Source organism: Rana temporaria, chromosome 1, assembly GCF_905171775.1.
Source record: "Rana temporaria chromosome 1, aRanTem1.1, whole genome shotgun sequence".
In the NCBI taxonomy this organism is placed as follows: domain Eukaryota; kingdom Metazoa; phylum Chordata; class Amphibia; order Anura; family Ranidae; genus Rana; species Rana temporaria.
This window is the reverse complement of record NC_053489.1, coordinates 3,423,558-3,495,646: the sequence shown is the minus strand read 5'-3', so window position 1 is coordinate 3,495,646 and position 72,089 is coordinate 3,423,558. Positions and strand designations below refer to the sequence as shown.

Genomic DNA, 72,089 nt, shown 5'->3' with positions numbered 1-72,089 from the left:
TGTTAGGATGCCAACAGGTACCAGTTCCCTAACAACCAGGAGGAAGCTGTCACATTTAGCAGTGATAATAAAAGGGATCTGCACCTCTTGGGACTAGCACCTTTACCAGAGATAGAAGCTGATGGGATTTTACACACAGTAGGCTTGGTGTGGTGCTGTCAGAACTACATGTTCATCGGTCTGTTTGAACGTTGCTCGGCTAACAAATTAAAAATTAACATTTTCTAGGCTACAAGGCAAGGAGGTGTAAGAATAACATGGAGGGTGGGCACTGCCCTGGCAACATGTATCAATACAAAAGCATTTTTAAAAATTCCATTTGATCAGGAGCAGTGGTTTGTTAAAATGCTTGAAACAATAAAAATGAAAAATTTCTTTAAATAGCAGGAGGTTGTCATACATAAAAACTGTAGAAATATTGCTTCTATATGTTATTATCGACTCCAATCCAGAAGAAGGTTGGATGGGCAAAAGTTTGGCCACTTGTCTGAGTGTCCAAACCCCTAAAGTTTATACCAGACCATTGTCTCACCCCAACTGAAAATCCATTTGTTTTTCTGATCACACAGGATTCTCCATACAGAGGTCCTCTTCATACTATTTCCCTTGCTGGTCCAATGTTCTCAGCCTATAATGTTAGGCCATTTTCTCTATTGGTGAATGGTAACGTTCATGTTTAAATGTTTCTGAAATGTTAGAGAATGTTACATTCGCCCGGTGAAAGGAAACAAAGATCCCATTACACACATATTACAAACATTGTGGTATTATTCATTACACTTGTACAAATGTTAAGACATTCATAGTTTATATAGTTTAAAAGGTTGAAAAAAAGACAGAGGTCCATCCATGTCATCCTGTGTGTGTGATTTTTATTCTGCCCCATATTCTCTGCTTTCTTAGAAAGACATCAAAGTGTTTTTTGAAGTTGTCAGCACTCTCATGCCGCGTACACACGACCGTTTTTCCTGTCATGACAAAAAACGTAATTTTTCTCTACGTGATTCATCGTGATTCGTCTCAAGCCTGCCTTGCATACACACGTCCAGGAAAAAAAATGCTTGAGCAAAGCGTGGTGACGTACAACACGTACGACGGCACTATAAAGAGGAAGTTCCATTCGAATGGCGCCACCCTTTGGGCTCCTTCTGCTAATCTCGTGTTAGTAGAAGTTTGGTGAGAGACGATTCAGCCCCATGCTTTTCAGTCCATTACAGCGTGACGAATGTGCTGTCTCCATTACAAATGCTAGTTTTACCAGCTTTCTTACTCGGAAAAGCTTTCTTACTCGGAAAAGCATACACGCGACCGGTTTTCACGACCAATCTAAAAAATTTCAGCTTTCTCGTCATGAAAACGGTCGTGTGTAGGCGGCATCAGAATTGCACATTTTTACTGCTCTTGCGGTAAAGAACCCTTTCCACAATCTAAGGTTAAGCCTCCTTCCTTCTAACCTCAAATCATGGCCACATGTCCTCTTCGGGGACCCTACAGTATACAGTCTATCACAGTTACTGAAGTCACTTTTAAATATATTTGTACATTGTAATCATGTCCACTCTTAAAGAGTAACCCTCCCCTCATGATGATCTTAGCCCCCTAGTGCATTTCTTTACATTTTTCAATAATAATCCTCAAGCACAAAAATGTCCCTTATGTGATGTTTTTTTAGAGACAGGTTCTCTTTATTGAGATATGCAGGGTCTTAAAAACCCCCAATGTCTCCCCTGTGCTGCACTAAATGTTTTGCAATGCAGATCGCATTGCTAAACATTACTTGCGAGCCGGGGCCCCCGAGAGCTTGACCTGGAAGTGATGTCACTTTCCACGTCACAAGAAAAAGGGGAGGAGAGTGGATGTGTGTCCTTTCTTCTAATTCCCCTCCAGCCACCAGCACCTGCCATGGAGCTCTTGGGCCCACAGATGGGCAAGCAGAGCCTGGTAAGCATGGCGGGGCATGGGGAGCGCTGGTACAGGGGGTGTGTGAGAGCAATCCGTTGGCAGCGGCGCCGCCTGAATGCTCTCACCTGACAGGCAGGAGGCTGACTGTCAGTTTCACACATTATTATTTTTTTGCTGATCACTTATAATCAGATACATTTTATTGGGACTATTTATAAACAATTTGCTTTGTGAATGTGAACGCTCCAGAGATAAATCAATAATTCTTCCCCTTTACAATACACTGGCTCAGCCTCATCTTGGATATACAGTTCAGTTTTGGTCGCCAATCCTCAGGAAAGATGTCGATGAATTAGAAAGAGTTCAGCAAATGGCAACAAAAGTAACAAGGAGGACAGAGGATCTCAGCAGCGTTTCATCCAATAAGAAACGTCGTCAGGGGCATGGTTAGGAAATTGTCACTTTCTTGTTTGTTACCTATAATAATTTCTGTTCTTTTTTAAAGCTGTCCCGCTATGTAAAAGAAGTCCAGTACAAGGATCCAAATGGCGAGGTCATGATTTTTAATGATAAAGGAGAACTGCCCAGACCAATGGACATTGTACATTTGGTTACAAGTATTGAAGGTAGAAATATCACTGAGTGGATGCTTGTGGGTCACTTTGATGGGTCCCTTTCAGAGGGTCATCAACTTACACTAGAACCAGAGCAAATATCATGGAAAGGAGACAAGGTGAGTTACACTGGGGAAGCTGATCCACAACTTATACAAGAAACATTCTAGTTTTGACCCTAAACCCATCTCCAGACAAAACCTAATCCCTTCCCCCCATCCTTTTTATAGACGGCCAACATCTTCCCTGACCCATTCCATGGTGATTAGATGAAGGTGTCAGGTCTAGATGTGTGGATATAAATGCCGGGATATGTTCCCATCACTCATTATACCTGAAGAAGTGGATGAACTACAAAACATCTTCTACTTTAGAGAACAAGTCCAGCTGAATGTGACTGACTACTAATACCTCCCCCCTCCTCATCACACAGACTGGGACATAGACACTCATAGAAGGACCCTGAATCCGGTGTACAGAAGAAGATAAAAGACTTTGGAGTGGAATGACCACCATTATTATCCATTGCCCAGACCTTCTGAATTCATCTGACTGTAAAAAAGTTTTAGAGTAGTAATTCCCCCAATCAGAAATTTTCAGTTATTGTATATACATTAAAAAACATGGAGCTACCTGGATTTCTGTACGAGTGACTCCTAAAATGTGGTTGATTTTTGAGTTACATAGTAGGTGAGGTTGAAAAAAGATACACATCCATTAAGTTCAACCTATGTGTGTGATTTTATGTCAGTATTACATTGTATATCCCTGTATGTTGTGGTCATTCAGGTGATTATCTAATAGATTTTTGAAATTATCTATGCCCCCCGCTGTGACCACCGCCTGTGGAAGAAAACTTTACATCCTTACCACTCTAGCAGTAAAAAAAAACTCTACGCCAGGGATGTGCAGTTAGCGGACCTCCAGCTGTTGCAAAACTACAAGTGCCATCATGCCTCTGCCTCTGGGCGTCATGCTTGTGGCTGTCAGAGTCTTGCTATGCTACATGGGACTTGTAGTTCTGCAACAGCTGGAGGTCGGCTAATTGCTGATCCCTGCTCTACGCAGTTTAAGGTTAAACCAATTTTCTTCTAATTTTAGTGAATGGCCGTGTGTGTTATTAAATTCCCTTTTGCGGAAAAGTTTTATCCCTATTGTGGGGTCACCAGTACGGTATTTGTACATTGAAATCATATCCCATCTCAAGCGTCTCTTCTCCAAAGATAATAAGTTTGGTGCTCGCAACCTTTCCTCATAACTAATATCCTCCAGTCCCTTTATTTGTTTTGCTGCCCTTTTCTCGACTCTCTCCAGTTCCAGCACATCCTTGCTGAGGACTGGTGCTCAGAACTGGACAGCATACTACAGGTGCGGCTGGACCAGCGTTTTGTAGATTGGAAGAATTATTGTTTTTATCTCTGGAGTGAATCCCATTTTTAATGCCAATATTCTGTTTGTTTTCCTTGCAGTAGCTTGGCATTGCATGCCATTGCTGAGCCTGTCATCTAATAGGACCTCCAAGCCTTTTCCACCCTAGTTTCTCCCAGAGGTTCTCCCCCCCCCCCAGTGTATAGGTTGTATTTATATTTCTGCCACCCAAATGCATTGTTTTACGTTTTTCTACATTAAACCTCATTTGCCATGTAGTTGCCCCCCATTAATTTGTTCAGATCTTCTTGCAAAGTTACTACATCCTGCAAAGTTATTGCCCTGCTTAGCTTAGTATCGTCCCCAAATACAGAGATTGAATTGTTTAGCCAATCCTCCAGGTCGTTTATTAATAAATTAAATAGGATTGGTCCCAGGACAGAACCTTGAGGGATCCCACTTTCCACCCATTTATCACTACCCTCTGAACTCGCCCCTGTAGCCAGTTTTCAATCCATGTGCTCGCCCTATGGTCCATACCAGCGGACCTTACTTTGTACAGTAAATGTTTATGGGGAATTGTATCAAATGCTTTTGCAAAATCCAGATACACCACATTTACGGGCCTTCCTTTATCTAGATGGCAGCTCACCTCCTCATAGAAGGTTAATAGATTGACCTGGCAGGAATGATTCTTCATGAATCCATGCTGATTACTGCTAATGATATCGTTCTCATTACTAAAATCTTGTATATAGTCCCTTATCATCCCCTCCAAGAGCTTACATACTATTGATGTTAGGCTAACTGGTCTGTAATTCCCAGGGATGTATCTTGGCCCTTTTCTAAATAATGGTGCTACATTAGCTTTTCTCCAATCAGCTGATACCATTCCAGTCAGTAGACTGTTCGTAAAAATTAGAAACTATGGTCTGGAAATTACTTGACCTTCAGGTGCAAGCCATCTGATCCCAGTGACTTATTAATGTTATGTTTTTCAAGTCTATTTCTAATTCTGATGCCATGGATGAATGCAGGGCCTGATTAGATTGGAGAGGATTGAAAGCCTGGGCCTCAATTTGCGTGAGGAGCGGCAGTGCAGGCTTTCGTTGGGCTGCCTGTGTGGGGATTTACCTCTGTTTTGGTGTTTAGGGGCTGAAGGGAGTAGTGGTAAGTCCCCCTCTCCAGTGATCTCATCTGGGAGATCTGTGTATGCCCTGTGGGGACATTTTGAGTCTGACTGACCTTAGGCTGAGGTTTGTTGACAAAGGTCATCAGTTTCTTCGGGCCAAATTCATTGTTCCGCTTGCGGGACATAGCTGGCTGGAGTGTATGGGTAATTACTGATTAGGGTCCTGGATGGCCGGTTTTTGTGTTCCGATGTGGACGGCTGTAGCTCTGGTGTTCTCCCCTGGCTTACAAGTTTTGTTATCAGGCAGCCATCTTGGACACTGGCAGGCCATGCCCCCTCTTTGGATTATTAAAGCAGTGTTTATGTTTGTACTTATAGTTTTGTTGCTGTAACCTTTCTAATGAAAGGATTCTGCTAGTACTCCTAGATGTCTATTTCTGTCTTCTGGATCAGAACATATTCTGTGGTATCCAGACTAATGAAGGGCCACCTTCTGGAATGGTCCATGTGTTTCCACCAATGTATACTGTACATGCTGCATCATTGTAAACATCAGAAGCTCGGCTTCCCTACACTATTATATCTGTACTTTTACTCTTGAATAGATCATATAGCTCTATATTATCTCAGGTCCCAAGAGGTCAATGCTCCGAGGAATGTCTTCCGGGGTTCAGAAAATCTGTAAGAGAAGGATATCACCCATGTTGTTATAATTGTGCTCCGTGTTCAGAAGGAGAAATATCAAACCAACCTGGTAAGATTTATGTTTCTATAAGTATAAATTCTGATATTGAATTAGAAAATGAAAACATTTAAAGTCCTTTAAAGTGATTCTGTACACACTTTACACTTTGCAGGCCGAACATCTCCCTAAATTGTATGAAATTAATGATTACCCTTTAGGCCTTTCTGCAATGATTAGGCCTTTCTGCATTTTTCTTCTCCTCTGACCCTTCTGGGAGTGTTGGAGGCTTTCTCAAGCAAGCAACTGGAAGCTCCTTCCTCCTCCCGTCTGTCTGACAAAGCCTCCGACACATTTACATTTATCTAAAAGAAATGATCTGGAAAATGATTTCACTGAAGAGACCAAAAGTGGTAAAATAAGGGAATTTCATTGTTACATACATATAAGGCCCCGTACAGACGACCGAACATGTTTGCAGACATGTTCGGTCATCTGTACAGCCGAGCGGACAGGATTCCAGCGGACATTTGCCCGCCGGGCCTTTTTCGAGCGGGCAAATATTTCTAAACTTGTTTAGAAACATGCCCGCTGGAATCCTGTCCGTTGGACATGTTCGGTCGTCTGTACAGACTTACCGTACATGTCTGACCGGCCGCCATCCCTCGCATGCGTCGAATGACTTTGACACATGCATGGAAGCAATGACCTTTCAGCGTTGCGCACGTCGCCGCGTCATCGTCGCGGCAACGGCGCGGACACGTCGGATTTCGGTTTGATGGTGTGTACAACCATCAGACCGAAATCTCCCAGCGGACATGTCCGATGAAAACGGTCCGGCGGACCGTTTTCATCGGACTGTCCGCTGGTGTGTACGAGGCCTTAGACTTACAGATAGGCTGTGTCATGGCCTTCACTGAGGCTGAAGGTTCTTTTGTTTTCAGTAGGGCGTCATCACACTTTATTTATGACTAAAACTTTCTTGAGATATTCAAAATTGTTTGGGTTTTGTATGGCTTTTAACCATTTGAAGACCAGGCACGTAAACCCACTTAATAACCAGACCAATTTTCAGCTTTCGGTGCTCTCACAATTTGAATGACAATTACTCAGTCATACAACATTGTACCCAAATGAAATTGTTGTCCTTTTTTTCACACAAATAGAGCTTTCTTTTGGTGGTATTTAATCACCATTGGGTTTTTTTTTTTTGCGCTATAAGAGAAAGAAGACTGAAAATTCTGTAAAAAAAATAATTTTTCTTTGTTTCTGTTATAAAATTTAGCAAATTTTGTATTTTTTCTTCATTTTTTTGCATAATGTGAAAGATGAAGTTACGCCGAGTAAATAGATACCCAACATGTCACCCTTCAAAATTGCACACGCTCGTGGAACGGCGCCAAACTTTGCTACTTAAAAATCCCCATAGGCGACGTTGCAGGGTATTGTGGGGTATTGCAGAGTAGTGTGGGGTATTGCAGAGTAGTGTGGGGTATTGCAGAGTATTGTGGGGTATTGCAGAGTATTGTGGGGTATTGCAGAGTATTGCACAGTTTGGTTATGTTGCAGAGTATTGTTATGGGGCAGGGATGGCTGAGAATGGATGGATGGCTGGATCTGTGACTGCATTTGTCACAGATCCAGCCCACAGCACTCGTGCTGCATCCGCTCTCTCCCCTCTCCTCTCTCACACTGTACTGTTCGGTACAGAGAGGGGAGAGAGGAACCGGCGTCATCACAAGACGCCGGTTTGTTTACAAGTGATCGCTCTGTCATTGGACGAAACGATCACGTGGTAAACCGCCGCTATCAGAGGCGATTTACCGTGATCCGCCGGGTGATGCGCCGGGTCCATGGACGTCCTTCCAGAGTTAAGGAACCGCCTTGTAGACGTCTTTCATCTATAGGGCGGTGAATAAGTGGTTAATTCATATTTAATATTACCATCTTAACTACAATTTTTTTAAGGCAAACCACTTCCAAACCGCACTTTAGCAGATTTACTATCACAGGGCGGCCCTCCTGTGCAGGATCACGTATATATATATATATATATATATATACACATGATTCTGCACTACCACCTGCAGGGGGTGCACGTGCCCCACCAGTGGGCTGCTTGTGCTGTGATTAATCACAACAGAAGCCGATCTGCGGGTGATGGGTACTGGTTGTCTGCTGGCACCCGTTGATCATCAGTAAAACACACAGAAAACCGAGATCTGCCTATGTAAACAAAGCAGATCTCTGTTCTGACATGGGGGAAGGGATGGATTCTGTGTCCCTGCAAAGCGCAGAATAAAATTAATCTCTTCCCCTAGTAAAAGCAGCGCACACAGTACACAAAAACACTGACTAGGCACACAGATAACCCTTTTATGGCCCATGATGTTCATCCCCTTCCCAGCCAGTGACAGTGCATATTTTTGCACTGATTACTGTATTAGTGTCACTGGTTCCCGCAAAGTGTCAAAAGTGTCAGTTAGTGTCAGATTGTTCACCACAATATCACAGTCCCTCTATAAGTCGCTGATCACTGCCATTACTAGTATATATAAAAAAAATCATAAAGATATACCACAGTTTATATACCACAGTTCACATAATCCAATCAATATTCTCTTATTGGGATATTATTTTTTACCAAAAACATGTAGCAGAATATATATTGGTTTATTTTATTTTTTATTGAATGTGTTTGATAGCAGAAAGTAAAAAAATATATATATGTATATTTTAATGTATAAAGGAAAAAAACGTCTGTGGGACTTTAAATGAGGCGAGAACTAAAGGAGTAGCCGCCTCCATCCCTAATCTTGATTAAAAAAAGGGGAGAACAAGTAGTGGGACTTTACATGAAGCACACAGCAGCAAAAAGGACGTCAAGTGACCAGGAAATAATATTTATTTATGTTGTACAGTTTCATATAAAACATTTTGGGCATATAACCTCTAACAAACATTTGAACATTTTCAACATAAGTGGCATAGTAATCCACAATCCAATGGACATACATAGTAAATAAAACAAATCATAAATACATTCATGAGCATGGCCAAGATGAAATTGGCCTAGGTGGCCTAGGTAATCTGTCTAGATTCAAAATTCAGGAAACAGGGAAGAAACAAAGGGCAAGATTCAGGTACAAATACGTTACGCTGAGGCGGCGTAACGTATCCCATTTACGTTACACCACTGCAGGTTTACAGCGTAAGTGCCTGATTCACAAAGCTCTTACCTGTAAACTTGCGGCGGTGTAACGTAAATCCGCTCGGCGCAACCCTGCCTAATTCAAATGGGGCGGGCACCATTTAAATTAGGCGCGTTCCCGCGCCGAAAGTACTGCGCATGCTCCGTCCGTCAAATTACCTGACGTGCATTGCGCTAAATGACGTCGCAAGGACGTCATTGGTTTCAACGTCCAGCGCCATTCACGGACGACTTACGCAAACGACGTGAATTTTAAAATTTTGACGCGGGAACGGCGGCCATACTTAACATTGGCTAGGCCACCTAGAGGGCAGCCTTAGTTTTATGCGGCGTATCTCGACGGAAACAACGTAAATTTAGAGCGACGGGTAAAGCGTACGTTCGTGAATCGCCGTAACTAGTCATTTGCATATTCTACGCCGACCGCAATGGAATCGCCACCTAGCGGCCGGCCTAGAATTGCATCCTAAGATCCGACGGTGTAAGTCAATTACACCTGTCGGATCTTAGGGCTATCTATACGTAACTGATTCTATGAATCAGCCGCATAGTTACGACGGGCGGATCACAAAGATACGATGGCGTATCAGGAGATTCGCCGTCGTATCTCTTTTGTGAATCTGGCCCATAGAGTTGAACATTTTCGTATGGTAAACAAGCATAAATTAAACCATGTGAAGGTTAGTGTTATTGATCCAGGGTAAAATAAGAATTGATGGCTCAAAAAATAGAAGTTGCGAGCTCGATGCGTTTCAAGGCTTATAACCGTTCATCAGGAGCATAAACCATGGGAATTGTCTAGAAACAAAGAATAAAGATTCCAGCTAATCTGAAAAATAGAATTTAGGAAAATAAAAGTAAAACACAAAAGGGACAAATTAGAAAATGAAAAAAAAAATGGGGAGTATAATAGGATGTTTAAAACATGGTGGTACGTTCAACTCACATCTGCATCCACACAGTGGCAGCGCGGGAGTCACCGGTATAGAGTATCATTTCCGGGCACCAAGGTATGATACTCTATGTCATCGCCCCTGCATGTCGCAGGGGCGATGACAACTGGTACAGGCAGTTCCCAGGCCGTGAGGGTGGGTATATGACCCTGGAGAAAAATTAGGGCGATGACCCCCTATGGGGGACCTAAGTGAAAATATATGTATTGTTAAGTGAAGATGATTGAAAATGTGTATTGTAAAGGTATGGGTGAGGATGATTGGTGTAGAAAATGTGAATGTATAGGTGAGGTGTATAAAGAGTGATAGAGAAGGTAGGAATAAGGGAAGAGATAAGTCCCACTACTTGTTCTCCCCTTTTTTATATATTTTTTAATGGTTGTTGGTCTTTTTTGCCTATAGCACAAAAAAACGCAGAGGTGATCAAAAATGGCCTGATCACGAAGGGGGGTAAATCTTCTAGAGGTTAAGTGGTTAAGGAAAGATACAGAAAAAACATATTAATACTGTGAAATAGCTACCGTGCCTAATGTTATTTTCACTTCTTTTTACTCTACAGACAGTGAACTCTGCAAGAAGTGTCCTGAAAATGAATGGCCTAACAAAGCTAAAACTATTTGTAGTGACAAGGTCATAGAGTATTTATCATACGAGGAGGACATTCTAGTTTTATTTTTTTCTATAACTTCAGTCATATTTGCTACAACATCTCTCCTTATACTTGGACTATTTGTTTGGTTTCGGAGCACTCCCATAGTCAGAGCCAATAACCGGAACCTCAGCTTCATTCTGCTCCTCTCCCTCATACTGAGCTTCCTTTCTGTATTCCTGTTCCTTGGCCGTCCTGTGGATATTACCTGTATGCTGCAACAAGTCACTTTTGGAGTTCCCTTCACCATCTCAGCATCTTCTATCCTCGCCAAAACCATCATGGTCTTCATTGCTTTTAAAGCCACCAGACCTGGAAGCTCTTGTAGAAAATGGGTGGGAGTCAAACTTCCCAATACAGTCATGTTATTCTGCTCATCCATTCAGGTTATGAATTGCATTCTCTGGTTGTCCATCTCTCCACCATTTCAGGAGTATGACATGGACTCCTATCCTGGGAAGATCATCATTCAGTGTAATGAAGGGTCAGTTATCGGCTTCTACTCTATGTTGGGTTATATGGGGTTTCTGGCAGCTGTGAGTTTTCTTCTGGCTTTCATGGTGAGGACATTACCGGACAGTTTTAATGAGGCCAAGTACATCACCTTCAGCATGCTGGTGTTCTGCAGTGTCTGGATTGCCATGATCCCGGCCTATCTGAGCACCAGAGGGAAATACATGGTGGCTGTGGAGATATTCGCCATACTGACCTCCAGTGCTGGAATATTATTGTGTATGTTTTCTCCAAAACTCTACATTTTACTTTTCAAACCTGAACTGAACACAAGAGGGACAATGCTGGGGAAGAGAATGATGGAAATGTAACACATTGATTCAATGTATAATGCTGTAGATCAGATTAAACAAATTCAGTCATATTGTTTCCATCATCATCATTATGAATGACATCATCATCAGAATTATGATTTTTGGGGACATTGACTGCCTTCTGTCTGCCTATTGTACATAAGTGGATGGAAGGTGGATGTCACAGGATTGGATGATATTTTAGAGCTTCATTTTTTTCTTGCTCTTACACGCCCCCCAGCATGCACAAGCAAAGTACTGTCACTGCATTGTCAATTGGACAGTGCTGATCAAAAATAATATCCTGTGACCAATCAAAGCCTCACACAATGTAACCAACACCTGAAGATAGCAGCTTGCCCCCACTTTGCCCTCACACACTGATTGGAGAGTGATAGAAAAGAAAGATTCCAGATCACCAGCCAGTACAAGTGGAATCCAGTACCAGCAGTACCAGAAACAGCTTCAGTCTTCCTTCTATTATCATTCATCCCTCTACAGCACAGATATCAAACACAAGGCCCACGGGCTGAATACGGCTCGCCAGGCCCTGACATGTGATCCTCCAACCCACATTTGCAGCCGGAATGTGGAACTCCATTCTAGTTTTCACCCTCCGCTCCTCACTGTCACTTGTAAACACAGAAGCCTTCTATGTTTACAAGGGACATATTTGCTCTCAGTGGTTCCTTGAAATAACAGATCCCTGTACACACTCACAGTGGGGCCCAGCGGGGACAGATCTCCAGAATTTGAGAGAGAAAACGATCTCCCTGCAGGGTGAGGCAGAGCCACCTACACAGGGAGGTACTAGAGTCAGGCCAGGTAGGAGAGAGAGATGTGAGGAAGCTTTGGAGAGGGGGTGAGGTTGCACACTGTGCATAGTGTTCCCCTGAACCCTGCGCTCTGTACATAGTGCACTCCTGAATTTTACACTCTGTACATAGTGCACTCCTGAATTTTACACTCTGTACATAGTGCACTCCTGAATTCTGCATTCTCTATGTAACACGTTCTTTACCCTTGAACTATGTACATAGCACACCCCAGATACAACTGGCCCTTTAAGGGCAACCATACTTCTGATGTGGCCCACAATGAAATTGAGTTTGACATCCCTGTTCTACAGTATATGTAGGCGATTGTTTTCTTTCAACCTTTTCAGTTCCATCATGACTGTCCCCCTGGAAACCAATCAATCCAGCTCCATAAAGACATGGATTGATAAGTTTGGTGTGGAGGAACTCAAATGTCATGAACACAGTCCTGACCTCAGCCAGATTGTGAGTCAGGTCTACTCATCCAACATCAGTACCTGACCTCACTGAGGTTCTTTTGGTTGAATGGGAAAAAATGCCCACAGATACATTCCAAAATCTTGTGAACAGTCTTCCCAGAGGAGTGGAGACAGTTATAGGCACAGAGGTGGGGGGGGGGGGCGACTTCATATTAATGACCACCATTTTGAAATGGGATGCCCAATCAGCCCATATAGGTGTGAAGGTCAGGTGACTACACATATTTGGCCATTAACCACTTCAGTTCTGGAAGGTTCACCCCCTTTCCTAAACAGCCCATTTTTTGCAATACTGCACTGTGTTTCTTTAGCTGATAATTGTGAGGTTGTGCGACACTGTACCCAAATACATTTTTTTTCCCTATTTTTCCCCCACAAATAGAACTTTCTTTTGGTGATATTTGATCACCTCTGCAGTTTTTATTTATTGCGCTAAAAAAACAATAATTCTGAAAAGTATATATATTTTTACATTCTTCTATAAACACATCCAATAAAAAAATTGATTATACAATCAAATTTCTTCATCCATTTAGGCCAACATGTATTCTGTTTTTGGTAATTAATCCCAATAACCATATATTGATTGGTTTGCAAAAACTTTATAGCATCTACAAACCATGGGATAGATTTATGCAATCTTTTTTTCAATAGTAATCCGTGGCAATCAGCGATTATTAGTGGGACTGCGACATTGCGGCAGAAAAAATCTGACATTAATTGACACTTTTTGGAGACCAGTGACACCAATACAGTGATCAGGGCTAAACAAATGCACTGTCACTGTACTAATGACACTGACAGGAAAGGAGTTAACATCAGGGACGATCAAAGGGTTAAATGTGTTCCCTGGGAGTGTTTTTTTTTACTGTGTGGGGGATGGTTTAACTGTACAAAGACAGAGATCTGTGTCTCTCACAAAATCTATGTCTTCCTCACCAGCAGAATGGCAGTCTGCCTTGAAGAGTCATCGGTTGTTAGGGACACAGGGCCAGATTCACAGAAGAGATACGACGGCGTATCTCCTAATACGCCGTCGTATCTCTGTGATCCACCCATCCTAACTATGCGACTGATTCATAGAATCAGTTCCGCATAGCTAGCCCTAAGATCCGACAGGTGTAATTGAATTACACTGTCGGATCTTAGGATGCAATTCTATGCCGGCCGCTAGGTGGCGAGGCCATTGCGGTCGCCGTAGAATATGCAAATGACTAGTTACGGCAATCCACAAACGTCCGCGTTACCCGTCGCTCTAACTTTACGTCAATTCCGTCGAGATACGCGTCGTAAAATTAGGGCTGAGCCCTAGGTGTTCTAAGCCATGTTAAGTATGGCCGTCGTTCCTGCGTCGAAATTTAAAAAATCACGTCCTTTGCGTAAGTCGTCCGTGAATGGTGCTGGACGCCATTTACATTAACGTCTAAACAAATGATGTCCGTGCGACGTCATTTAGCGCAATGCACGTCGGGTAATTTTCCCGACGGAGCATGCGCAGTACGTTCGCCGCGGGAACGCGCCTAATTTAAATGGTGCCCGCCCCATTTGAATTAGGCGGGCTTGCGCCGAGCGGATTTACGTTACACCGCCGCAAGTTTACAGGTAAGAGCTTTGTGAATCAGGCACTTACGCTGTAAACCTGCGGCGGTGTAACGTAAAGGGGATTGTTTTGTGAACTCCAAGAGAACCTTTATGTGTTTTGTACTGAGGAGAGTCTTCCATGTAGACACTAGACATGTGCAATTCATTTATTTACACATCAAAATTCAGACAACATTTTCATTAATTGGAGATTCGGATGTCTCTGAATTTCCAGATCACAATCATAACAAATGTCAGCTAATAAATTATAACAAAATGAATTATACAAATTTACAAATTAAATTGAATTTGAAATAGAAACATATTACAATAACACTGGACTACAAAGAGTAGAAAGGAAAGGAAATAAAAAGTAGCAAAATGTTACCAGAATTGTGTCACTAATAAAGGAAAACAAAGTCCTGAGTATTCATTGGCTCCAGTTTCCAAGATACAACTTCAGGTCAAAATTGCATCAAAATAATTCTAAATGATGAGGGGGATGTGCGATTATACACCATGGGGTAAAAGACGCAGTGCGGAGGGAATGTTTGAATATTATTTATTAAGATCCCATTTACAATTGAGGGAACCATGAAAAAATATCAGTCACTACTATGATTGGTGGGTTCCTCCACACCATTGGGACTGGGAAAGACATGGAATTTTTCTTCTTGTTTAGCCAATGACTCAGATAAGTTGCACATGTAAAGCAACAACAATGAGGGGCCCGACTCTTGTCCTGATCTCCTATTTTGCATCCAAAATAAAGGTGGTATGCCTTTTTACCACTGATGTCACTTTTGGGGTGCAAATGCAACATTGTCACAAATGTATCAGAAGTTATCTGTGTTGTTTACACAGTTTGGAGGCATCTTGTCTAGACGTGTGCACAGTAGTGTATTTAGGTTTTGTGCTACCTTAGGCCTGACTAAACTTGTGCACCCCATAATTTAAATATGACCCACCCCTTCCTGTCAATGCCACACCCCTTTCTGTTTAAGGCCCACCCTGAAATTTTTAAGTGGGGACACTAGTTCTTAGAGCTTGGGGGGCATTGGATTCCATTTATTTGTATAGATTTCATCTCACTTCCTGTTATGGGGCAGGAAGTGAAGGGAAATCTCTGCAATGGGACAGGGATGGTAAAAAAAAATAAACTGACAGGGGCTCTAACCCCCCCTTTCTCGATCCAAAATAAAAAAGAAGTGTTGCCTATAGTTCTACTTTAAGCACACATTTCAACTTTATAGAGAAGAACTAAGAAGATATAACCATGCCAAACATGTAGCACAGTGAGGAAGGTTTGTGGTCCAGGCTGATAGGGCAGTCAAAATTAGAAGCAGCTTGCGGGACTCTTTCCATGCTGCCCCCCTGCAAAGTGCAGCCCTAGGCCTGGGCCTTGTTGGCCTAGGCCAGGATACAGCATTGCATGTGCACTACCAAAATTGTTTTTGTTTATTTTTTTTTATCGGGTCATTCGTTATGACCGCAATTGGTAAATGCAGGAATTCAAAAAATTGCTAATTTGTAAGTTCGAGAATTTGTAAATTAAAAAAATTAAAAATTCGTAAATTTGAAAATTTCAAAATCTGAAAATAAGAAAGAAAATCTGAAAATTTTAAAGAATAACTAACTTTCTAACTATTTAACTAACTAATAATATATAACTAATTATAGGTATTGTAATTTCATTTTAAGTTTGGCTGTTAGTGAACGTAACGAATACGAATTTATCCGAAGTTACGGATTATCAGAAATAACGAATGCCGCATCTAAACAAATGGAGCGGAACAAATAATTAATAAATAATAATAATAATAATAATAATAATAATAATAATAATAATAAAAATGTTTTTTTATTATTGTATTTCATTTTTATTAATTTGTCACGTCACTTTTGTTTAGATGCGGCATTCATTTTTTCGGATAATTTGTAACTTCAGATAAATTTGTATTTGTTAAATTCACTAGCTGCCAAATTTGAAAGGAAGTTGCAATACCTATAATTTATTAGTTAGTAACAGTTAAGTTATTATTATTAGTTAGTTATTATTTTTATATTTTCAAATTTTTGGGTTTTCGGATTCTCAAATTTCAAACTTCTGAATTTTCTAATTTAACAATTTCCGAATTTATGATTTTTCAAACATTCATATTTATCAATATTCAGATTTTTTTTAAAATGTGTTTTCATTCGTTTGGATATTTCCGGATTAGCACATTTCTCAAAATTTGATAAAAAAAACTAATTTGGATCAAAACGAATGGCACATGTCTAATTGTGTCTTCTGAGGGAAAATATCGCACAACTGTCCCTTGGAAATGTTGGGCAATGACACTTTCACAAGTCACCAGATGTAACTGTATGAGGCGTAGATCTGACCAAGACAAATGTACCTTGTAATAAAAGAAGAATAAATGACAGTCAGGTAATAATCTTTAGTGTCACAGTGAAGATACATTTATACTTCCATGTGGTGCCATTTTCATTGTTCTCCGTACTTTGTGGAGAAGTTACGAGACATCATGACCATCAGACTCCTCCCCCCCTTGTAGGGAAATATACTCCTCTGTGTATAAATATTTATTGTGAAATATCTGGAAAACTTTAGCCAACCAGCACCTTTATCATCTGTTTTCTAATTCATCTCATCAAAATATGTAAGAATTATCACATTTTTCCCAAAATATGTAGAGGTTTAAAAGAAAAAAAATAATATGACGATTACTACTTGGGCTGCTTTATTGAATAGAATAGAAAATAATAGGGTAACGCTGAATAAAATATAATGTATTTTAAAAATTAATGGAATAAAACTGGATAAGAGAATATAAAAGAATTGAAAAGAACAGAATAGAACAGAATAAAACTGAATAGAATGACAAATAAAATAATAGAATAGAATATGATAAGCGAGGATGGAATAGAATAAAACGCATTTAATGAATCAAATAGAATATAAAAGAATGGCAATATTGGAATTTAAAATTTCAAATATAATTTAATGAAATAAAAAGAACATATCCGTCTTCTGAAAATCTAAATTTGAATAATTTAAAATAGAATGGAGTAGAACAAAATAGAATATAGCAATCTTCCCAAATTGCAATTTTGAATAGAATAGAATAGAATAGAATTTCAAGTTAGAATAGAATGTAATAAAATAGAAAGGATATTGCTGTTGTCCGAAATTAAAACATTGAAAATTTAATCTTGAATAGAATACAATAGAAAGGCTCTGACATCTTTTAAAGTTTAAAATTCGAATTTATAATAAAATTGAATGAATATAATCATCTTTCAAAAATCATTTTATTTCTATTGTGTTCTATTCTATTTCATTTGATTTGAAATTTGACTTTTGAAAGATGGTTATATTATTCTATTTTATTCTAAGTTCAAATTTTAAACTTTAAAAGATGTTAGAGCCCTTCTATTGTATTCTATTTTATTCAAAATTAAAATGTCAACATTTTAATTTCAGACAACAGTTATATTCTATTCTTTTTTATTCCATTCTAAAGTTGAAATTTAAATTTCAAAATTCAATTTTCGAAAGTTGTCTATATGTTTTTTCTATTCAATTCCATGTGAAATTAGCTATACTTTTTCTCTTGTATTCTATTCTATTATATGAAAATTCTAAATTGTATATATTCAAAATTACATTTTCGAAGTCAGCTATATATGTTTTCTATTTTATTCATTTCTATTTGAATTCAAAATGTCAGAAGATGTCTTTATTCTTTCTATTCTATTCTATTATGTTTGGAATTTAAAATGTACATTTTGTTTATTTTAATTTTACACGATGGATATATGCTTTCTTTTTTATTCAGGATTCAAATTTTGGATGGCAGTTATGTTTTTTCTATTTTATTCTGTGTTACTTTATTTTATGCAAATTTTGAAATTCGAATTTTGGAAGTTGGCTTTATCTTTTTCTATTCTATTCTGTGTTGTTTGGAATGATGGATTTTAGAAGATTACAGTAAAGTTTTTATACTATTGTATTCAAAATTTGAAACTCAAATGTTAACATTTAAATTTCAGAAGGGTGCCATAGTCTTTATATTTTATTCTATTTTATGCTGTTATTTTCTATTCAACATTTGAATTTTGAAAGATGGCTGTATTCTTTCAAAATTTAAATTCCAAAATTTAAATTTCTGAAGACAGCTTTATTATTTCTATTTAACTTTGTTTTATTATATTCAAATGTTGAAGATAACATTTCAAATGATGGCTTTCTATTTTATTCTATTCCATTCTTTTGTATTCAAAATTCAAATTCTGAAATTTAAAATTTGAATGTTAAAAGACAGATATATATATATTTTCTTTTTTGTATTATTCTGTTTGAAATACACATTTTGGAAACCAGCTACATTATTTCTACTTTATTATTTTCTATTCAACATTTTAACTTCAAAATTCTAATTTTGAAAGTTTGTTATGTATTTGTTCTATTTTATTTTATTCTATTTAAAAATAGAATTTAAGAAGATGGCTATTTCCTTCTTTTTTACTTTATTCTATTTAATTCAAACTTATACATTTTTTTGGATGAAAGCTATATTATTTCTATGTTATTATATTCTATCCTAAGTTTGAAATTCTATTTTTTGGAAGATGGCTACATTATTTCTATATTATTCTGTTTGTTTCTATTCAAAATTCATATTTCAAAATTAAAGTTTTCAAACATAGATATATATTTTTATATTTTATTTTATTGTATTTGAAATACAAATTGTGGCTATATTCTTTATATTTTATTTTATTCTATTGTTTTCAGATTTCAGATTTGGCAACATGGCTATATTATTTCTATTTTATTTAACTCCATTCTGTTTCACTCTATTCAACTTTTGATTTTTAGAAGACAGCTATATTCTTTTTATTTCTATTTTAGTACATTTTTTCAAAATTAGAATTTTGATATGTCAAATATATTTTGAATGACAGCTATATTCTTTTTATTTCATTCTATTCTATTCTATTCAAATTTTAAAATACACATTTTGAACTTCAAATTTGGGAATTTGGCTATAGATTTTATTCTATGCTATTGTATTTGAAATTTTGTATTTTAGAAAGTGACTTTCTATTCCATTGTATTCGACATTTGAAATTCAGATTTCAAACTTTGAATTTTTTTATTTTATTAAATTATATTATTTTCTATTCTATTTGTTTCTGTTCAAAATTAGCATTTCAGAATATGCTTCATATTTTATTCTGTTCTATTTTATTCAAAATTTGAAATTCTAATTTTAGAAGACAGCTACATTCTTACTATTTATTCTATTCTATTATTTTCTTTTTAAAATTCAATTTTTTAAATTGTAATTAGAATTTTGGAAGACAGATTTGTATTCTATTGTTTTAATTCTATATGAAATGCAAATTTTGGAAACAATCTACATTCTTTCTATTTTATTTTATTCTATTATATTCTATTTTATTATATTCAACATTTCTTAATTCAAATCGTGAAAATCACCTATATATTTTTATTTTATTTTATTTTATTCTATTTGAAATTTGAATTTCGGAAGAAGCCCGTATTCTATTGATTCTATTCAAAATCTGATTTTGTAAATTAGATTTTTGGAAGTTGGCTATATTTTTTCTCTTTTACTCTATTCTATTCAATTAAAAATCCAAACTTTGAAATTCAAAATTCAAATTTTGAACGAAAGCTATATTATTTCTATTTTATTCTGGTCAATTATTTTTTACATTTGAAATTCAAAATTCGGAAGATGGTTATATTTTTTCTATTTTATTCAATTCTATAGTTTTCTATTCAAAATTCATATTTCAAAATGTGAATTTTTGAAGACAGCTTTTATTTATTATTTTATAATTGAAATATAAATTCTTTCAGTTCTTTTTCTATTCTATTCAAAATTCTACTTTGGGAAGACAGCTATATTCTTTCTATTTTGTTCTACTCCATTCTATTTTAATCTATTCAAATTTAAATTTTCGGAAGACGGCTATATTCTTTCTATATACTTAAATAATTTTCTAAATTTGAAATTAAAATATTGGAAGACAGTTATATTATTTTATTGTATTGTATTATATTCTTAACTAGTGTAGTTTCTTTTCTATTCTAATCTGTTCTTTTTTTTATTCTTTTCTATTCTATTCTTTTTTTTATGCAAATTTTTTATATTCTATTTGATTATTTAACTACTGTTTATTCCATTCCATTCTATCTTATCATATTATATTCTATTATTTTCTTTTTCATTCTATTTGGTTTTATTATTATTTATTCTGTTCTATTCTGTTCTTTTCTATTATTTTCTATTGTATTTTATCCAGTTTTATTCTAGTCTATTCTTTTATAATATATTATATTTCATTCAGCTTAACAATATTATTATCTATTCTACTCTATAAAGCAGCCCAAGTAGGAATCATTGTTTTTTCTTCTAAACCTTAATGTTATTACATTGGTCTACACATTTTGGGAAATTATCACCCTCTGAGATAAAATGTGATAATTCTTACATATTTTGATGAGATGAATTAGAAAACAGGTGATAAAGGTGCTGGTTGGCTAAAGTTTTCCAGATATTTCACAATAAATATTTATACACAGAGGAGTATATTTCCCTACAAGGGGGGAGGAGTCTGATGGTCATGATGTCTCGTAACTTCTTCACAAAGTACGGAGAACAATGAAAATGGCACCACATGGAAGTATAAATGTATCTTCACTGTGACACTAAAGATTATTACCTGACTGTAATTTATTCTTCTTTTATTACAAGGTACATTTGTCTTGGTCAGATCTACGCCTCATACAGTTACATCTGGTGACTTGTGAAAGTGTCATTGCCCAACATTTCCAAGGGACAGTTGTGTGATATTTTCCCTCAGAAGACAACATTAGACATGTGCCATTTGTTTTGATCCAAATTAGTTTTTTAACAAATGTTGAGAAATGTGTTAATCCAGAAATATCCAAATGAATGAAAACACATTTAACATTTTTTTCTGAATATTCGTAAATTTGAATGTTTGAAAATTCGTAAATTGGGAAATTTGAAAATTTTGGAAGTTTGAAATTTGAAAATCTGAAAACCCCAAAATTTTAAATTATGAAATAATAACTAACAAATTATAACTTAACTATTACTAACTCAGAACGATTACAAGTCGGAACAGTCGAAAAATGATCGACCGATTCTAATTCAGTGAGAAGAATACCTTGTTGTTAAGCAGCGCGCCGTCCACCACGTCCTTAATAACCGATGACCCACTTACCTTCCCCACTGACAGCTGAAATGTAAACAACAAAATGGCGGCAAAACAATAATGTTTAAAAAAATGGCGTGGGGTCCCCAAAAATAAACATACCAGGCCCTTATCTGAGCATACAGCCCGGCAGGTCAGGAAAGAGGGGGACTAGCAAGTGCCACACCTCCTGAACCACACCAGACCACACGTCCTTAACATGGGGGGTGCTTTGGGGTGGGGGGGCTCTAATTTTGACCCAATATAATCTAACATCATTGAGCAATTCATCCCTAAATTCCTAATAGAAGCAATGTAGCCATTAATCAGGGCTCAGCACTCTGCTCTCCCCTCTTCCTGTTTACCTGATCTGTGTTTACATTAGAGATTAGAAGTCTGGCAGGCTGTCAAGCATGGAAGGTGGATCAGAATGAAACTACTTCTGTTGATGAATAATTACTCCACAGTGTCTGCACCTACAGAGATGACTAGGAACTTATCTGAACATCCTGAGCCCAGTCACTAAAATTAAGTGGGTATGGGCCCCCCGACATACTGATCAACACTGAAAAAGTATGAATGTAACTTTGTGAAAGAGACAAGGAAGGAATCCAGCAGCACAATGAGATATAAGTAGAAATGGTCACAGAAATAATATTCAGAAATGCAAATTCATCAGGAAATTACATTCAACAGATATGTGTAACTGCCTAAGGACCGCCCCTCATACATATACTGCGGCAGGGCGGCCCTTAAATGCGAAACCACATAACTGTACAAGATTTTTCTCTTCAGGTCTCGGATGCACACATTCCACGAGAGACCTGCTCTTCCTGTGATTGGACACAGCGGGAGCCAATCAGCGGGTCCGGCAATAATTTCAAGAGAGGCAGAACAGCAATCTGCCTATGTAAACAAGGCAGACTGCTGTTCTGCTAGTAAGGAAGACATCGATTTTGTGAGAGAAACAGATCTCTGTCTTTGTACAGTTAAACCATCCCCCACACAGTAAAAAAAAACACTCCCAGGGAACACATTTAACCCTTTGATCACCCCTGATGTTAACCCTTCCCTGCCAGTGTTATTAGTACAGTGACGGTGCATTTTTTTTAGCCCTGATCACTGTATTGGTGTCACTGGTCCCCAAAAAGTGTCAATTAATGTCAGATTTTTTTCTGCCACAATGTCGCAGTCCCGCTAATAGTCGCTGATTGTCAACATTACTAGTGAAAAAAAAATATTGCATAAATCTATCCCATAGTTTGTAGACGCTATAAAGTATGTGCAAACCAATCAATATATGGTTATTGGGATTTTTATCAAAAACAGAATACATGTTGGCCTAAATTGATGAAGAAATTAGATTTTATAATTTATTTTTTATTGGATGTTTTATAGCAGAATGTAAAATTATATATATTTTTTTCAAAATTATTGCAAAAACTGCAGAGGTGATCAAATATCACCAAAAGAAAGTTCTATTTGTGGGGGAAAAATAGGAAACACTTTTTTATTTGGGTAAAGCGTCACACGACCTCACAATTGTCAGCTAAAGAAACACAGTGCGGTATTGCAAAAAATGGGCTGTTTAGGAAGGGGGGTGAACCTTCCAGAGCTGAAGTGGTTAATGGCCAAATATGTGTAGTCACCTGACCCTCACACCTATATGGGCTGATCTGTGTTTACAAGTGACAGTGTGGAGCGGAGGGTGAGAACTAGAATGGAGTTCCACATTCCGGCTACAAAACTGGGTTGGAGGATCACATGTCAGGGCCTGGCGAGCCGTATTCAGCCTGTGGGCCTTGTGTTTGATATCTGTGCTGTAGAGGGATGAATGATAATAGAAGGAAGACTGAAGCTGTTTCTGGTACTGCTGGTACTGGATTGCACTTGTACTGGCTGGTGATCTGGAATCTTTCTTTTCTATCACTCTCCAATCAGTGTGTGAGGGCAAAGTGGGGGCAAGCTGCTATCTTCAGGTGATGGTTACATTGTGTGAGGCTTTGATTGGTCACTGTATTTTATTTGTGATCAGCACCGTCCAATGGACAATGCAGTGACAGTACTTTGCTTGTGCATGCTGGGGGGCATGTAAGAGCAAGAAAAAAATGAAGCTCTAAAATATCATCCAATCCTGTGACATCCACCTCCCATCCACTTATGTACAATAGGCAGACAGAAGGCAGTCAATGTCCCCAAAAATCATAATTCTGATGATGATGTCATTCATAATGATGATGATGGAAACAATATGACTGAATTTGTTTAATCTGATCTACAGCATTATACATTGAATCAATGTGTTACATTTCCATCATTCTCTTCCCCAGCATTGTCCCTCTTGTGTTCAGTTCAGGTTTGAAAAGTAAAATGTAGAGTTTTGGAGAAAACATACACAATAATATTCCAGCACTGGAGGTCAGTATGGCGAATATCTCCACAGCCACCATGTATTTCCCTCTGGTGCTCAGATAGGCCGGGATCATGGCAATCCAGACACTGCAGAACACCAGCATGCTGAAGGTGATGTACTTGGCCTCATTAAAACTGTCCGGTAATGTCCTCACCATGAAAGCCAGAAGAAAACTCACAGCTGCCAGAAACCCCATATAACCCAACATAGAGTAGAAGCCGATAACTGACCCTTCATTACACTGAATGATGATCTTCCCAGGATAGGAGTCCATGTCATACTCCTGAAATGGTGGAGAGATGGACAACCAGAGAATGCAATTCATAACCTGAATGGATGAGCAGAATAACATGACTGTATTGGGAAGTTTGACTCCCACCCATTTTCTACAAGAGCTTCCAGGTCTGGTGGCTTTAAAAGCAATGAAGACCATGATGGTTTTGGCGAGGATAGAAGATGCTGAGATGGTGAAGGGAACTCCAAAAGTGACTTGTTGCAGCATACAGGTAATATCCACAGGACGGCCAAGGAACAGGAATACAGAAAGGAAGCTCAGTATGAGGGAGAGGAGCAGAATGAAGCTGAGGTTCCGGTTATTGGCTCTGACTATGGGAGTGCTCCGAAACCAAACAAATACTCCAAGTATAAGGAGAGATGTTGTAGCAAATATGACTGAAGTTATAGAAAAAAATAAAACTAGAATGTCCTCCTCGTATGATAAATACTCATTGACCTTGTCACTACAAATAGTTTTAGCTTTGTTAGGCCATTCATTTTCAGGACACTTCTTGCAGAGTTCACTGTCTGTAGAGTAAAAAGAAGTGAAAATAACATTAGGCACGGTAGCTATTTGACAGTATTAAAAAAAAATCTGTATTTTTCCTTAACCACTTGACCTCCAGAAGATTTACCCCCCTTCATGACCAGGCCAAGTTTTGTTCACCTCTGCGTTTTGTGTGCTATAAACAAAAAGACCAACAATCTTGAAAATAAAAATGAACTTTCTGCTATAAAACACATTCAATAAAAAAAATTGCATTTCTTCATAAATTGTATTCTGCTACATATCTTTAGTAAAAAATATATATCCCAATAAGAGTATATTGATTGGTTTATGTGAACTGTGGTATATATTTATGACATTTGTTTATACTAGTAATGGCAGTGATCAGCGACTGTGACGGACTTTTTACCTATATGCTTCAGTTTAATCTTCCCTGCTTGTTTAAGGCTGTTAATTGTAATTACTCTTCTGCAGCTAGCCCTGTTTCAAATGTTAATTGTTCTAGCCCTGTGTTTACTGGTTACTGTGATTAGATAAGTGGCTTGTGTTAATTATGCTGATTGCTTCCTTGTGATAATTATCTCTCTATATGCGGTGCCGAGCCGGCTAGCTACTGAGTAGTTCAAAGAAATATCTTTATTTCAAAGGAGCTGTATTGAAGACCCCCCACAGTGTGAGGGGGGCGGAGATTTGTCATTGTAACAGTTTTGGAAATGACATATAAGCTGTGTGTGTTAACATTAAAGTCTGTGTTGTTCAAGCAGTAAGCTGGTCTCATGTGTGGCTTTCTGGGCGATTCCAGGGATATCCCTCCTCGTGGAATATTGGGGTGATTTTCGTTATGGGAAGAAGGGAACGTTGACGGGGATATCATACCGATACCGTCACAATTGGTTGGTAGCAGTGGGATTTTTCCCTTCTATTCCCCTTCACACCCGGATTCCAAGCAGACACTGGAAGAACTACTGGAAGTTCGTGGAAGGATTGCTAGCAACAAAACCAAGCGGGTCATCATAGCAGAATCAATGGAGCTAGACCAGGACGGGATTGCAGCAACGCCAGCAGTACAAGAGATGGATACACCAGTGATTCAGGAGGAGGAATCGCCAGCCAACAAGCTAATGAGAGAGAAGCTAGCGTGGTTCGGCCCGAACCCAACGCCAGATGTGGTACTGAAAGTGATGGACATGTTAGTAAACGCAGAGCTACAGAAGGCTAAAGAAATAAGAGACGCAGAGCTACAGGAGGCTAAAGAAATAAGAGACGCGGAGCTACAGAAGGATAAACAAATAAGAGATGCAGAGCTACAGGAGGCTAAAGAAATAAGAGACGCAGAGCTACAGAAGGCTAAAGAAATAAGAGACGCGGAGCTACAGAAGGATAAACAAATAAGGGACGCAGAACTACAGAAGGATAAACAAATAAGGGACGCAGAGCTACAGTTAAAACTGGCAGCAGTCCAACAAGCAGCCGCACCTTCTACGAACAGTGAGTACAGCACAGCAGACGCAAGGAAGATTCCGTTTAGCGCTTTTAAAGCTTTTGATGAAAAGGACTGTGAGATTGATAACTTCCTGGCAGACTTTGAGCGACAATGTAACCTGCACCGAATAGCTAGAAGAGACTGGGTCGCAATATTGTCAGGCAAACTATCAGGCAAAGCTTCTGATGCTTTCCGGACCGTGCCAGATCAGGATATCCATAGCTACGCCAGGGTTAAAGAAGCGCTCCTGGCTCGTTATGCAGTAACCCCAGAGTCCCACCGACAGAAGTTCAGGGACTCACGCAAAACCACGGAAGACTCTTACGCAGAATGGGCATGCCAGCTGTCCCTGTCGGCCTCTAACTGGGTTAACAGCAGCCAGGCCACCACCGCAGAGGACATTTTGCAACTAATGCTCCTGGAGCAATTTTACAATCACATCCAGACGGACGTCAAGGATTGGGTGAGAGATCGCAGGCCCATGACTCTACCAGAGGCCGCGAAGTTGGCGGATGAATATGCGGATACTCGCAAGACAAACCAGGTCACACCACGGGTACAACCCCCACAACCAACGGCGCCCTCACACCCACCAGCCGCTAGATACCAACCGCCTAACAGACCGATGACATATAGCCCTCGCTACCCACGCCAGGAGGACAATGAACAACGCTGCTTCCGGTGCAAACAGTTGGGTCACTTCAAGCATAATTGCCCCATGAATGACAACACCAGGTCAAATTGGTCTCAACCTGGGTACCGCCCACCAGCAGCAGCCCATTGTGTAGACTCGGCTTGGGATCCAAAGGAGCTGGGTCAGGAAGAACCATTGGGCACCCCTTACGAAGCCCTCATGGTACAATCTGTTATTACGGACAACAGGGAACACCATTGTCAGCTGGTCATGGGCGACAGCCCTGAGCCGGAGGGGCCCTGGAGGGAGCTGGGCAGAAAGAGGCACCGCCGGCCACCCTTCACGAAGAAGAGGTCCTGGAAGCCGTATAACAAGCTGACCTGGGAGGAGAAGAAGCGACTGGAGGAGATGGAATCGCAGCGGGCGCCCCAGATGCGGGCCGAGATGTTCGCCAAGGGCCCACCGGTGGCCCCTTACACCACCACCCAGTTCCTGATGATGAAGGACCACGTGGAGAGCCTGCAGGACATGAGCAAGCAGGATCTGATCCGTGAGTACATAGAGCTGGAGGAGTGCATAAGCCGCATGGAGGAGGAGAACAACCACCTGAGGTCACAGCGGGCTGACCCCCCCAGGCTCCATGAATTGGAGATGGAGCTGGAGAAGCTCAAAGAGGAGAACCGGCGGCTGCGGAGGGAGCAGGGGGTGGCTGACCTTATGGGGCTCTGAGTCCCCTCCCCCCCCCCCCCGGACTCTGAGCACCAGTGCTACAGCATTTCAACAAATATAACTTTTTCTTTTTATGAATCTCCTGTGACTGTCACTTCAGAGCCATAACCTGCCCCTCCCATAGTGGGACACCTAGATGGCGGCGCACAGACCCATTCGCCGTCTTCACACTGACTTCTGGTGACTTTGCAGATCGCACAAAGACTTGGGGACTGACCGGCGTGTGATCTGACGACCCGGTGGCATACCTGAGTCGGGAGCAGTTGTCAAGGGAGGTCAGTCATGCCAAATGGAGTTAACCTCGGACTTAAAGCTCTGAACCCGTCAACCCTACTGGACCAGGGAAGGTCCAACCGGGTTTGCCGGAGCAGGGAGAAAAAAGGGGGCCATTGTGACGGACTTTTTACCTATATGCTTCAGTTTAATCCTCCCTGCTCGTTTAAGGCTGTTAATTGTAATTACTCTTCTGCAGCTAGCCCTGTTTCAAATGCATTGTGATGGACTTTTTACCTATATGCTTCAGTTTAATCTTCCCTGCTTGTTTAAGGCTGTTAATTGTAATTACTCTTCTGCAGCTAGCCCTGTTTCAAATGTTAATTGTTCTAGCCCTGTGTTTACTGGTTACTGTGATTAGATAAGTGGCTTGTGTTAATTATGCTGATTGCTTCCTTGTGATAATTATCTCTCTATATGCGGTGCCGAGCCGGCTAGCTACTGAGTAGTTCAAAGAAATATCTTTATTTCAAAGGAGCTGTATTGAAGACCCCCCACAGTGTGAGGGGGGCGGAGATTTGTCATTGTAACAGTTTTGGAAATGACATATAAGCTGTGTGTGTTAACATTAAAGTCTGTGTTGTTCAAGCAGTAAGCTGGTCTCATGTGTGGCTTTCTGGGCGATTCCAGGGATATCCCTCCTCGTGGAATATTGGGGTGATTTTCGTTATGGGAAGAAGGGAACGTTGACGGGGATATCATACCAATACCGTCACAGCGACTTATAGAGGGACTGTGATATTGTTGGTGTCTGCTGATAGGCTGGGTGATAGAGAGGTGGAGTGTAGACCTGTGGATTGAATAGATCTGGATCCAGGGATATGTAGCTGAGACTTGATCGGGTTGTAGTATGTCAAGGGAATATACATAGAGACCACATTGTGGAAATGAGAGAGATTGGTGACACAAGTCTGGGTGACAATCTGACACTAACTGACACTTTTGACACTTTGCGGGAACCAGTGACACTAATACAGTAATCTGTGCTAAAAATATGCACTGTCACTGTAATAATGACACTGGCTGGGAAGGGGTTAAACATCAGGGGAGATAAAAGGATTAACTGTGTGGCTAGCCAGTGTTTTTGTGTACTGTGTGTTGTTTTTACTAAGGTCAGAGGTAGAAGAAAAGTGCAGAAAGGCCTCATCAGTAATCATTAATTTCATACAATTTAGGGAGATGTTCGGCCTGCAAAGTGTAAAGTGTGTACAGAATCACTTTAACCACTTACCCCCCGGACCATAATGCTGCCCAAAGACCAGAGTACTTTTTGCGATTCGGGACTGCGTCGCTTTAACAGACAATTGCGCGGTCGTGCGACATGGCTCCCAAACAAAATTGGCGTCCTTTTTTTCCCACAAATAGAGCTTTCTTTTGGTGGTATTTGATCACCTCTGCGGTTTTTAGTTTTTGCGCTATAAACAAAAATAGAGCGACAATTTTGAAAAAAAATAATATTTTTTACATTTTGCTATAATAAATATCCCCCAAAAATATATAAAAAAACATTTTTTTTCCTCAGTTTAGGCCGATACGTTTTCTTCTACTTATTTTTCGTAAAAAAAAACGCAATAAGCGTTTATTGATTGGTTTGCGCAAAAGTTATAGCGTTTACAAAATAGGGGGTATTTTTATGTCATTTTTATTATATTTTTTTTACTAGTAATGGCGGCGATCAGCGTTTTTTTTTCGGCACTGCGACATTACGGCGGACACTTCGGACACTTTTGACACATTTTTGGGACCATTGGCATTTTTATAGCGATCAGTGCTATAAAAATGCATTGGATTACTATAAAAATGCCACTGGCAGTGAATGGGTTAACACTAGGGGGCGGGGAAGGGGTTAAGTATGCCTGGGTGTGTTCTTACTAGTGTTCCCCTAGTGGCGACTGGGAGAGAGGACGTCATATTACGTGCTCTCGCCCAGCCGAGCCACCTTGTCGACGTATAACGGCGGTGGCTGGTCGGCAAGTGGTTAAAGGACTTTAAATGTTTTAATTTTCTAATTCAATATCAGAATTTATACTTATAGAAACATAAAGCTTACCAGATTGGTTTGATATTTCTCCTTCTGAACACGGAGCACAATTATAACAACATGGGTGATATCCTTCTCTTACAGATTTTCTGAACCCCGGAAGACATTCCTCGGAGCATTGACCTCTTGGGACCTGAGATAATATAGAGCTATATGATCTATTCAAGAGTAAAAGTACAGATATAATAGTGTAGGGAAGCCGAGCTTCTGATGTTTACAATGATGCAGCATGTACAGTATACCTTGGTGGAAACACATGGACCATTCCAGAAGGTGGCCCTTCATTAGATATGTGCGTTCCCGTTCGTACGAATGTTATTTTCATACGAAAATGTTCATTTTCGTACCCGCAGAATAATGTGTACATATGAAAAAATTAAAGCACCAAAATACGAAAACGACGGGATTACGAATGAGCCGCATAACGAACAACCGCAAATACGAATGAACGATCCGACGAAAATACGACAAACCGAAAACGGCAAAAAGAACGAAAATGACATCTATAACAAAAGATTTGCATTCTGTATTTTGTTTGAATCCTTTTTCTGTTCGTATTTTTTTAGTCGTATGTTCATATGACACCTACAACAAAAGATTTGCATTCTGTATTTTGAATTCCTTTTTTCTGTTCGTATTTTGGATTCAAAATACAGAATGCAAATCTTTTGTTATAGATGTCATATGAACATACGACTGAAAATACCAAAAGAAAAAGGATTCAAAATACAGAATGCAAATCCCTTGCCACAGATGTCATTTTCGTTTTTTTTTAATGGGCAGTGAGTGTAGTTAGTGAAGCAGCTTCTCTTTTGTGCTGAGTAATACAGTAAAGCCAAGTAAACTTGTCTGTGGATTTTCATCTGAAGGGAGATCAGTTAGCCAGACTTTTGAACCCAAAAATGTTTTTCTGATGGAGTTTAAAAACAAAAAATTTTCTGAGAACGAACGGAAAACGATCGTTTTTATGTTTGTTGTTAAAAAAGTCTGACCAAGTGTATGGGGCTTAACAATAGTTAATATGGATGAGCCGCGTGTTGAAAGTGCCGCGAATCCCGCAATATATTTACGAAAGTACAAAATGATGAAAATCCTTTTTCTGTTCGTATTTTCAGTCGCATGTTCATATGACATCCACAACAAATTGTTATAGATGTCATATGAACATACGACTGAAAATACGAACAGAAAAAGGAATCCAAAACACAGAATGCAAATCATTGACGAAAATTCACGAATATTATTGTCTAACAAGTAACGAACATGAATTAAACAGAATAACGAACCATCCCGCATGTACGAAAATAAAATGGTAACGAAAATACGAAACGATCGGAATACGAAAAAATTTCGTCGTACGAAAAACGAACGGGAACGAACAGGAAAACGGGCGTCTTACGAAAAACGAACGGAAAGGAACCTATGGAACGATACGAAACGGAACAAAAAAAAACTAAAACATTTTCTGTGCACATGTGCTTCATTAGTCTGGATACCACAGAATATGTTCTGATCCAGAAGACAGAAATAAACATCTAGGAGTACTAGCAGAATCCTTTCATTAGAAAGGTTACAGCATCCCCTTCCCCCCTTGCTATATGTGTTGGCAGCTGAGACATTGGCCATTGCAATCAGAGCCCACCCTGACATTCAGGGTCTGCAGCGAGGCCCCACTGTATATAAAATAGGAATGTATGCTGATGATACCATCTTATATCTAGCGGACCAGGGACCATCACTCCAAGCTGCGTTACAATTATTTGAACAAATGGGGGGATACTCGGGTCTGCGTATAAATTGGGACAAATCCCAAATTCTTCCAATAGATGTGTTTCCCCCCCTTTCACAAGCCCCCCTCTACCACTTGCTAGGGTATCCAAAATTAAATCTTTGGGGGTGGAGGTGACTAGGGACCTAGTTGACTATGCACCCATGAATCTAGCTCCCTGGTTTGAATTACTTAAAAGCAAAACGCAGACGTGGTCCAGACTACCCTTGGGGGTGATGGGACGCGTAAATTTAATAAAAATGATCATACTATCCAAGATTCTGCACCTAGTGTGGCATGCCCCCCTATATATCCCCTTAAAACCTTTTAACCACTTAAGGACCGGACCAATATGCTGCTAAATGACCCAAGGGGTTTTTACAATTTGGCACTGCGTCGCTTTAACAGACAATTGCGCGGTCGTGCGACGTGGCTCCCAAACAAAATTGGCGTACTTTTTCCCCCAGAAATAGAGATTTCTTTTGGTGGTATTTGATCACCTCTGCGGTTTTAATTTTTTGCGCTATAATCAAAAATAGAGCGACAATTTTGAAAAAAATGCAATATTTTTAACTTTTTGCTATAATAAATATCCCCCAAAAACATATATACAATTTTTTTTCCCTCAGTTTAGGCTGATACGTATTCTTCTACCTATTTTTGGTAAAAAAATCGCAATAAGCGTTTATCGATTGGTTTGCGCAAAATTTATAGCGTTTACAAAATAGGGGATAGTTTTATTATTTTTTTTTTTTTACTACTAATGGCGGCGATCAGCGTTTTTTTTTGTGACTGCGACATTATGGCGGACTCTTCGGACAATTTTGACACATTTTTGGGACCATTGGCATTTTCACAGCAAAAAATGCATTTAAATTGCACTGTTTATTGTGAAAATGACAGTTGCAGTTTGGGAGTTAACCACATGGGGCGCTGTAGGAGTTAGGGTTCACCTAGTGTGTGTTTACAACTGTAGGGGGGTGTGGCTGTAGGTGTGACGTCATCGATCGAGTCTCCCTATAAAAAGGATCACTCGATCGATGCAGCCGCCACAGTGAAGCACGGGGAAGCCGTGTTTAGCCGTGTTTACATACCGCTCTCCCCGTTCTTCAGCTCCGGGGAGCAATCGCGAGGGGGCGGCCGCGCCCTTGTCCCGGATCGCTCCCGCGGGAATCCGACCGCCGCATGTAGCGGGGGGGTCCCGATCGGACCCCCGACCCACGTCTAGGCAGGGACGTACAGGTACGCCAATGTGCCTGTCCGTGCCATTCTGCCGACGTATATCTACATGCGGCGGTCGGGAAGTGGTTAAACAGATGGAAGCCATTCTTAATTAATTTGTTTGGGGTAATGGTAGACACAAACTAGAGTGGCAAATCTTAGAACCCAACGGATATGGGGGGTGTGTCCCTCCCAGACCTACAGGACTACTACCTGGCCTCGCAACTATCACATATGTATCATTTCCACATGTCGGAAATGCAGCGCTACAGATCCTTGGTTTGTGACAAACCGGGTCATCCGACATACACACCCGTTCAGGCGATCCTTCGTGGGAAAAAAACACCTGGTCCTGCCGTACGGTACAACTCAGGCATGTTGTTACATCACCAAAGATATGGGAAATATCTCTTAAAAAGCAGAATGTGGGGAAATTTTATTCTCACACCCCGTTGTGGCTTAATAGCCATATGCCGGAACTGGAAACTATTCCAGACTCCATAGTTTGGGCTATATATGGAATACTATATGTCCATCAGGTTTTGACAGATTCAGGGCTCAAACAGTTCCAGACCCTTAAGGAGGAGTTCTCCCTCCCACACCAACTAACATGTAAATACCTGCAGCTCCTGCACGCGCTTAGAACCCAGATACCAAACCTAGATGTAGGGATGGAGCCACCCCCTGTGCTGGATGTTATTTTGGGGGATGACCCCTCCAAACTCATATCACGCCTGTACTACACGGTTAGACGACGGGGTGCAGCTGTTATTATCCATAAGGCCAAGACGGGGTGGGAACAGGATGTAAGACCCATGGCTGGCGATGAATGGGACGAGATCTTGGAGGGAACCAAGACAGTGTCTCCCAAGATGTCCGAAAGACTGACACAACTGTATATAGTGCACAGAGCCTACCTGATGCCTATGCGATTGGCAAAGTTTCAGCACATGCCGAACCCGACGTGTCGCTTGTGCAGGGCTGACCCTGGCTCGTTCTACCATCTGATTTGGACCTGTCCCCATGTTCATACGTATTGGACGCAGGTTGTCCGTTTCCTCCATGACAATATGGGTTTCCCTGTGATGCTGGACCCTAAGCTATGTATTTTGGGGCTACTGCCAGATGTGGATGTGGACAAACATCACACAATATTTATCTTTGAAACATTATTCTTGGCACTGGAAAAAAATAAGTTAATGACACCTTGCCCTTTAAGAAGCTGATCTACACACACAGGGGGTCCACCCAAAAATAATCCAAGATCTGGGACAGATGGATGGAGGATGGGGAAACATGTGTGTAAGGCCTTGTACACACGAGCGGATCTGTCCGATGAAAACGGTCCGCAGACCGTTTTCATCGGACATGTCCGCTCGGAGATTTTGGTCTGATGGTTGTACATACCATCAAACCAAAATCCGACGATGTGAATGCGACGTGACGGCGACGATGGAGCGGCGACGTGCACGAACACGGAAGTTAAATGCTTTCATGCATGCGTCGAATCACTTCGACGCATGCGAGGGCTTTCGGCCGAGCGGACATGTCCGGTGAGTCGTACAGACGACCGAACATGTCCGATGGACAGGCTTCCAGCGGACATGTTTCTTAGCATGCTAAGAAGCATTTGTCCACTGGAAACCTGTCCGATCCGCCGGAAAATTGTCCGGTTGGCCGTACACACGACCGAACATGTCCGCGGAAACTGGTCCGCCGGACGAGTTTCAGCAGACATGTTCGGTCGTGTGTACAAGGCCTAAGTGTTCCGTGTCTGGTGCATGATTCCTATGTATCTCTGGCATACCTTGACAATATAATATACTTGTGTATGTATTTTCGTTGTCCAACCATATGAAAAACCTTCTGAGACTAAATGTAACTGAATGACTTTTAAACTGTGCTTTACATCAATAAAGTTGTTTTTTTCCAAGTAAAAAAAAAAGAAAAGTTACAGCAACAAAACTATCTGTACAAACATAAACACTGCCTTAAAATTCCAAAGAGAAAACCTCCTACAATACAAAGAGAAGAAAAAAGATACATCTAATAGCCACATACAATCCGGCACTAGAAGGGATGAGAGAGATAATGAAATAGATGGAACCCATCATAACAGAGGACAGAACCTCTGGAGTGCCAAGCTAGGGACCCAGCAGAGAGGTGGGGGTGACGTTTGAGGAAGATACCACTGTGAAAATTTGAGGAGCTCAAGGGATTGAGTGGCAGTGATTCATCTAGTCTAGTGAGAGAGACTGGGAGCTCAGTGGGCTGAAGAACTACAAGAAGTGATTGTAGTGGAAGTGAAGGAACATTTACATCTCGTATTAAAAACCGTTGCCATAGGAGACAGCATTCCTACACATGCAGAAGTGGTGTCTTGCTGGATGCCTTTCCCTGCATGGCTGTCTTCCTGAAGTCTCAGAGTCTGCCAATTAATCTTGCAACTACCAAAGGGTGTCCTGGCCCTAACCCTCTCTCCCAAAGTCCTTTTAAGAAAAATAAAATCTCTTTTGCATTCAAGAAGTGTCTGGTGCCCAATGAATCTTACACCTTTGCACCCACTATGCCTCATAACCCACCATATATAGAAGGATGTCAGCTTTCTCTGGCCCTGGGGGTTCTCATTAGACCAAATGAGGCTGGGGACCTTGCTACATTCTGTACACAGTATTCGGGGTCCTTCTATAAATGTCTATGTCCCGGTCTGTGGGATGAGGAGGGGGGAGGTAATAGTAGTCAGTCACATTCAGCTGGACTTGTTCTGTAATGTAGAAGATGTTTAGTAGTTTATCTACTCCTTCAGTTATATAAAGTGATGGGAACATATCCCGACATTTATATCCACACATCTAGACCTGACACCTTCATCTAATCATGTAGAGAAAGGGGAACTGCCGCTCCAGGTGAGTGCACTCAGCAATCAGTGTCCTCTCAGAAGCATGGGTGCAGGCAATGCACAAAGCGAAGACCGGAGAAAAGACTGGACAGCCGCACTTCCACGAAATTCTTAAAAAGTTGCTTTTAATTGTAAAAAAATGGAAACAGCACTACAAGTCACAGCAGACAGTGGGGTTGAAAACTGACGTGTTTCGCACTGGGGTATCAGTGCTTAGTCATAGCTATGCTGATACCCCAGTGCGAAACGCGTCAGCTATCCACCCCACTGTCTGCTGTGACTTGTAGTGCTGTTTCCATTTTTTACAATTAAAAGCAACTTTTTAAGAATTTTGTGGAAGTGTGGCTGTCCAGTCTTTTCTCCGGTCTTCATCTAATCACCATGGAATGAGTCAGGGCAGATGTTGGCCGTCTATGAACAGGATGGGGGAGGGGGATAAGATTTATATGGAGATGGGTTTAGGGACAAAACTAGAATGTTTCTTGTATACAGTAAAAAAACGGTGTAGGGGGTCCCCCTACAATCCATACCAGACCCGTATCCAAAGCACGCTACCCGGCCAGCCAGGAAGGGAGTGGTGACGAGCGAGCGCCCCCCCCTCCTGAGCCGTACCAGGCTGCATGCCCTCAACATGGGGGGGTTGGGTGCTCTGGGGAAGGGGGGCGCACTGCGGCCCCCCCACCTCAGAGCACCCTGTCCCCATGTTGATGAGGACAGGGCCCCTTCCCGACAACCCTGGCCGTTGGTTGTCGGGGTATGCGGTCAGGAGGCTTATCGGAATCTGGGAGCCCCCTTTAATAAGGGGGCCCCCAGATACCGGCCCCCCACCCTAAGTGAATGAGTATGGGGTACATCGTACCCCTACCCATTCACCTGCAAGAAAAGTGGTAAAAACACAAATAAACCACACATGGTATTAAAATATTTTATTAGTCTGCTCCGGAGGCCCCCCTGTCTTCTTTATTAGCTCTTTTACCAGGGGGAGCTTCTTCTTTGACGTCTTCGGGTGGGTGGGGGCTGCCGTCTGGTTCTCTTCCACCGCCGGGGGGGGTCGCTTTTAAAAAAGCCCCCACCCCCCGGCGGGTTTCCTCCGGCGTCTTCGGGGGGGGCTTCTTCTTCCGCTATCCCGACGGGTCTTCTCTGCTATCCGGGGGGTCTCCTTCTATGTTCGCCGCTCTCCGCTGTTGACTCGGCGCACCCCGGTTCTTCGTCTCGCTGTCCGGTGCCTTCTTCCGTGCTGTACGTCTTCTCCTTCCGTGCTGTGAGTTCTTCTTCCGTGCTGTGACATCATGTTCTTCACTTCTCTTCTTCTCCCGATGTTGACACGCCGGTTCTTCTCGCTGAAATGACGGATGCGCGCCTTGCATCGGACCTATATAGGCCTCACAGTCCCATCATGCTCTGTACCTACCCATGTGATACCTACCCACGTGGTAGGGAGAAGAAGAGAAGTGAAGAACATGACGTCACAGCACGGAAGAAGAACTCACAGCATGGAAGGAGAAGAAGACGTACAGCACGGAAGAAGGGACCGGACTGCGAGACGAAGAACCGGGGTGCGCCGAGTCAACAGCGGAGAGCGGCGAACATAGAAGGAGACCCCCCGGATAGCGGAGAAGACCCGTCGGGATAGCGGAAGAAGAAGCCCCCCCCGAAGACGCCGGAGGAAACCCGCCGGGGGGTGGGGGCTTTTTTAAAAGCGACCCCCCCCGGCGGTGGAAGAGAACCAGACGGCGGCCCCCACCCACCCGAAGACGTCAAAGAAGAAGCCCCCCCTGGTAAAATAGCTAATAAAGAAGATAGGGGGGGCCTCCGGAGCAGACTAATAAAATATTTTAATACCCTGTGTGGTTTATTTGTGTTTTTACCACTTTTCTTGCAGGTGAATGGGTAGGGGTACGATGTACCCCATACTCATTCACTTAGGGTGGGGGGCCGGTATCTGGGGGCCCCCTTATTAAAGGGGGCTCCCAGATTCCGATAAGCCTCCCGCCCGCATACCTCGACAACCAACGGCCAGGGTTGTCGGGAAGGGGCCCTGTCCTCATCAACATGGGGACAGGGTGCTCTGAGGTGGGGGGGCCGCAGTGCGCCCCCCTGCCCCAGAGCAGCCAACCCCCCATGTTGAGGGCATGCAGCCTGGTACAGCTCAGGAGGGGGGGGGGCGCTCGCTCGTCCCCACTCCCTTCCTGGCTGGCCGGGTAGCGTGCTTTGGATACGGGTCTGGTATGGATTGTACGGGGACCCCTACGCCGTTTTTTTTCGGCGTAGGGGGGCTCTCCTTACAACCCATAACAGACCTAAGGGCCCGGTATGCTCCTGAGGGGGGAACCCATGCCAGATTTTTATTTAAAATCCGGCGGGGACTTCCCCCTCAGGATTCATAACAAACGCCGCACACGTGTAGAATTGGCGGGAATCCAAGTCGGATCTCCCGTCGCTTCTATGACAGCTCTGTCTACATCGCGGCAAGCCAGCTCGGCGCTGGCTCCCGCGATGGGGCTCGTAGGCGCTCAATCTCGCCGAGAAAGAGAGCGAGATTGACACAATATCGGGTTCACCTACTGTAAGTCGTGGATCAGATTCCCCAGTGTAACTCACCTTGTCTCCTTTCCATGATATTTGCTCTGTTTCTAGTGTAAGTTGCTGACCCTCTGAAAGGGACCCATCAAAGTGACCCACATGCATCCAATCAGTGATATTTCTATTTTTCATTCTTGTAATCCAATTTATAATGTCCAGTGGTCTGGGCAGTTCTCCTTTATCATTAAAAATCATGACCTCGCCATTCTGATCCTTGTACTGGACTTCTTTTACATAGCGGGACAGCTTAAATAATGACAGAAATGATTATAAGTAACAAGTATATACACTTACAGACCAGAAGATTTGCCCCCTTAATGACCAGGACATTTTTAGCGATACAACATTGTGTCACTTTAACTAACAATTGCGCGGTCCTGCGACGATTCACACAAACAAAATTGATGTCCCTTTTCCCCCACAAATAGAGCTTTCTTTTGATGGTATTTGATCACCTCTGCGCTTTTTATTTTTTGTGCTATAAACACTAAAAAGAGCGAAAATTTTGAAAAATAAAACTATATGTTTTACTTTTTTGCTGTAATAAATATCCCCAAAAATGTTTTTAAAATCAAATTTCTTCATCAGTTTAGGCCGATATGTATTCGTCTACATATTTTTGGTAACAAAAATCGCAATAAGCGTTTATTGATTGGTTTGCGCAAAAGTTATAGTGTCTACAAACTATGGGATTTATGGCATTTTTATTATTTATTTATTTTTGTTGCCTATTCTTGAGGCGGTTAAAAACGAAATAACTAATAAAAAAAAAGAAATAAAACCAAAACAGAACACGACTTCTGGTCAGATCCCTCAAGAGGACCTCAAATCCCCCCAGTGTGCTCAGAATTAATATATCATATTGACTTTTTAAAGTTTAGCCCTAAAAACTTATAGATCCCTTGTTGTGTGTCACTTCAGGAAATCAGTGCCAGAAATATTTCCTGTATAACTAGAGTCAGACAACTCTGATATGAAGAATCTAAGGGCCAGATTCACAGCGGAGATACGACAGAGTATCTATGCGACGGATTCATAGAATCAGTTACGCATAGATAGCCATAAGATCCGACAGGTGTAATTGTTTTACACTGTCGGATCTTAGGATGCAATACCGCGGCCGCCGCTGGGGGGAGTTTGCGTCGTAAACCAGCGTCGGGTATGCAAATTAGTAGTTACGGCGATCCACAACGGTTTTTCGCGTTCGCTACGTCGCTGCTAGTCTAGTTTCCCGTCGCAAAGTTAGTCGTCGTTTTAGGTGCCCTAACTTTACACAGCCCACGTATGTGCTGTATAAAGTATGGCCATTGTTCCCGCGTCGAAATGTAAAAAATGTTCCTTCTTGCGTAAGACGTCCGGGAATACGGAAGAACGCTACGCACGCCGCCGTTCGAAAAAATTACGTCACTTCGTGCAAAGCACAGCGGGAATTTCGAAACGGAGCATGCGCAGTAGGTCCGGCGCCGGAGCGCGCCTAATTTAAATGGCACACGCCCCTTTGAATTACTCGAGCTTACGCCGGAGGCCGCCAGCGTAATTTTTCACGCAAGTGCTTGGTGAATCAGGCACTTGCGATGAAAAATTGCGACGGTGTAACGTATCTAAGATACGTTACGCCGCCGCAATTCTACGTGAATATGGCCCATAGAGCTTCAGGAATTTTAGGTAAAATGTCCATGGGGGAGGGAAAAAATGGGGGGCTTCCTTTCTTTCTTTTTTTTTTTGTTTTGTTTTTTCTGTCTCCCTTTACTTCCTTTCCCCCCCCTTTTACAACTGCTCTTGTTGCCTCCCCTAGCCCCCCCACTTACACAGGTATGGGAGGTGAAGGAGGAAGCACTTGGGGGTTCTTTTTTTTTTTTTTGCAGTTTTTGGCTTGTTAACCACTTAAGCCCCGGACCAATATGCTGCTAAATGCCCAAAGGCGTTTTTACAATTCGGCACTGCGTCACTTTAACAGACAATTGCGCGGTCGTGGGACGTGGCTCCCAAACAAAATTGGCGTCCTTTTTTCCCCACAAATAGAGCTTTCTTTTGGTGGTATTTGATCACCTCTGCGGTTTTTATTTTTTGCGCTATAAACAAAAATAGAGCGACAATTTTGAAAAAAATGCAATATTTTTTACTTTTTGCTATAATAAATATCCCCCAAAAACATATAAAAAAGCATTTTTTTCCCTCAGTTTAGGCCGATACGTATTCTTCTACCTATTTTTGGTAAAAAAAATCGCAATAAGTGTTTATCGATTGGTTTGCGCAAAATTTATAGCGTTTACAAAATAGGGGATAGTTTTTTTGCAATTTTATTAATTTTCTTTTTTTTTTTACTACTATTGGTGGCGGTCAGCGTTTTTTTTTCATGACTGCGACATTATGGCGGACTCTTCGGACAATTTTGACACATTTTTGGGACCGTTGTCATTTTCACAGCAAAAAATGCATTTAAATTGCATTGTTTATTGTGAAAATGACAGTTGCAGGTTGGGAGTTAACCACAGGGGGCGCTGTAGGAGTTAGGGTTCACTTAGTGTGTGTTTACAACTGTAGGGGGTGTGGCTGTAGGACTGACATCATCGATCGAGTCTCCCTATAAAAGGGATCACTTGATCGATACGCCGCCACAGTGAAGCACGGGGAAGCTCCGGGGAGCGATCGCGAGGGGGCGGCTAGAAACGAATAGCAGCACCGTCGTCCCGGATCGCTCCCCGCGGGAATCCGCCCGCCACACGCATCGGGGGGTCCCGATCGGACCCCCGACCCGCGGAAAGGCAAGGACGTATATATACGCCCTTCTGCCTATCCGTGCCATTTTTCGGACGTAAATAGTCGTGCGGCGGGCGTTAAGTGGTTAAAAAAGGAGTTGGAAAGTGGAAATAGGAAATAGGAAAGGTGGGAGGTGGGGAAATGGGAGGGATAGGTTATACAGGGATAATATGGGAACTCTAGGGGGAGAGGGGTGAAGGGAATAGAGAGAACCCTTTGTTTTCTTCCATTAGGGGGAGGGGGATGTAGGATACTGATAAGAAAAAATAAATAAACATGAACCTAAACTGGGTGTAATTTTTGTCTGGACACATTGTGTTCCAGTACTGAACTGACTGGGCCAGATTCAAGAAGCACTTGCGCCCGCGCAACCATAGATTGCGCGGTGCAAGTGCTTACTTGCTCCGGTGTAACGAGTGCTCCTGATTCAGGAACCTCGTTACACCGACTGCAGCCTAAGATATGACAGGCATAAGCCTCCTTATGCCTTCATATCTTTGGCTGCATTCTTGCGTTGGCCGCTAGGTGGCGCAGCCATTGTGATCTGTGTATAGTATGCAAATTGCATACTACCACCGATTCACAAAAGTTGCGCGGGCCCTGAGCACGCAAGGTACGGAGTTTCCGTACGGCGACTTTAGCATAAGGCTGCTCCTACTCATAGTAGGCGCAGCCAATGCTAAAGTATAGCCACCCTTCCCGCTCGTGAAATTTGAATTTCACGTCGTTTACGTAAGTGATTCGTGAATGGCGCTGAACGCCATTCACGTTCACTTAGAAGCAAATGACGTCCTTGCGACGTCATTTGCCGCAATGCACGTCGGGAAAGTTTCCCGACGGAGCATGCGCTGTCCGCTCGGCGCGGGAGCGCGCCTAATTTAAATGATTCCCGCCCCCGGCGGGATCATTTACATTAGGCAGCCTTACACCCGGCTGTTTAGCATATCGCCCGCGCAATTTACGGAGCAACTGCTCCGTGAATCGCGGGCAAAACGCAATATTTGTGGGCGCAGAGAAAAATATTTGCTCTTTGCCCACGCAAATATTGCTCGGATCTACCTGAATCTGGCCCACTGAGTATAAAAAGATACAAGTAAACTTTCATTGGACGCTCTCACCTTATAGAGATGGCGTGCAGGTTCGCCCGGCGGTCATATTGCAGCCAACTTTGCGTGTTTGCGATCCGCCAAACCGGCGGACATCTGGCGATGTTTTTTCGGCGGTCCGCAATGTTACATGGGTAAGAACTTTGACCTATGACACATCCATCAGGTGGTGCAGGACAGCCAATCAAGACATTTCAGTACATGAACATACCCCCTACCTTATCAATAGACCTGATCTGGCGGCCATCTTACATTCTGCTTTTTGTCAGTGTAGGGACAGGTTGGTGTTTGGAGCAGGGACAGGCTGTATTCAATCAAATAACTATCTAAAAGGTCCACAAAAGTCCTTTCAAGCACTGGTATAGGTGTGCTACTTGCTCTGCAGTATATAGGTGTGTAATACATTCATATACTTTTTGTCAGTGTAGGGACAGGTTGCTGTTTTGAGCAGGGACATACTGTAGTGACACAAATCGTCACCTAACAGGTCCACAAAAGTCCTTTCAAGCACTGGTATAGGTGTGCTACTTGCTCTGCAGTATATAGGTGTAATATACACTTATAATATACTTTCGAATATAGAAAGCATATTATAGTTGATTTGTATTGTGCAGCATTGTGACTGGCGGTGTATTTGGTTACTGCAGAATTTTTGCCTCGTTCGCTGCGTTTCCTCTGCTACACACATTAACAAAATTTCCTGAAAAAAAGTTTCATAACTGGTAAAAAAGAACAGTGGCCCCCCAAATCGACAGATTTTGTTATATACCTACTTCCACATATACTGCGCTTCTCTAGAGACTTTTGCCAAAGTGGGAAGTGGAACAATGCTCATTCGATTACGTCAAAGGACGCACCAGACTTGGTTGAGTGGCTCGCCACCAACACCACCACCATCACCACCACCACCATATACCCTCCGCTTGAGTCAGAGGAATGATTTTCCGATCCATTAGAAGACATTTTCGGATGCACAGCCATTCTTGGCATTGGATTAGGAAGAGGAGGTAGCAACAGCCGGCACTCAGCAGTCTGACGACAGTACTCAGATCAGCCCAAGGAGGTTGGTGCCCGCTGTTGCTGCCTACTCCGAGATCTCTATTGTTAGTGATGGGGAAGGTGACGTCAATGATGACGTGTCTACAGATGTCACGTGGGTGCCCACAAGAGAGGAAGAGGAGGGGAGTTCAGAGGGAGAGATGGACCAGCAGATATGGAGGAGAAGCAGGCCAAACTTACATTGCACAGGAGGGACAAACCAGACTCCTTGTCACGTACCTGAACCAGAGGCCGAAGTGCTGAGAGGACTTCCCTTGTGACTGAGTGCAGAGCGTCCCTTGAAGGTGACACAGGGAGTACTATGCCCAAAGAGGCTGGAGTTGCCAGCTGCGACTTGCTGAGTAGATGCTGGAGATCAGCTGTAGACCAGGATAAGCAGTCAGGCAGGGGTACCACAGAAGTACCACACTGTGTAGCAGGGAAACCCAGGGACGGAGTCAGGAGCCAAGCCGGAAGTCATACACTGGTAGCAAGCAGAGAGGAAGTTACAGGAACAGGTCAGAAGGCAAGCCCAGGCCATACACTGGATCAGGCAGGCAGGAACAAGACACAGGATAATCCGAGAGAAAAGCCGGAGTTCATGCATGAAGTCTGGTCAGGCAAGCCGGGTCGACAACAGTAGTTCAAGGAAACAGGAACAGGAACTCAGGAAACACACCATGGGCTGAAGATCATGCAGCAGTTGGCAACTGCTGCAGCAAGCTTTAAATAGGGTACTGACGCCAGGAATCCCGCCTGCATTGCGCGCGCAATGGCGCACGCGCAATAAAGAACACAGAGTTCTCAGAGTTGTTGCCCGTGCATGCGCTGTTGTGCATGGCAGTGCACGTGCCAGTGTGCGTCCGCGCGCACGTGCGTGCGCATGCGCTCTGCGCTCGTTGGTCCGTGCCTCTGCTGCAGGACAGGCTGCCAGTTCTTCCACGGATAGTTCTCTGACACTCCTAATGTATCAGGAGCGAGCCATCAACCATGTACGGTCACATCTGGCGCTCCCAGGACGCCGGCCCATGGCTCCGCAGTGTGGGATTTTTTTAACGTGTCCACTGCAGACAATAGTGTTGCCATCTGCAGCCTTTGCAGTCAGCGCATAAGTCGTGGTAAGCCCAACACTCACATAGGGACGACCGCCTTAAGAAGGCACCTGGCCTCCCATCACCGAGCCCAGTGGGAGAAACACCATCAGAAACCACAAAGCCACACTCCAGGCTCTCACCGTCCAGCCTCTTCTCCTTCTCCTCTATACTCACAATTGTCCTCCACTCCACCTTCCATCATGCCTTCCTTATGTTTTTCTGCAAAAAGGCAAGCTTCCGTGGCCCAAATGTTCGATCGTAAAAAAACGATGACGCCAGATAACCCTCTTGCCCAATGGTTGACCGCTGGCTTGTCGAAACTAATAGCCCACCAACTACTGCCATATAAACTGGTGGACTCGGAGGTCTTTCAAAAATTTGTGGCCATTGGAACACCACAATGGAAGGTCCCAGGAAGGAAAAAATGTTCACAGAAGGGCATCCCATAGCTATATGGCCATGTTCAGCGGAAAGTGAATGTATATCTGGCACACAGTTTTGGTGCCAAGATACATCTGACCATAGACACGTGGTCTAGCAAACACGGGCAGGGAAGGTATATAACTTTCACTGCCCACTGGGTGAACCTTCTGATGGCCGTCAAGCATGTAACCCGTGGCACCCATGTAGATTTGGTTTTACCGCCACAGATTGCATGCAGGCCTGCCTCTTCTTCTCCTCCTCTTCCTACTCCAACCTCCCTCTCCTCCTCGGCTGACTGAATGAATGAATAAAAAACGTATAAAGCGCGGCGCATGCGAACTGAATCGCTTCTGGGCGCTAGTTGTTCGTGTCTCATGACATCAAAAGAGCAGAGTTTTGATCCGTCTTCTGAAAGTCAGGTGGTTTTCCTCCAACCGAATGCTGGTTGGTAAAGCGTTCCATAGTCTAGGACCCTGAAAAGCAAACCTTCTTTCTCCTTTGGACTTGTATTTGGTTTTTGGTACCCTGACCAGATTTTGGTAGGTGGATCGCAGAACGCGATTCGAATTGTGAGGTTCTATCTTGTCGCAAAGATATTGCGGAGCCTTCCCATGGATGCACTTATGTGTCAGGCAGAGTGCTTTAAATGCAATTCTGTCTTTTACTGGCAGCCAGTGAAGGGTTCTCAACGAAGGTGAGATTGATTCCCATTTTTTTTTCCCAGTCACCAGTCTGGCGGCCGTATTCTGAACGACTTGCAGACGGGAGATTTGGTACTTTGGGAGTCCGAGGTACAGGGCGTTAGCATAGTCCAGTCTGGAATTCACGATTGTTCCCACCACGACTGCTACGTCTTCTTTGGGGATAAATGGAATAAGTCTGCGTAGTAGGCGCAACAGATGGTGCGCTCCGCTGACTACTGACCCTATTTGTGCGTCCATTGTCATGAAGGTGTCGAAGATGACCCCGAGACTTTGGAGCTAGGGGTGATGATTTGGCCCAGAATGGGCGGGGGTGTCCAGGTTGTTGCCAGTTGACTCTTTCGGCTGGCGTGAAACATAAGGAGTTCTGTTTTTGAACTGTTGAGTTTAAGATAACTCTTAGTCATCCAATTTTCTATCAAAGAGAGACATTTCTCTAAACTGAGATGATGATCCTTTTTGTTGCAGATGCGAAAATACAGTTGCGTATCGTCTGCATAAGAGTGATAGAGTAGTTCTTGGCTACTGATAATATCAAAGAGAGGGCGAAGATAGATGTTGAATAGCACCGGTGACAGGGGGGATCCTTGGGGGACTCCACATGACACCGTGCGCTTTTCCGACGTGAAACAACCCAATTTAACTGTTTGTGATCGGTTTTCAAGAAAGGAAGAAAACCATGGTAAATCACCTTCTGCGACTTCTGCTACCTTGGCTAGTCGCATTAGTAACAGTTTGTGGTCTACCGTGTCAAAGGCTGCGCTTAGGTCCAGCAGAACCAGGAGACAAGATTCTCCTTCGTCTGCGGCCTCGAGGGCATCGTCCCATATTTTAAGTAAGGCCGTTTCTGTCCCGTGTCCGGGACGGAAGCCTGATTGTAATGGATCCAGTAGATTGTGGGTATCTAGATGCTGTTGCAGCTGTTGTACCACTACTTTCTCCATTATCTTGGAGAGAACATTTAGGCCTGTTATGGGACGGCGGTGAGTTGGGTCCTTGGGATCCAGGTTAGGTTTTTTCAAGATGGGCTGGATTGTGCCCTCTTTCAACAGGGATGGCACTGTGCCTTCCTTAAATGACTGGTTTATAAGCTGTGTGATGGGTGGTGCCAGGATGTCGGCACATTCCTTCAGCAGTTTGGTGGGGATGATATCATTGGGCGATGTGCTGTTCCGCAAAGCACCAATGATATTTTTTGTGGTATCGATGGAGATCGGTTCCAGAGTGAACTTTGTTGATTGTAGAGCGTTTCTGTGGGTGTTTTGTGGTTGATTGACGGTGGGGTTGAGGGGGGTATTGTTTTGCATGATGCTTTCCCGGATTCTTTCAATTTTGTTGATGAAGAAATCCGATAGTTCATTGCAGAACTCTTGGGTGTCTGAGTTGGGGACTTCAAGACATCCTGGATTCATGGTCTGGGTGACCATCTTGAAGAGTTCGCGGGGGCGGTTTAGGGCGCTCATGTTCCGCGCTGACTCCTCATGTTCCGATGCTACCATCTCTTCCACTGCGCTGCCCAAGATCCCCAGAACCTATTTGACATGCCAGGTGAGATGTTGCCATGCTGTGCTGTGTCTGTTGTGCCTGGAAGACAAGAGCCACATGAAAGCATTCCTTTCAGCTTTGCGTTCACAGGCAGATCAGTGGCTAACACCGCTCAATTTGACAGTTGATAAAGTGGTGTGCGACAATGGTGCCAATCTGCTGAGCGCGCTGAAACAGGGCAAAATAATACACGTGCCATGCATGGCACACGTCCTGAACTTGGTCGTGCAGCGATTTGTTGCCAAATACCCTGGGGTTCAGGACGTCTTGCGGCAGGCCAGGAAAATCTTTCAGAAGATCTTACACGGCCATGGATCGCCTTGCTGACATTCAGCGGCAATACAACCTGCCCGTCAGATGTCTTATTTGTGACTGCCCGACGCGATGGAATTCAACCTTGTATATGCTTGATAGGCGGCTCCAGCAGAAATGTGCAGTTAAAGACTACCTGCGCGAACTCTGCGGCAGGACAGGTTCTGGGGAGCTTGATTTTTTTTCACCGCACCACTGGCTGCTCATGCGCGACTAATGCAGACTTCTGCGACCATTTGATGAGATCACCAAACGTACTTTTGTATCTGGTGAATGCCTAATGTACCACCAGCCACAGAATACACAGTTGTTTGCTGTCAGGTGAACACCTGTGGCCGTAGGCTAATTTTTGAGGCCAGTAATGGCCGACACTTACTTATGTATCTGGTGAATGCCTATTGTACCACCAGCCACAGAATACAAAGTTGTTTGCTGTCCGGTGAACGCCTGTGGCCGTGGGCTAATACTATATGTACTCTCAAAGTACCTGAGCTATATTGCCTCTCATATGCAATTAATACTTGATACTACTAAAACTATATGTACTCTCAAAGTACCTGAGCTATATTGCCTCTCATATGCAATACTTGTTAATACAAATACTATATGTACTCTCAAAGTACCTGAGCTATATTGCCTCTCATACCTTTATATTAGTTGCCAGTACAACTTGTGTAGTATACGTGTATTCTCAAAGCACCTGAGCTACGTGCTTGACAGAAGTATAAAATACATAGAGGCCTTGTCCTAATTGTTGAACATGTTTGCTCTAACTTTTCTATGCTAGGGGTTGATGTTTTTCATAGCATCTCCCCTAGTGGCCTAAATACATCTCTACATGCTAAGGTTGATATGATGTAGAGAACCCCAAACTTCTGTTGCTAGGAGTGACGCCTGGGGTCCCTTACTGATAATCACCTGCATGTAGTGGTGTATTGGGATATTGACCTTGAACTAATTTTAAACGCTAAGCCTTGGTCGCATGCTGTAATGCGTTCCATGCTTAGTAGCTCATTGCCTTTCTTTATGTGACACAGAGATGATGTATAGATCACCCAAACTCCTGTTGCGAGGAGTCACGCCTGGGGCCTAATACTGGGGCCTAGTTGTCGCATAGAGAATCGCATTGAATTCCTTGCTAACCACAGTTGCAGCTTGGAAAAGAAGCTCCTCAGAGGAAAACCACACCATTTATAAGGTAATCACAAAAAATACCATAAAGAAATCTTTAAAGCCCAAAAAAAAAACATTTTTCCAATATCATCGCTAATGCCCTGTATCGCCCCCGCAAACTCTTCAACTTAGTCACCCGGACTATGAATCCAGTCTGTCTTGAAGCCCCTAATTCTGATTCACAAGAATTTTGCAACGATTTATCGGATTATTTCATCAATCAAATTGAAAAAATCTGTAAAAGTTTTCAGCAAAATAGAACCTCCTGCAACCTCCCTCTCAATCATTCACCCAATACCCACTCAAAGTCGCCGCAATCAACTAAATCCACTCTAAATCCCATCTCCATCGATGCCACAAAAAATATCATTGGTACGCTGCGAAATAGCACAGCGCCTAATGATATCATCCCCACCATACTGCTGAAAGATTGTGCCGATATCCTGGCACCAGCTATTACGCAGCTCATAAACCAATCATTCAAGGAGGGCATTGTGCCAACCTTGCTGAAACAAGGCATAATCAAACCAATTAAAAAATATAAATATATTTGCTGTCAGGTGAATGCCTGTCGGCTAATTTATGGGGCTTGTAATGGCCGACACTTACTTATGTATCCGTTTTTTCACTTAATACTTCTGGTAGGTCAGTGTCCAAGTTGTGGGACTATTTGTGCACAGCTAGTAAGTATTTTGTGGCTTCAAATATGACCTGAAGGTTTTTAAAATTCGCCTGCCATTAAAGTCAATGGGGCCCACCACGAACTTGCGGTTCGCGGACATTTGTGAAAGTTTGCGGTTAGCGTTCGCGAACCGTCACATTGGATGTTCGTCCATCACTATCACCTTATACTTTAGTGTGTGTGGATTTATTTCAGATTTTTTGTTATTTTTTTCAAAAGAGAAATCCATGTCATGTAATGCTTGAGCCAAAATGTAGACTGAGATATACACTCTATAGGATGTTTTCTCATCAGGAGAATATAAATAAAGTGGAAGATTCCCCAAACTGCAGTTCCTAAGAGGACGTCTATGTATGAGTGGAATAAGGAAATTTTTCATTTGGTTTTTTGAAAAGCATCGATATTGAGATATGAGAATATCCTCTATCAGGGGGTCATTTGGGCGGCTGGATGGATAAATACTACGAAAATATTCCAGCATTCCCTTTATGTAGAGATGGGGGAATGTAAACGCCAAGCTGCAGTTACTGAGAGCAAAAAACACTTCACCCATTGACCAAGAATCTGGTATAATAAAAGTTTTCTCTGTGTAATAAGGGACATTATTTTTCAAAAACTTGTAATAAATCAGACTAGCTGAACCACAAATAATAAGAACTTCCGTGGTTGAGCTCCGCAGCTCTGGAGGAATTGTATCATAATTCTCTTTAGACACCAGAATCTTGAATTCAATACAAATTCCATGATCAGATAAATGTTTGCTGAGATGTCGGATCTCCCTCTCTCCGTATTCATCATCAGATGTAAGGATCCCGACCCAGTTCCACTTCAACCTTTCCAGTAACTTTGCTATGGCCACATATTGCATCTCATCATCCGGAACTGTCCGGAAAAAGTTTGGATACGTTTTTCTATCGCTCAGCAAAGTATCTCTGGCTCCATAACTAATCTAGAAAGAAAGAAAACAGTCTGTATAAATAATGTGGAACTCTTAATATCCAAAAGGACAGAAGAGAACCTTAGAAAATGTTTAAGGGGCAGATTCTCATACATTTGTATGTGAGATACGCTACGCCGCTGTAACTTACTTTTCTAATCTTTGAATCCAGAAATAATTTGTGTGGCGTAGTGTATCTTACGCGGGATAACGGCGCGTAATTCAAAACGGCGAGTAGGGGGCGTGTTTCACAGCGCCGAACAAACTGTGCATGCGCCGTCCCTAAATTTCCCGCCGTGCATTGCGCTAAATGACGTCGCAAGGACGTCATTGTTTTAACGTGGACGTAAATTACGTCCAGCCCCATTCACAGATGACTTACGCAAACAAAAAAAAATATTTTCAAATTCGACGCGGGAACGACGGCCATACTTAACATTGCGTACGCCACCAAATAGCAGCTTTAAAGCGGAGTTCCAACCACAATTAGCATTTTTTAAATGTATGTCCTTTCATCCTGCATTTTTATAATATAAATCTGGTGACTTACTATTTTACAATCCGCCGCTCATCCGCATAGATATTCAAAAAAGATAGTTTATAAAACTATATCTACACCGTTGTCATTTTGCTTGTGGGCATTGTGAAGCCTACAGGCACTTACTTCCTGGAAGTCTTGGATGTGGAGTGATAATTGGACAGTGCACTGCATCCTGGGAAATGATGACACACATTTCTCAGGAGCATTAGAGGGAGATGATGTCAGAATCCATGGTGGTTTCAAAGGCAGATTTTGTGAGACCGCATAGCAACAGGCATTTCCAGATGAGTAAAAAAAAAAAATATCTTTTTTTTCTTTCTTTCTTAGTCATAAGCTACAGTTTAAAGCAAAATTGTTTTTTTGATGGAACCTCCAATTTAACTATACCCCGAAAAAAGCCGAACGGAAATAACGTAAAAGAATGCGACGTCCGCTCGTACGTTCGTAGATCGCCGGAAATAGCTAATTTGCATACTCGACGCGGATTACGACAGGAACACCACCCAGCGGACGCCGAAGAATTGCATCTACGATGTGAAGGCGTACGAAGACGTACGCCTGTCGGATCTAACCCAGATGCCGTCGTATCTTGTTTTGAGGATTCAAAACAAAGATACGAAGCAGGAAATTTGAAAGTACGCCGGCGTATCAGTAGATACGCCGGCGTACTTTCTTTGTGGATCTGCCCCTAAATGTTTTTCAGAGAGCAACAAACGTGTCGATTGATCTGTGGTGCTTTTATTTCACCAGACCAACCAGATAAAGATACAAGAGAAAATGTATTATTTCATAAATGATTAGAATCTGCAGTGAAGGCTGATAATATGGCATTAAAGGGGGATTTGTCAAAACTGAAGCAGTCAGAATCTGGAGCAACCAATCAGCCTCTATCTTCAGCTTGTTTAGTTAAACTTTGAAGATGAAATATGGAAGCTGATTGGTTGTCATACAAAACTACCCAGATTCTGGCTGCTCCAGTTTTGATAAATTCCCCTCTAAGGGTTCTTCCTCCTGTAATCCCACCTAGGGGTCTACTGATCATCAGTTTACCGGACAGACACTCCCACTGCAAGACTGATTTTTTGCTTTAGCTGGAGGTGGACAACCGAGTATAAACACAATTACCAGCTCAGCTCCTGAACCTGTATATCCTTTATGGACCAGATCAATGTTTACATTTCCACTATGGGTCTGTCTATTCAACCAGAACTCTCATTTCTTCAGATAACAAATCTGTGATATACTTTTTTTAACTGTGTGTATATATATATATATATATTAGGGCTGTGCAAATTAACTTTTAATTAATCGATTAATCTTTAATTTTTTTGATTGATCAAAATCTTTTTGATCGATTAAAATTCTTTTGATTGGTACTCGCCTCTCCGCCGGCTTCTGGGCCTTCAGGGAGTTCCGTCGGAGATCCGGTAACGTCACGGACACCGGCGGGGCTTGCCGTTTCCATCTGAAGGGCTCCTTTGCTGTGCCTTCAAATCTCCATGCTGGCAGGACCTTACTATCTGCCACACGCAAGGGCTGTTACACTTCCCTCTATCACTTCCCTCTATCAACCTGGGAATCTACAGCCATCCACTGGGAGTTGTGATAGTTCCCTTCATAGGACATCTACATGCCGACGGACTGATGTTAACCTCTCCTCATCTGGATTCAGCAGTGGTATCGTTGTACACATTTTTATACCAGTATCATACTTAGCTACATGTTTTTATGACTGCTTGTCGTACCGTTTGGTATTACTCACACCATTTTTACAGTTTATGTAGCTACATCGATTTTATCTCCAGTGCAATATTTATTTGGTTACCTACTTGAAGACTATAAAAGTTTTAATGTTGCCGCCTCTGACGTAGCCAAATTGGATAACCCCTTAGGCTCGTTTGAATTTCTAGGTGCCATCAAGGACCTGAAAGTAGGCAAGTGTCCTGGCCCAGATGGGTACACCCCCCGTTTCTATAAAACCTTTGCTCCATTATTAGCCCCTTTGATAGCTAAAGCATTCAATGCCATGGATGATTCTCTCCCTCCACCTAAGACACTATTATCCGCTAATATCTCCATTTTGCCCAAGCCGGGCAAAGACCCCTCCCTTTGCAGGCGATATCCCTGCTTAATGTGGACCTAAAATTGTTTGCTAAGGTTCTGGCCAACCGTCTGTCCCCTCTACTCCCAGGTGTGATCCATAATGACCAGGTGGGGCTTGTACCAGGCCGAGAGGCCAGGGACAACACCACCAAGACAATCCACTTAATCTCCCTTATTCAGCGCAAGGGCCCGAGGGCCTGCCTCCTCTCATTCGATGCTGAAAAAGCATTCGGGTTAATTGGAGATTCCTCCGACTTTCGTTGGAACAGTTGGGGATAGGATCGTCCTTTATCTCCAAGGTGATGTCCCTCTATTCGCATCCCTCGGCCTCGGTCTTGGTTAATGGCTCTACTTCTGAATCTTTTGACATCTTCAACGGTACCCAGCAGGGCTGCCCCCTATCCCCCCTCCTTTTTGTCATCGTAATAGAACACTTAGCCTGTGCCATTAGACAAAACACCTCCATACATGGGATCCAAAAGCCTTCCGCCCATCACAAGCTATGTCTTTACGCGGACGATCTTCTGGTATACGTACAGGACCCCTTCTTTTCCCTACCAACCCTCTTCGTGGAATTCCGTCGTTTTGGCTCATTTAGCAATTTTAAGCTTAACGTTTCCAAGACTGAGGCCCTCAACATATCCCTTCCCCCTGCCACTATGACCATGCTAAAAAACAATTTCTCCTTTCAGTGGCAAGCAAGGGGGATTTCGTATCTTGGGGTCATCATCCCGTCCAATCTTGCCAACCTTTTTTCCCTCAATTATGTGCCCTTGCTTTCACGCATCCGAAAGGACTTGGAGGAATGGGGAGGGTCTTCTCTGCCGTGGTTTGGTCGGATCAATACACTGAAAATGGACACTCTCCCCAAGCTTCTATATCTTCTTCAAATGATTCCCATTGTAATCCGCAAATCCTTTTTCACTTCCCTACGCTCTCTAGCCATTAGATTCTTATGGAGTCGTGGGTTGCCCAGGGTGAAGTATAACTTGCTCACCCGCTCAAAGTTGCAGGGTGGAGTTGGTCTCCCTGACTTTGAAACATATTACAAGGCGAGTAATGGAATGGTTCCCTCGTCCGTTCTTGAAAGCCTCTGTTGCCATAGAACAGGACCTGGCTCACGTAGATCTCAGGTCCCTATTATGGGGATATAGGTCTGACTTGACACGCATGCCTCCTCCCTCCCCGCTAACGCTGGCCTCCCTCAGGATTTGGTATAACAGGGGGTTGTGCTCTCTTCTATCCTCGGACCCTTCTCCGCTGACCTCCCTATTTGATAATCCCTTCTTCCCTCAGGGTATTGGGGTTCCATTGTTGGGTCCCTTCAGAAGGACCGCATGGCCTCAGGCGCGCTCGTTTGTTCACCCGACACTGGGGACGCCGATGATACCGGAGGGGACGCACGATTGGCTAACTGCTATACATCTCTCTACACTCACTAAGCACCTACACTCTTCTTCTCAAATACACCGTCCTAGTACCGAGTTTGAACGACTGTGTTCTCTCTCGGAGACCCCCAGACACCTCCTATCGGCCATATATAGTCTCCTCCAGACACTCACACACTCCAAACTCCTGTCTTACACTAGGATGTGGTCTGCAGACTTGGGTGAAGACATCCCACGTTCAGACTGGCAGACTTCGTTCCACTTTACCCATAAGTCCACGATCTCCTGCTACTCGCAAGAAAATAACTACAAGATTCTCTAAGGTGGTACAGGGTCCCCTCCATGTTGCACAAAATATTTCCGTCATCCCCGGCATCCTGCTGGTGATGCTCTGCAGCTTCAGGGTCCTATCTACACGTCAGGTGGGAATGGGAGAGGATCCACCCCTTCTGGACTCAGGTATTTGAGTGTTATAACAAGACTTATGATGAATCATTGGTTCCCTCTCCCAAAATTGCTCTCCTTTCCGTGCTGCCTGGCTCCATTACATCGCAGAAGCAGAGTCTCCTCCGCTTTTCCTCGGCGAGGCAGCTCATACCTTCCTACTGGAAGTTGACCACCACTCCTCCCTTGTCACATTGGATCTCGATTATGAATGACACTATGAGAATGGAGGAGATGTTAGCTCTTGACAATGATACCTACGATAAATATAAACAGCTCTGGCTCACCTGGCTCCACTTCTCCTCCTCTGATTCTTTGTTGAGCATGTTGTCACCCGCAACATGATCGTTAGTGTATTGTTCTATACCCCGGGACGGGTTGATACCCTGATTCGGGATCTTTCCCTATAGATACACCATCCCTCACCCTCCTTTCAGATTGTCTTGTCGGCAGCCCACACTCCCCCCCTCGAATCCCCTCTTAGGCCCCGTACAGACGACCGAACATGTCTGCTGAAACTGGTCCGCGGACCAGTTTCAGCAGATATGTTCGGTCGTGTGTAGGCCCGAGCGGGCAGGATTCCAGCAAACATTTGCCTGCCGGGCCTTTTCCCAGAGGGCAAATATTTCTGGACTTATTTTAAAACAACCCGCTGAAATCCTGCCCGCTCGGACATGTTCGGTCATCTGTACAGACCTACCATACATGTCCAAGCGCCGCCATCCCTCGCATGCGTCGAATGACTTTGACGCATGCGTGGAAGCATTTAACTGGCAGGGCCGCCCATGTCGCCGCGTCATCGTCGTGGCGACGGCGCGGACACGCCCCGCGTATTGTTTACGCGCGGATTTCTGTATGATGGTGAGTACAGCCACCATACAGAAATCCCCGCGCATACATGTATGGTGAAAACGGTCCGGCGGACCGGTTTCATCGTACATGTATGCTCGTCTGTACGCGGCCTTACCTGTCTCTCTTTCACCTCCCTTCTTTCTCCCCCTTCTCCCTCCTCTTTCTCCTCTCATTTCAAATTTTTCTGTATTCTTGTTCCTCTCCTCCTCCTTTTTACTTTTTCCCTCCCCCTTTTTTTTTTGTTTCAATACCGTAGTTTACAGTCGCAGCTCTGCTAAAAAGAAGAGGCCTTAGCGGCCGCACATAGTTTCTTTTATTATTGGTTCATTTTATATACAGTTGTTGTCATATATATTGTTATGCTTATCAGTGAGAGTCTAGCTGTGGGCTATAGCCACTTGGCTGACTCTTCCCCCCAATCATTATTGTGACTGTATGCGGACTGTGCCTTCTAATGTTTATTGTCCTTTTTCTGTTTGATATGTCGAAATTTCCAATAAACATATTTTCAACTCTAAAAGTTTTAAGGTTATTCCCATCGAGTGCTGCCTTTGTGTGTTTTTTGTATCCTGCTATCCATGTTTCCAGTTGTTGGTAGCTGCACTGGGAATCAGCCTGCAAGGAGATCAGCTAAAAGTAGTTGGATCTGTATGTGCGTTATAATTAATCGAAATTAGTCGATTAAACGATAAAAAAAAAAAAACGATTAATCAAACAGAAAAATTTTGATCAGTAACAGCCCTAATATATATCCTATAATCCTATAATACCTTCCTCACACTGTGTACAAACATTGTATTAATCCCCAAAAACAACTTTGACAGCAACTAGAGTACATATAAGATTCAGACCTACAAGGCTTGATACTCTATATACTGTACATCTCCAATATATCAATAACATCACCATGTGCTCAGTAATCTCCCCGACTGTTCAATGGAATATAAAATAATACAATAATTCAATAACAAAACAAACTTGTGTTAAAAGTCCGCTTTCAATTATATGTGAGATTCAAGATCTACCAATAGATAGTTCTTCTCTCCACAACCCTGGCCCGGTGGTTGTGGGGGGTCTGCAGGCGGGAGGCTTTTAAAAACAAAGGGGCCCCCCTATGTGAATGAGTAAGAGGGACATAACACTCCTACTAGTTGAAAAAAAAAAGTAACATATAGATAAAGACACACAAATGTTTGACAAGTCTTTTACTTAAAAAAGAAAAGCTCCTCATTGTAAATGCATCCTTATTTATGATGTCTGCCGCCTGAGAAATTGTCAACACTAAAAACCCAACAGACCCGGTACACTTGACAGGAAAAGGATGGGGATACTGTAGCATTGACCAAGTATGACCATGGCCAGGGATTATAGGTCATGTAAGCCAATGATATTGGTGACTTTGGTGGTTTCTAGCTTCCTGAAATATTACTTCTACAAATGATCATCAGGGGGCTGAATGGGCAAAAGTTCAGGCATTTTTCAAATGTCATGAATGAATGAATGAATGAATGAAAAACTTATATAGCGCGGCACATGCGAACTGAATCGCCTCTGGGCGCTTGATGTTTCGTGTCTCATGACATCAAAAGAGCAGAGTTTTTATCCGTCTTCTGAAAGTCAGGTGGTTTTCCTCCAACCGAATGCTGGTTGGTAAAGCGTTCCATAGTCTCGGACCTTGAAAAGCAAACCTTCTTTCTCCTTTGGACTTGTATTTGGTTTTTGGAACCTTGACCAGATTTTGGTCAGTGGATCGCAGAACACGATTAGAATTGTGAGGTTCTATCTTGTCGCAAAGATATTGCGGAGCCTTCCCATGGATGCACTTATGTGTCAGGCAGAGTGCTTTGAATGCAATTCTGTCTTTTACTGGCAACCAGTGAAGGGTTCTCAGCGAAGGTGAGATTGATTCCCATGTCCTTTTCCCAGTCACCAGTCTGGCGGCCGTATTCTGTACGACTTGCAGACGAGCGATTTGGTACTTTGGGAGCCCGAGGTAAAGGGCATTTGCATAGTCCAGTCTGGAATTCACGATTGTTCCCACCACGACTGCTACGTCTTCTTTGGGGATAAATGGAATAAGTCTGCGTAGTAGGCGCAACAAACTGCCAAAGATTGGACTGGACCATTGGCCCATCCCTACACAGCACTGCCTTTTTTTTTTTAGAACAACCTTACACTTTACCACCAAGGTTATATGTACCTATTTGACCCACCTCACCATAAGACGACTCGCTGTCCTGACGTTACATAATATAGGAAATTCATCTTTTCTTACCTGGGTGTAACCATATAGACTCAGCAGCTGGGCCATTTGGAGAGTGGTGTCAGAATTGAGATCTCCAATGAAACCAGCCAGGGCACCCCGCTCCATACAGGAATAATTTGGAGCTTCCTTTGTATGTCCAGACAATATCTGTAGAACGTCTTTTATAGCTTTATTCACATGTCCACAAGAATCATACACATGATATCCCAGAGTTATGTTGGGCAGAATATCTGGACTGCGGTTTATCTCATCAATAGCAAATATAAAAGCCAGGAGATGTCTGTATTCTAAGTCATAGACCCTGCAGAAAATGGAGAGATTTGCATTGGTCTACAGGACAAGGATTCAAGCAGAAATTATTTATGCAAAATGTATAACACATTTCAACTGCAGATCTATGGTGGGATTGGTGGCCGTGTGTATTGCTGCATGAAACATATAATGAAATTCAATCGTTCCTGAATTTAAATAGTTATAGCCGTGGTTGTCAATTTACGAGGCATGCATTTTAAGGTACCAAAATAACATTATATAGTATTTCTGTGAGGGGAATCTCTCTTATGGAGCCCCAGATAGCAGTAAAAACCTGACAGGGATTCTTTATCCTTCCAAACTCTATTCAAAAGTGAACAAAAAAACAATATGGAGTCATTAAGGGCCAAACTCATTCAAGGTCCCATTCACACTTGTGTATTGTGGTAATAATGCACACCTTAACACATAACAATGCATGGCAAAGCACCTTCTCTATGGGCAGTGCAATGTGATGTTGCATTGTAACTCTAAGCTGTGCTTCCTTATTAAAAAAGGGGTCCTGCATGTTTTTTCATCCATTGTGTTACATTGGCAGCTATTCATAATAAATAAATGTGAGCATTAACAACGGGCAATAGAATGGGCCATACGTGATTTTCATGAACACATTGAAGGATATACTTTGATTTTATATAAATGCTGTGTAACAGACTGAATGAGTCCTGCACATTATCACACATCTCTCCTAAAGACACAGCTCTGTAGATCAGATTGGAAGCTTTACACTTCATATTTCACTTACGCTGAACACATGAGATTATAAATAAGACTTCCTTTCTCTCTCCACTCTGACACTGCAGAATGTACAGAGAATATCCCTCCTATAATGATGTCTCCATCCTGAGAATACTTGTACTCAAATGTATAATTCCTCATAGTCATATCACAGCGGTGAGCAGAGTTCTGGGTGTCAGATGTGCAGGGGGTCACACACAAAGACAACAAGCACAATATTCTAAGTGGATATCTGAAGACAACATGGCCGAGTCTCTGATAGACTCCAATGACTTCTTGCATTTTCCCGACCTCATCATCACTGACAGCAGCCCAGGATCCTGACACTGACTTCATGGCTCAGCTGAAGGCTGTGAGAGTGTCAGGTTTATAAAGAATAATTCTGTTATTTATTACTGATATACTGGAATATGAATCTACTTATAGAGTAGGAAAAAAAAGGCCAAACCTAAAATACACAGAATCCATCAGCACTGTAAAAAGTGAAGGTTATACAAATATAATTATGACATATTGTACATGAAACAGTAAAAATGAGAAGTTTGATGTCCAAGAATGTCATGTTTATTATTGTAATTATTATTATTATTATTATTATTATTATTATTATTATGCATAACATGAATTTGAATAAAATATAGATATAGGGATGCGGTTTAGCAGTTACCATAGATTTGTGGTGAATCTCTGGGATTCCAAAAGTTTGGGAATCACAAACTTTTGGCTAAAGTATTTCCAGGTTCACCACAAAAATACACAACAACCTTTAATGCAGTACACAAGGAATGGATGGAGGAATGGATGGCCTATCGATGGACAGCAGTTTTATTGTCTGTGTTGTTAGGGACAGCTGACAATTCTGTGTGGAAAGATTATTATTTTTATGTATTTTTTTGTTTTTCATCAATGTGTCCCCCATGGCAGTGCATAAATCAGAACATTTGTGTGTTACTGCCAATCTGCTCTTCAAGCTGACTTTTGCAACTGGATAATTTGAAAGACTAAGTGCAAGAACAGTGTGCACCTAAACTACCGCCCATCATTCACCAAACCCCCTATCCCAACTGATAAGATAAAAGTTGGAATATACCATTTAGGCCTATTATCCCTGATTAAAACTATCCTCCTGCTGGGCAATTTTACATTACTAATGAAAATTTGACCATTTTAAATCAATATAGAAACCTTTCTATGTGAGGCACCAAGGTTTCCATATTGATGTCTGACTGTTTGTGTCTTCTACATTTTGTTGTATTTCATATCACATTGTGTAGTGGGACAAGGCAAGGAACCACAAGCTAAAATGTTCTGCTGCAGAGGCAGAAAAACATATTAATGACAAAATAAAACATTTCTCCTTACACAGAATTCACTCAAAGGTCCCTAACAATTCTGACACACACTGACAGTATGGCTGCTGTAAGGCCATCCTTATATAAGAAGAGGTCTGGGTCAGATGAGAGGCTTTACACTTTCCCTCCATCCGGTAACAGTTGCATGCAGATTTGCCAAGCGTATCCCTGACTGTCATTAAGGGAAAGGCAGGACTATAACAATATGCCCAATTCCAATTTACCTACTTGAACAGCTTACCCCTCCAGATCGCATACAACAATACTCAATGCCGTCTCCCCTACATACACGTACAGCCTGCATGCAGCAAAAGACACACCACAATTCCGAATCCTCATACAGCATGGTTCCCGGAACTAACTTTCTTTCATAATACCCGACATGGATACTTTACGCACCTGCTATCTGGAAGGAACACACAATAGGCAGAAACAACTAAAGATAAAATATACATCTTCCTCTGAAAGATGACATTTTCATACCCCTCTGGACATAATATGACTCTAAAGTTATATCTCTCTCCACCTGTTGCACTAAATGTTGGCGTGGAACATGTAATCCACAACGTCACTAGAAGGGTATCTTCATTTCATCTCCCCTCATACAGGAGTTTTCTCCCTTTCAATTCGGCACGCCTCCGTGCATCCGCAATGAACCCGGAGTCCTCCCTCCCTTCAATATTCTAGAACTGTTTTGTTTCAATCAGAGGCAGAACCAAACCCACACGAGACCCCTGATAGTCCTCTCACTTGTCTTTTTGGTGCTTGATCATCACCGCTCATTGGTTAACACAAGACAAGCAGGCTCAAAGACTTTCTCAGTTCTTGAAGCAGGGAGTTTTTCAGTTGGTATATAATCTGTGCGTTAATATTTGATAGGGAATGTTAGGAACCTTGGTTACTCTTTACTCTTTATTATTTAGATTATTTGTTCAAAGTTTATCATCTTTTATATGTTTATGTTGAACTCTTTAACATGGTTCTATGATCCATGACTTTAACACTGCTTAGACACCCTGTCCCCATTCTGGTCTACCCAATGCCGATATACGGCCGGTGCTCCAGCATTGAGACAAACACCACAGGAATGTAATTGAACCAAATCTGTAATATGTACCACGCACCGTATCAGCTCAGGCATTTCTTTAGCTCACCCCTCCCCTTACCTGATATATTTTAGTTTCGCACTGTATATCCCCCCTTCCCTCATCTCTACCAGGGGATGTACCTCCTCTTTAACCAAATAGGACAACTTGGGGTGGCGGGCCACCTCACATATCTTTGGATGTTCTTTATAGCTTGGTACTGGTCAACCCCCACACAGTAGCGTATAGTGGTGCTGGTGCTCTGGCATGTGTGTGAATACCCTCTACGCTCTGTACCTCTCCGATTTGAACCCCCCTCTGAGGAAGTTGGATGAATTCCTCCCCCTCATCGGTATATCCTTTGCAACTACAATACACATAGTTGCCCCCCCTTTCCTGACTCAGCCCCCCCTCTATCCCCTTCCCTTAACCATGATGGACAACACCAACCCTTCCATTTTAAGTCAATAGAATACACAACTTCCAATACAAATTAAACTATACTCATTAAACATTTGCAGATTCAACACCCCTGAACACGATCACAGTTGCTGTTTACTCTACAGAAAACCAAGACACATATTGCTCTTATACAAGAAACTCACTTCCGAACGGATAGTATCTTCAAGCTCCATAACCATCATTTCCCAACGGTTTATCACGCTCCCAATGAGGCAGCAAAATCTAAAGGTGTCTCTATCTTGATCTCGAAGCACTGCCCTAGTCAGATCTCAAAGAGACGTCCAGGGTAGATATCTCTTTAGATTAAAGGAACATTTCATGACAGACCCATCACCATCACAAACATATATGCCTCAAACTCGCAACAAGTAATCTTCTTTCCCAAAATCTTTCATTAACTTACCGCCTTTCATTCAGGCACTCTAATTGTAGGCAGGGATTTCAATGTTCCACTGACACCCTCCCAAGACACATCCAACAGGTCCTCCTGTCTAACGTATAGAGCCCTCCGCACAATAAAATCCCAACTTAGCACCTTGATCCTCCATGATACCTGGTGCACACTATACCTGAATGTAAAAGATTTCACCTTCTTCTCCCCTCCGCATAAAAAATATTCCAGAATTGATAATTTCTTCATTACACAAGACGACCTTACATTACTCACAGAGGCCACAATTGAACCCATGTTACTCTCGGACCATCACCCCATAACAATGACTCTGACACTCCCGTTGAGGCGCATTAGATCTACGATCTGGCGCCTAGATGATTCCCTACTGTTAGATATGGAAAATACCCCAAAGTTACCTGAACGCCTTTCTCAATATTTCACAGAATATGTCACTGGGGATACCTCACCTACTGTTACATGGGTCGCCTATAAATGTGTCATTAGATGCGAACTTATCTCCTTATCGGCCAAAATAAGCAAATTCAGAAAGGCCCGTATTGAGGAATGGTCTGAACGTATAAAATCACTCGAACGTGCGCACAAACTATCCCTAGCTAATAATTGTCTCCCTGACCTTTTGAAAGCAAGGGAAGAATTATTAGAGGAACTTCAAAAGACACTGAAATGTAAATACGCTCTAACCCAAAAATGATTTTATTAATTTGGTAATAAGGCTGGAACATTACTGGCGAGAGCCCTACAAAAGAAAAAAAATGGCTTACACCATACATTTTCCGGACCCCATCCGGAAATAATATAGCCAATACAGAAGACATAGCTAGCCACTTTGTGACTTATTTTTCAAAATTGTATAACTTACCCAAAGCACATTCAAGTGACCCCTCCCCTGACCAACCCAGGATCATAAATACATTTTTATCCAGATATAGCCCGTCTCCACTTAACTCAGGCAAACTGATAGACTTAGACCTATCTATCTCAACAGAGGAGGCCCTCAGGGCATTGAAACAGTTAAAGGCAGACAAGAGCCCGGGCCCGGAAGGTCTATCGACAAGTAATTATAAATCTTTCTCTGAAATACTGATCCCTCAATTTATCAAAGATTTTAATGATCTACCCTCCTCCCCCCTAAATAAAAACGATATCTTGGAAGCCCACATTACACTAATTTCGAAACCGGGTAAAGACACCACGGTGGTATCAAATTACCGCCCCATCTCCCTACTTAACGTAGACGTGAAGCTCTACACAACATTCTTGGCAAACCGTCTACTCCCCCTGCTCCCCAGATTAATCTCAGTTGATAAAGTTGGCTTTATCCCTGGCAGAGTAGCCAGGGATAACACCACAAATGCCATAAACATACACCATTGGCTAACATCCACAGCAACTAAAGGTTTCTTTCTTTCCCTTGATGCAGAGAAGGCGTTCGACAGGTTGGCCTGGGACTATATATCTGCTACAAGCACTAGGACTTCCCACATGTCTTCTACAAATGATCATGGCTCTATACTCGTCAAAATTGTCGCTCTATTTTTGTTTATAGCACAAAAAATAAAAACCACAGAGATGATCACATACCACCAAAAGAAAGTTCTATTTGTGAGGAAAAAAGGATGTCAATTTTGTTTGGAAACCACGTCGCATGGCCGTGCAATTGTCAGTGAGCGACGTAGTGCCGAATCGCAAAAAGTGGCCTGGTCATTTAGCAACAAACTGGTCCGGGGCTTAAGTGGTTAAAGACCCCCAAAGCATATATTTTCTGAAATCACATGACCTGTAGAATAAAAAGAAGGTGCTACTGATTTTAATGCACTTCGATATTTGCGCAAATGTATATTAAAACAATCTATGCAAAAAAATTCTCTAAAATCATTATTAGTGGATGTCCACCCAGGATGGCAGAGCCACCTTGTGGACGTAATTTGACAAAACACCGTTATTGAAGTGGTTAATAAATAACAATTATTTGTAATTTTTAAATGATGGCAAAAATGGTGAAAATTTCATGTACGCAAAAATGTAAATGACCACATTTCTTAAAAACATCGGAAGGTTTTCATTTTTCCTTTACAGCTTTCAGAGTTTGTAAAAGACCCCCCAAACCATATATTTTATGAAAGTATAGGACCAGTAGAATAAAAAGAAGGGGATTTGACTTTTAAGGCCCCACGATATTTGTGCAAATGTTTACAAAGCAATATTTTTGCTAAAAAGGCACTAAAATAATTATTAGCAGAAACACAGCAAATTTTACAAAATTCCTGCTAAATTCCTACTAAATTTAAAAACTCAACCTGTATTGAGTTAATCAATAATAAATATTTGTACATTTTAAATTGCACCTTTTTGCGAAATGGTGAAAACTGAACGTACACAACATGACAAATAACTAAATTTCTCTAAAAATCTGGAGGTTTTAATTTTTCACTTACAGCTTTCCAAATTTGTAAAAGACCCCCAAGCTTCACGTTTTCTGAAAGCATAGGAGCAGTAGAAACAAGGGAGTTGCTACTGATTTTTAAGGTCCTGCTATATTTGCGCAAATGTTTACCAAACACTATTATTGTAAAATCATTATTAGCAGATACAAACACAGCACATTTTATAACATTCCTTCCAAGTTCCTTCTAAATATAAAATCTAAACTTGAATTGAGTTAATAAATAACAAATATTTGTAAATTAAAAATGTTGCCTTTCTGAGAAATAGTGGAAATTGGACTTACACAAAAAATTCTCAAAAAATCTGGAGGTTTTTCTTTTTTCATTTACAGCTTTCAGAGTTTGTAAAAGACCCTCCAAACCATACATTTTCTGAAAGCACATGGCCAGTAGAATAAAAAGAAGGTGCTACTGATTTTTAAAGCACTGTGATATTTGCACATACAAACAGTCATAAAAACTCAAGAATAAACCAGAGTCCAAAATATCACTGTAGCAGCGCTGCAATCAAACCATCGTTTTAAAGATTCAGAACGTGTAAACCAGAGGTAATCTGTGCAGTAGAAAGGGATGATTTGTGATGGATCGTAAAGTCTTTAAAGTAGTGCTTCTTTCACCACGTGGGGGGGGTCGAAAAATCCCCTTTTGGGGATGCATTCACCACAAAGATGTAATTAAAATGCTCATCAAATCAATGTCACCTCCGCTGATATCTCTGCAATATCCACCAACGCTACCAGATCCGCAGTACATATGAGGGAATAAATGGCCACATAGAGTAGTACCGTTTTAAAAGTTTATTGCCACAAACCCTTGATACCCCCTTAATAATATGCGTACCATGAATAAATCATAATAATGCAGAAAAAATGAATAATGAACACTCAGACCGTGACCCTGAGGACATCTGGGCCCGGATTCACATAGGAGATACGACGGTGTATCTCCAGATACGCCGTCGTATCTCTGAGTCTGAGGCGTCGCATCTTGGCGCCTGATTCAAAGAATCAGATACGCCAGAATTAGTATAAGATACGACCAGCATAAGTCTCCTACGCCGTCGTATCTTAACTGCATATTTACGCTGGCCGCTAGGGGCGTGTACGCTGATTTACGCCTAGAAATTTGTAAATCAGCTAGATACGCCAATTCAAGAATGTACACCCAGCCGTCGCATTACAGATACGCCATTTACGTTAGGCTTTTTCTGGCGTAAAGTTACCCCTGCTATATGAGGCGTATATGAGGCGTACCAATGTTAAGTATGGACGTCGAGGCCAGCGCCAAATTTTCCATCGATTACGTCATTTGCGTAAGTCATTTGCGAATAGTGCTGTGCGTAATTTACATTCACGTCGAAAGCATTGGCTTCTTGCAGGTTAATTTGGAGCATGCGCACTGGGATACTTTCACGGACGGCGCATGTGCCGTTCGTAAAAAGCGCCATTTACGTGGGGTCACAAGAAATCTACATAACACACATCCTCCACATTTGAATTAGGCGGGCTTACGCCGGCCTATTTACGCTACGCCGCCGCAACTTTGGTTTTGTGAATACTGCACTTGCCTGTCAAAGTTGCGGAGGCGTAACGTAAATAGGATACGTTACGCCCGCACAAAGATGCGCTCTTCTACGTGAATCCGGCCCCTGGTGTCTAGTTCCTCCAGCGTCTTCCTGGTTCCCAGTCCGTGGAGCGCTCACGTCACTTCCGGTTGTCCGATGGGTAGTCACGTCCTGACGCGTTTCATCACTTCCTGACTTTGTCTGAGGGTGTGACTATTCCCCATGACAACCGGCTTTAAGCATCTGTCCCTCCCGGCCGTTGCGTGACGTCAGACGCACTCATGTGCGCTTGGCGGTATCACCCCTCCATAGTATAGACATTTAACTTCCTATGGTAGTGGGCAGGAGAAGGACGCTATGCAAATTTGTGAATCAGGCCAGTCACCATCCCCACTTGCTATGGCTAAGCAGTGAGCAATGTTACTGGCACCTTACATCATAAAATCATTACTTAGAGCACCAATCTGTTGTAAATCATAGAGAATATAAATTGAGATTTTCCTAGCTTGTGACGGAAAATATTAGTTATATGAAGACAGGAGGCTCATATCTTATGCATTATTCTTTCTTTAATAATGCTCATAGCAGAAAAAATTCAGTAAACCATTAATGTAATTAAAAACTTGAAAACTACAACTCCCAGCAGTCCCCGGGCCCCAATAGCCCCTCCCAGATCCTAGTCTGTATATAAGGGACTGACTGAGGTGAATCGTCCTCTTTCTTTATGCGAGATCCTCTTGCCCAGGACCTGAACGCCATCCGGGCTTCTCCTCTGGTGCCCGAAATCACACCGGCTGGTACGCACTCTCCACCTCTGAAAGGAAATAACCAGGAACAAGGCCAATCATGGGCCAACTTTGTCCCAACGGGGACTGTAAAAGAATCAAAACTCCGTCACCAACCGCTCAGCCGCCTTCCGGACCACGATCGGAGAGTTCAATATCCTGAAAGAAATAAGAATCGTAACAGGGATGGGTAGGGAGGGAAGATACTCACCTCCTGTCTTCATATAACTAATATTTTCCGTCACAAGCTAGGAAAATCTCAATGTATATATCAGACAGGAGGCTCATATCTTATGCAAGTTCAAAGCTAACAACAGAAGTGATAACCTTATACCATAAACCAGACAACGTCATAAAACTGTCATGGACACGTGATCTTCCGGTCTGAAGTAAAACTGACGAAAGGTGGTCTCAGAAGACCAATCAGCCGCCAGTAGTAAGTCAGAGAGGGAACCTCCTGAAGAGACTATTTTAGTAGCCATAGCGCCTCTGGACGAGTGAGCACCGAACAGGGAGGTGTCTATGCCTGCCATCTCCATGGCGGAACGCACCCATCGCGCCAGTGTGGTGGAAGAGACTGGATGATGAGGTCTGACATAGGAGACGAGAAGTTGGGACAGATTTGGTGAGCGCAGGTCAACCGTCCGCGATTCGTATGCCTGTAGGCAACGTACAACACAAAGCCTGGGATGCGTGGGAAAGAATGGATAAAAGACCGAGTGAATACCCGTCTTGGTCCTGCGGACCACCGAAAACTTGACCCCCTGAGGCGAGATTTGTCGCCTAGAAACGTCCAACGCTCTAACGTCCGAGACACGTTTGACGGAAACTAGACATAGTAGACCAGTTAATTTATAAGACAACAGTCTTAGGGACAGGTCGTCATTGTCCTCCCACGAGGCAAACATGTCGAGCAACCTGGAGACATCCCAGGTTGCCTGATATCTAGGCCTAGGGGGACGTTTGAATCTGATGCCTCTTAGGAGCCTACATACCAGTGGGTGTTTTCCCATTGGTAGGGAGTCCACTGGGCAATGATATGCCGAGATGGCTGAACGGTATACATTGATGGAACTATAAGATTTGCCGGATTCAAAAGAGTCTGCTAGATAGTTCACCACTATTGACACAGGTGCGTGAATGGGATCAACCTGTCGTTGATCACACCAACGAACCCAGAGACGCCAGGCGGATCGGTAGGCCGATCTAGTCCTGGGGGCCCAGGCCAAGGTGAGGAGATCCCTAGCTGATTTTGAAAGATCGCTATCCGCATCCGGGACCCTGAAACCAACCATGCTAGGAGATGAAGGTTGCCCTCCACGACTAGAGGATGAAGACCTCTGTTCGGGTTGGTCAGAAGTTGTGGGAATTGGGGGATCAGCCTGGGATAATCCACGGCCATCCCCAGGAGAAGAGGGAACCAGGGTTGTGTCGGCCACCAGGGTGTGATCAACACAATTGTCGCCCGTTGGTTCGCCGTATGGAGGAGAACCTTGGAAATCATCTGGAAGGGGGGAAACGCATAGTGCGTTCCCCTCGGCCAAATGAGGCGGAAAGGGTCTACCGCAGATGCCTCCGGATCCGGTCTCCAGCTGAAGAAACGGGGTAGCTGGTGGTTGAGACGAGAAGCAAAAAGGTCCACGCCTAGCGGGCCCCAGAGCTGTTTCAAGTGAAGGAACACCGAACGATCCAGTCGCCAGTCACTGGAATCGGCAAGATGGCGTGAGTTCCAGTCGGCCACCGTATTGGAGACCCCCGGGATATACTCCGCTATAGGGACGATGTTGCGTGCTAGGCAAAAGTGCCAGAACTCCCTTGCAAGGTCTGCCAGGATCCTGGATCTGGTGCCTCCCAAGCGGTTGACGTATTGAACCGCTGCCACGTTGTCCATACGGAACAACACACAACAATTGGAGGCTTGTGGTATGAAGCTCCTTCAGGTCCACCTTTACCAGCCAGTCTCCCAGTTGTAAGAGATCTCGGAGGAAGTGAATCCCCTCCATCTTGAAATGTCTGTAGTTGACATGCTGATTCAGGTCCCGGAGGTTTATTACTGGACGGTAACCGCCCCTTTTTTCTTCACTAGGAAGAGGTTGCTCGTGAACCCCGGGGCAGAGTGTTCGGTTTCTAGTATCGCATGTTTGGACCTGAGCTCCGTTATTTCGTTGTCTATGAGAGCAACGTTTTGGTGTGTAAACCTGATAGGGGGAGGAATAATGTCTAAGACCGGTGTCGAGAGGAGTTCTATCTGAAAACCCGAGACCATCTGTAATATCCACGCGTCTGCCGTAATCGCAGACCAAGCGTGGGTAAAATACATCAAGCGTCCCCCCACTGGTATGTGTGGATGCGGTATGCAAGGTATACTTACCGGTAGGAGGACGGGAACGGGGGTAGCCGCGTCCGCCGCGTCCTCGCCAGGGTCTGCCCCGGGGCGGAAGAAAGGTGCTGGTTGCGCCACCAGGACGGTGTAGGAAGGAGGAGCCTGTTGATATTGATAGTGGACGGCTGGTCGGTATTGTGGCCTATAAGAAGAAAGGCGGCCGGCAGATCGGCCTCTACCTCTGCCGGCCCTGGGAAAAACTCTGTTGGAACCTGACCTTTTTAGTGAGGTCTGAGCTTTGTCCAGTCCTGTAAACAGGCCTACGAACTTGTTGATATCCTTCATGAGGTTGTCCCCAAATAACATACCCCCCGCCGCTGGACCGGGTTCGGTTTCGGCCAGGTGGGAGAGTTGGGGATCCAGCCGCATTAAGATGGAGCGGCGTCTCTCCACCGAACAGGTGGTGTTGGCGGTGCCTGCTAGGCAAATAGCCCTCTGGGCCCACCCACGCAGCTGGGCTAAGTCGACCGGTTGGTCCGAAGCGGCCACCTGTTCGGACAAATTTAAAATCTTGGTGAGAGGGCCAATTAAATCTAAGACACGTTCTTGGATAGTCCTGAAAGAATGTTCTATCCCTTTCTTGGGGAGTTTGCCCGACTTTGCCAGATATTTGGTTAAAATAGGGTCTACCTCAGGTGTATCCACCACCTTATTGGGGATAAATGGCCTAGGGCATTCAGCCCGCAGTTTATTGCGGGCGGGTCTGTCTAGGGCTTTTCTGGCCCATAGCTCAACGTATTGGGCTACCTGAGGGAGGGGAGACCATTCGCCTGATCTCGGGTGGGAAATGGCGTCAGGGTGAAAAAATGTTTCTCCCAAGGCGTCCATGATTACTTCACCCTGTGTAACAGGGGTGGCGTTGGGGTCAAGCGCCGTATCCCCAGCATCCCTTCCATTAACCTCAGACTCATAGTCGTCAGACTCATGTCCCTCAGAAATTCTCTGGGAATTCTCCTCAGAGGAGTCTATGTAGGAGTCGGGTTTTACACGTCTTGCAGACCTATGCCTCTTGTCTTCTAACTCCCTGAGGCCCAGGGGTCGATCAGAGTCTGGTGGATGCTGAGGTTGGCAGACCGAGGAAGGAACTGCCTAACACATATTATTTACTTCCCCTGAAATTCGAAAAGGGGGAAAAACAGTGGGGAGATAAGAAAAGGAATCTCCCTATTCCCCCACAGAAACATAAAGCAATGAAACTACTTATCTGTGCTGCTATGAGCAGAAAGAAAGAGGACGATTCACCTCAGTCAGTCCCTTATATACAGACTAGGATCTGGGAGGGGCTATTGGGGCCCGGGGACTGCTGGGAGTTGTAGTTTTCAAGTTTTTAATTACATTAATGGTTTACTGAATTTTTTCTGCTATGAGCATTATTAAAGAAATAATAATGCATAAGATATGAGCCTCGTGTCTGATATATAACCAGCATTCGCATGTATAAAAACATATGAAATTATTATATATATACAACATAAAAAATTATTAAAATATTAAACGCCTGTCCATCCCGCCCTAATGGGATTATCAACAGTTTAATACTCATTTTAAAATGTGAATAGTGTTTGATGGGAGCATATTAATAACATTTTAACACCCCTTTGTACACAGACTAATATTAATCTTTTCATGCTGTTTTGTTACTGCATGTAATAAGTCGCCTGTTGATAGTGTTACTGCGGTGAATGTTTTATAGCATCACATATTCCTTACATAAAACATATGTATATCTGTATACACATGTCAAATAGTGTGATGTTCTATCCGGTATTACTAATGCCCCATAGAGAGTAGTATATTGATCTCCACCCACCCTATGCTATTTAAAGTTTATATTAAATCATTAAAAGCACTTAAACTAGGTAGGCTGGAATAATTTATAGTAAACCGGGTAGACTAGGATCCGATAAAACATTGGAAGAAATTCAGAGGGATTTCTCCAAAAAGTTAGTCGATGAAGGACACAAAAGAGAGGTATGCTTCCGTAGAATTTCAATTCAAATTTAATATCAAGTGTCACTGATGAAACAGTTAATGTCCAACTCTACATTCAGCCCTTTGGGTACTAAAACATCAGTTAAAAAGATCCATTTTGTTTCTCGCTTAGATAATTCTCGAACTCTGTGAGAGCCTCTCCAATGTTTCTCTAGATGCTCTATACCCCAAAACTCCAGACCTGAAGCATCTTAGTTGTCTTTTAGTTTAAAATGAAGGGATACGTTACGGTCCTTGAAACCTATATTAATGTTGTGAATATGTTCCGCTATCCTAATTCTCAACAGTCTTTTCGTACATCCAATATAGAGCAGGCCACAGAGGCATCTTAAAGCATAAACTACAAAGTTAGTGTTGCATGTAATAAATAGTTTGATATCGAATTGTTGATTATTCGAAGGGGAGATGGAATTCTCCAAACCTCTCATCGGTCTGGCTACTTCTCTGCATGGTTTGCATTTCCTGCAGGCAGAAAAACCATTGCGGTCCCAGAAGGATTGAGGTTTTGCAGGTAAGTCCAGGATTTTTTTGATCACTACATCCCCATTATTGGGAGCTTTCCTGTATATAAATTGAGGCCTTGATGGTAATACTGTACATAGTTTTTTGTCCATCAATAGGATGTGCCAATGTTCATTGAAGATAGATTCTACTTCCTTATACTGGGTATGAAACTGGGAAATGAAACCCCATTCCTTCGAATTTCCTGCTACCGGTGTTGATTTCTGTTTCTCTTGTAAACACACTTCTCTCGACATGCCCCTATGTCTTCTACAATTTTGTCTACAAAACCTCAATCCTTCTGGGACCGCAATGTTTTTTTTGCCTGCAGGAAATGCAAACCATGCAGAGTAGCCAGACCGATGAGAGGTTTGGAGAATTTCATCTCCCCTTCGAATAATCAAC

The 72,089-nt window shown here is 42.6% G+C and overlaps 2 protein-coding genes across 2 annotated transcripts; one reads left to right on the top strand and one right to left on the bottom strand.

Annotated features, from left to right (window-relative positions):
- Nucleotides 1-5,565: 5,565 nt before the first annotated feature.
- LOC120925112 (vomeronasal type-2 receptor 26-like) lies at nucleotides 5,566-11,388 on the top strand (the record flags this gene model as incomplete). Its single annotated transcript, XM_040335986.1, has 2 exons — nucleotides 5,566-5,770; nucleotides 10,422-11,388. Coding segments are annotated over 2 exons (1,119 nt in total), but the record flags the coding sequence as incomplete, so codon positions are not given.
- Nucleotides 11,389-23,708: 12,320 nt separating this feature from the next.
- Nucleotides 23,709-61,779, bottom strand: LOC120925111 (vomeronasal type-2 receptor 26-like). The gene is made up of 6 exons (XM_040335985.1): nucleotides 61,744-61,779; nucleotides 57,661-57,981; nucleotides 49,284-50,069; nucleotides 38,305-38,547; nucleotides 29,825-29,948; nucleotides 23,709-24,675 (listed from the first exon to the last, which is right to left on the bottom strand). The coding sequence occupies exons 1-6, from the start codon at nucleotides 61,777-61,779 to the stop codon at nucleotides 23,762-23,764; spliced, it is 2,424 nt and encodes an 807-aa protein (XP_040191919.1). The 3' UTR covers nucleotides 23,709-23,761.
- Between the last annotated feature and the right edge of the window lie 10,310 nt (nucleotides 61,780-72,089).

Bases quoted from the DNA above. Each gene is read 5' to 3' on its own strand.
- LOC120925111 (XM_040335985.1), bottom strand. From the start codon at position 61,779: ATGGTTATGGAGCTTGAAGATACTATCCGTTCGGAA. The intron at 38,548-49,283 runs GTGATAGTGATG...TTATAATCATTT, and splicing joins CACACACACTAAAGTATAAG to CTGTCATTATTTAAGCTGTC. The intron at 24,676-29,824 runs GTAAGCTTTATG...TTTACTCTACAG, and splicing joins AGAAATATCAAACCAATCTG to ACAGTGAACTCTGCAAGAAG.